A 72,089-nucleotide genomic window follows, 5' to 3' on the forward strand; every position below is an offset into this window, starting at 1 on the left:
ACCCCTATCTGGCTTGATTCTGGTTATGATTGATTGATTATTAATTAATTTTATGATGTGATTGATTCATGGTCGAAACCCCGTTTAACAACCTGGCTGATCCTGACGAGGATGTGCAGTTGGTCTCTGTGATAAAAGATCCCAATCTCAAATGGCAGGCTGAACAATCTGTGGATAGCCATATTTAAAAAAATGTGTGGCAGCCCAATACAGTATACCCCTTGTGCCCCTGGAGTGCCCCTGTGCCCCCATAGAAGTGTAATTGCAGCCGCCCCCAAAGAAGTGTAATTGCAGTCGCCCAAAAAGAAGTGTAATTGCAGCCGGCCGCAAAGAAGTGTAATTGCAGCCGCCCAAAAAGAAGTGTAATTGCAGCCGCCCAAAAAGAAGTGTAATTGCAGCCGCCCACAAAAAAGTTTAGCAGCCCAAAAAAAGAAGTGTAATTGAGCCTTCCTGCCCCAGCCCTGACTCCCCCAGGTCAGGGAGATCACATTCTCACCCATGAAGGTGCAGCAATCAAGTGGAATGCAAACAGTTGTATGCATTAAAAAGACAAGTCCCACATATGAATGACTCTCAGCAGTAGGAATAATGAATGGTGATGCAAGATGGAATTGTCCTTGGGCCCTCCCACCCACCCTTATGTTGCGAAAATAGGACATGCACACTTTAACAAACCAAACATTTCAGCGACAGGGCCTAAAAAACTGTGGCTGAAATGATTGGTTTGTTTGGGCCCCCACAAAAAATAAACCAATTCATAATATCTCCCTGTATAAACTGGCTCTACAGCAACAAGATGTCATAGTCACTCATCATCATCCTCCTCCTCCTCTGATTCCTCGCCCCCTTCAGTGTGTACTTCCTCATTCTCAGAGATTATCAATTCGTCCCCGCTGGACTCCACAATCACAGGTCCAGTTATAATCTCTGGAGGCAATTCCTGGTCTTCATTGAATAAGTGATAATTCATTTTTATAAACATCATTTTCTCAACATTTTTCGGGAGCAACCTCCTTCGCCGCTCACTGACCAGGTTCCCCGCTGCACTGAATACTCTTTCAGAGTACACACTGGAGGGGGGACAACTCAGGTAAAATAGAGCAAGTTTGTACAGGGGTTTCCAAACTGCCTTTTTTTCCTGCCAGTACAGGTAAGGACTGTCTGACATGTCTACTTGGATGCTGTCACCAAAGTAATCATCCACCATTTTTTCAATGTTGACAGCATCCAATGCACCAACAGTAGACATGTCAGCAATCGTTGGCAGGTCCTTGAGTCCGGACCAGATGTCCAAACTCCCTCCTGCCTGCCCTGCATCCCCGCCAGCGGGTTGTGTGGGAAATCGCAGCTGTTTCCTCACAGGCACAGGTGTGGGAGAAAATGAAGGAGGAGCTGGGGCCGTGTCACGGTCCCCTTCAGATGACAATCTCCTGACCAGCAGGTCTTTGCACCTTTGTAGACTTGTGTCTGCCGGAAACAGAGACACAACATACGCTTTAAACCGAGGATCGAGCACTGTGGCCAAAATGTATTCCTCTGACTTTAACAGACTGACCACCCTCGTATCCTGGCAAAGCGTATGGAGGGCTTCATCCACAATAGCGACATGCTTTGCAGAATCGCTCCGCTTTAGCTCCTCTTTCACTTTCTCCAGCTGCTTTTGTAACAGCCTGATCAGGGGAATCACCTGACTAATGCAGGCAGTGTCGGAACTGACTTCACGTGTGGCTACTTCAAACGGCTGGAGAACCTTGCACAACATGGAAATCAGCCTCCACTGCGCTTGAGTCAGGTGCAGCCCCGCTCCTCTGCCTATGTCATAGGTGGCTGTGTAGGCTTGAATGGCCTTTTGCTGCTCCTCCATTCTCTGCAGCATATAGAGGGTGGAGTTCCAGCGCGTCACCACCTCTTGTTTCAGCTGATGGCAGGGCAGGTTGCGGAGTTTTTGCTCCCGCTCCAGCCTTCGGCAGGCTGTGGCAGAATGCCGAAAGTGTCCGCAAATTTTGCGTGCCACCGCAAGCATCTCCTGCACACTCCTGTCATTTTTTATGAAATGCTGCACCACCAAATTTATTGTGTGGGCAAAACATGGCACGTGCTGGAAATTGCCCATGTTTAATGCCCACACAATGTTACTGCCGTTGTCCGACACCACAAATCCCCAGGAGAGTCTAAGGGGGGTAAGCCACAGGGAGATGATTTCCCTCAGTTTCTCTAAGAGGTTGTCGACGTTGTGCCTCTTCTTGAAACCGATGATACACAGCGTAGCCTGCCTAAGAAGGAGCTGGCATGCAGGAGATGCTGCTGCTGCTGCTGCTGCGGAAGGCGATGCATCTACCCAGTGGGCTGTCACAGTCATATAGTCCTTAGTTTGCCCTGATCCACATGTCTGTAGTTAAGTGTACAGTGGGTACAGCCGCATTTTTCAGGGCACTGAGGACACTTTTTCTGACCTCCCTGTACATCGCGGGTATCGCCTGCCTAGTGAAGTGGAATCTAGACGGGATTTGGTACCGGGGACACATTACCTGCATCAACCGTTTAAATCCCACTCCATTGATGGCGGACACCGGACGCACGTCTAACACCAACATAGCTGTCAAGGCCGCAGTTATCCGCTTTGCTGTCGTATTTCATCCTCATGGAAAATGACTGTTGGACGGTCAATTGCTTAGTGAAAGTCGTAGCGGTCTTACGACTTCCCCTCTGGGATGATAAATGACTTCCCCTCTGGGATGATGACTGACTTCCAGGAGCAGCAGCGGCAGTAGTAGTAGTAGTAGGCGTAGTGCTGCAGGATCCTCTGGAGGAATCTATGGAGTCATTCATGCAGGTGAGATGGACTGCAGGACTCCCCCCTATCCGGATCGAGGAGGAATTTGTCGAGGAGGGAGTTGGTGGTGTGCTTTTCAGGCATTTGGCTCCAAAAGGAGGACCAAGTGATTTAGGTGTCGCTGGACTGCTAGCCGCACTTTCTGGACTAAACACTGAACCATGACGCGTCTTTAGGTGACGTTGAAGGGAGGTTGTCCCTAGGTGGGCAAGATCCTTACCCCTGCTTATTGGAGTTTTACATAAGCTACAAATGGCAATACTTTTGTTGTCCGGATGCGGATAAAAAAAATTCCAGACCGCAGAGGTGGATTTATTGGTCCTTTGTCCAGGCATGACGATGGGCTTTTTCATCCCATGGACAACAACTTTTCCCCCCACAGGTGCCTCATTCCCCCCTGGTGCGTCATTTAAGCAAACCAAGTCTCCATCCTCCTCGACAACTTCCTCCTCAGTGCCAGCTACATCAATATCCTCCTCCTGGTGTACATCATCACCTTCACTAATAAAATCTGGAACTAGACTGTGGGTGATCCTTCCAGCATATGCAGAGGGCGTACTGCAAATGGTGGAAGGAGCCACCTCTTCACGTACAGTGATGGGAAGGTCCGGCATCACAACCACCGCCACCCTCGGACTCTCCGTGGGGATTTGGGATATGTCTTTAGAAGGATGAGTTTTTTTCCAGATTTATTTTCTGAATTTTTTTCTGTTTTTTTTTTCTGAAATTTTTTCAGACTTTTTTGAGTCGGTGTCAGCCTAACTCTCTTTGATTTCCTATTGGGCGGGGAGAGAGGAGGAGGAGGACTTTCCTCGTCATCTGAAGCTGCACCACTAGTCATGAAGTTAGGCCATGGCCTTAGCCGTTCCTTGCCACTCCGTGTCGTAAATGGCATATTGCCAAGTTTAAGTTTCTCTTCCAACGATTTACATTTCATATTTTTATTCCTTTTACGGAAGTTTGGTTTCAATTGTACATGCCCTCTGCTTTAACACTGGGCATCGGTCGTGGCAGACGACGTTGTTGGCATTTCATCGTCTATGTCATGACTAGTGGCAGCAGCTTCAGAACTATGAGGAAGTGCATCTTCATCTTTCCCTTGTTTGTTAACCTCCATATTTTGGATCTCCATTATTATTGTGGAGTTATGTCACAGAACAGCGCCACTGGAGTGCAATTATATATGTCAGTGAGTATGCACCAGCAGGCAGTTATACAGATACAGCAGTATTAGGCAGTGAGCCACACACCAGACAGGTACGGCAGTATTAGGCAGAGAGCCCCAGACCAGACAGGTAGATAATGATATACGGCAGTATTTAGTCAGTGAGCCCCAGACCAGAGGGTAGATACGGCAGTATTGCGCAGTGAGCCAGAGACCACACAGGTACGGCAGTATTAGGCAGAGAGCCCCAGACCAGACAGGTACGGCAGTATTAGGCAGTGAGCCCCAGACCACAAAGGTAGAGATATACGGCAGTATTTAATTATTTATTAGCCAGTGAGCCCCAGACCAGACGGTACATACGGCAGTATAGCCAGTGAGCCCCAGACCACAAAGGTAGAGATATACGGCACTATTTAATTATTTATTAGCCAGTGAGCCCCAGACCAGACGGTATATACGGCAGTATAGCCAGTGAGCCCCAGACCACAAAGGTAGAGATATACGGCAGTATTTAATTATTTATTAGCCAGTGAGCCCCAGACCAGACGGTACATACGGCAGTATAGCCAGTGAGTCCCAGACCACAAAGGTAGAGATATACAGCAGTATTTAATTATTTATTAGCCAGTGAGCCCCAGACCAGACGGTACATACGGCAGTATAGGCAGTGAGCCCCAGACCACAAAGGTAGAGATATACGGCAGTATTTAATTATTTATTAGGCAGGCAGTATTTAATTATTTATTAGCCAGTGAGCCCCAGACCAGACGGTACATATGGCAGTATAGCCAGTGAACCCCAGACCACAAAGGTAGAGATATACGGCAGTATTTAATTATTTATTAGCCAGTGAGCCCCAGACCAGACAGTACATACGGCATTATAGCCAGTGAGCCCCAGACCACAAAGGTAGAGATATATGACAGTATTTAATTATTTATTAGCCAGTGAGCCCCAGACCAGACGGTACATACGGCAGTATAGCCAGTGAGCCCCAGACCACAAAGGTAGAGATATACGGCAGTATTTAATTATTTATTAGCCAGTGAGCCCCAGACCAGACGGTACATATGGCAGTATAGCCAGTGAGCCCCAGACCACAAAGGTAGAGATATACGGCAGTATTTAATTATTTATTAGCCAGTGAGCCCCAGACCAGACGGTACATACGGCAGTATAGTCAGTGAGCCCCAGACCAGACGGTACATACGGCAGTATAGCCAGTGAGCCCCAGACCACAAAGGTAGAGATATACGGCAGTATTTAATTATTTATTAGGCAGGCAGTATTTAATTATTTATTAGCCAGTGAGCCCCAGACCAGACGGTACATACGGCAGTATAGCCAGTGAGCCCCAGACCACAAAGGTGGAGATATACGGCAGTATTTAATTATTTATTAGCCAGTGAGCCCCAGACCAGACGGTACATACGGCAGTATAGCCAGTGAGCCCCAGACCAGACGGTACATACGGCAGTATAGCCAGTGAGCCCCAGACCACAAAGGTAGAGATATACGGCAGTATTTAATTATTTATTAGGCAGGCAGTATTTAATTATTTATTAGCCAGTAAGCCCCAGACCAGACGGTACATACGGCAGTATAGCCAGTGAGCCCCAGACCACAAAGGTAGAGATATACGGCAGTATTTAATTATTTATTAGCCAGTGAGCCCCAGACCAGACGGTACATACGGCAGTATAGCCAGTGAGCCCCAGACCAGACGGTACATACGGCAGTATAGCCAGTGAGCCCCAGACCACAAAGGTAGAGATATACGGCAGTATTTAATTATTTATTAGGCAGGCAGTATTTAATTATTTATTAGCCAGTGAGCCCCAGACCAGACGGTACATACGGCAGTATAGCCAGTGAGCCCCAGACCACAAAGGTGGAGATATACGGCAGTATTTAATTATTTATTAGCCAGTGAGCCCCAGACCAGACGGTACATACGGCAGTATAGCCAGTGAGCCCCAGACCAGACGGTACATACGGCAGTATAGCCAGTGAGCCCCAGACCACAAAGGTAGAGATATACGGCAGTATTTAATTATTTATTAGGCAGGCAGTATTTAATTATTTATTAGCCAGTAAGCCCCAGACCAGACGGTACATATGGCAGTATAGCCAGTGAGCCCCAGACCACAAAGGTAGAGATATACGGCAGTATTTAATTATTTATTAGCCAGTGAGCCCCAGACCAGACGGTACATACGGCAGTATAGCCAGTGAGCCCCAGACCACAAAGGTAGAGATATACGGCAGTATTTAATTATTTATTAGGCAGGCAGTATTTAATTATTTATTAGCCAGTGAGCCCCAGACCAGACGGTACATATGGCAGTATAGCCAGTGAACCCCAGACCACAAAGGTAGAGATATATGGCAGTATTTAATTATTTATTAGCCAGTGAGCCCCAGACCAGACGGTACATACGGCAGTATAGCCAGTGAGCCCCAGACCAGACGGTACATACGGCAGTATAGCCAGTGAGCCCCAGACCACAAAGGTAGAGATATACGGCAGTATTTAATTATTTATTAGCCAGTGAGCCCCAGACCAGACGGTACATATGGCAGTATAGCCAGTGAGCCCCAGACCACAAAGGTAGAGATATACGGCAGTATTTAATTATTTATTAGGCAGGCAGTATTTAATTATTTATTAGCCAGTGAGCCCCAGACCAGACGGTACATACGGCAGTATAGCCAGTGAGCCCCAGACCACAAAGGTAGAGATATACGGCAGTATTTAATTATTTATTAGCCAGTGAGCCCCAGACCAGACGGTACATACGGCAGTATAGCCAGTGAGCCCCAGACCACAAAGGTAGAGATATACGGCAGTATTTAATTATTTATTAGGCAGGCAGTATTTAATTATTTATTAGCCAGTGAGCCCCAGACCACAGACCGCCATACTGGCAGATTCAGTGCAGGCAGCAGTGCAGCACCAGTGGACTATATATATTTATTTAATATAATTAATTGATTCATTTTTAATATATATAATAAATGGCACAGCACAGCACCAGAGGTATGCCCCAGCACAGAGGAGACAGTAGTACTACAGGCAGGTACACAGTTAGACTGTTCTCCTAAGCAGAGGAGAACATAGTACACAGCAGCACTGAGGGAGACAGCCCTAGCAAATAAAATAATTAATTACAGCCCAGCTCACCAGAAGTAGACCGCACAGAGGAGACAGTAGTACTACAAGTACACAGTTAGACTGTTGTCCTAAGCTGAGAACAGAGTACACAGCAGCACTGAGGGAATCAGCCCCAGCAAATAAAATAATCAATTACACGCAGCACAGCACACCAGAGGTAGACCGCACAGAGGAGACAGTAGTACTACAAGTACACAGTTAGACTACTACACAGCAGCACTGAGAGACAGCACCAGCGATTGCAAAAGCTCAAGGTCAAGCTCAAGTTTAAGCCCCAGCAGCAGCACCAACACACCCTCTCCCAACCCACTTCTTGACTGGAGTGAAGATGGCAGGCGCGGCAGCCGCTTATAAAGCCTCGCGAAATCCGACGCCGGGAGATGACGTTCTAATCACGCGGACGGACCGAGTCAGGCGGGAATCTCCGAGCGCTGCTCGGAATCGGGCTCGGAATGATGACGTCCGTGGGGGCTCGGATCTCTGAAATCCGAGCCCGCACATCTCTAATTTTATTATTGAGGAACATACCCCAATATCACATATCTGTCAGTGGCAATAGTATGTGACCCTTTGGCTCAGTATCTGGTATGACCCTTGTGAAACCTCTATATATATAAATGGTACAGTAAATGTTGTTTAGTCCTGAACATCAGCTGGCAGGAATTCTATAACATACCTCCAGACAGTAGTAGTGGGGGATAGTACTAGGCAAAACAAGGGCAGTCTAGGCAGGTTATCATGTGGGGTAGCTGGGCCAATCAGTACCAAAAGGGGAGGCAGCTTAAGCAGGGTATTTAGGGACCAGCTCTGGGGCAGGAACTTCCTCTTGGAATCCGGATCTGCACAGTGAAGCAGCACGCGAAGCTAAGTACCTTTTGTTGTTTGCTAGGCCTGTATCCTTCGCGCAGCTGCAACATGTCCGGCCGCCCCAAGAGATCTGCACCACCTCCACGGTGGTTGGCAGACGCCTCCCGCCCGCTGGTCACAGTGCCAGCGCGCGGTGGCGGGAGGGGAGGTAGCAGGACGGCCGTGACCGCGTCATCGCGGGTGCGCGCGCCATCTCCTGCATTGTCTGTAACAGGGGGACAGGGTTCCCCCACACCCAGAAGCGGCTCCCCTTCTCAGCAGGGCTCTGCTGTGCGCGGGGAGCATGTAGCTTCCTCCGCACACACAGTGCCCCCAGCATCGAGCAGCGCTGCTAGGGACAGCACTTTGGCGCCATCTGCTGGCGTACTCACGCCAGGGCAGGCTGGGGATGCTGTAAATGTCACCCTGCGCGCATCAGGCAGCGGGGTGAGTGCTAGTGGGGTTTCGCGCAGCGGGGGGGGATGGGGGGGTGCCCCCCAGAACCAGTACCCCGTTGGCACAGGGGCCAGGAAGCCCGGTGCAGGTCATAACAGGGGGCCCCACATGGAGCCCTCTGCAGGTGAACACAGGGGGTCAGCACGGCGCAGGTCATGGGGCCCTGGCTGCCCGGGCAAACATCATGGCCCAGGTAAGGGGGCCGCTCCTCCCCTTAGGCTGGGACGGTGGCCGTGGGGGCGCTTTCGTCGGCGGCCGGGTAGATGGCGGTGCCGCTCCCTTTCAGGATTGGCAGGCCCCGCAGCAGCAATGGCATCAGGGCCAGCAGCCCTTCCATACGACCCCTCAGGGTTTCGCCTTGGCACCGGCGGGGCAGGGGGGACCCCAGGGGTTTGGCCATGCCGGGTTCGGGGCGGGCCAGCAAGCCTATATGCACGCCCCCTTGCAGCAGCAGCAGCAGTGGGCGTTTCCCGCCCCAAATGCAGGGGGGTACCCGGGGTATCCCATGCCTAACCCACAGTATAGGCCCTGCGCGGGGAGCCAACCGGCCCCTTTTGCCTAACTTCCCCCAAACAGCTAGGCCTGCTGGGGGATTTCCAGGGGGGTATTTCGGGGGGGCATGGCAGGGTGCGGGTGCACCAAACCCCCAGGTCCCGGGTGGGCAACAGCAGTCGTTTTAAGGGGTGGCCTATGCACACCCCAGCATGTACACCCAGGCTCAACAGGTCAACCAGGTTTATGCGACGAGGAGCCCGGGGAGCGCTGGTACAACAGCAGGGGGATCGGGGAGGGTGACGGGTTCAGGATATGGTCCTAACGCTGCCCCTCTATCTCCCGAGGTATCCTCAGTCGGTGGTGCGAGTGTCGTGTTCGGAGGGTCGTCTCAAGAGGATGACACAGAGCGGTCCAGGAGGGCTCCTGAATCTCGGCCAGCAACACCAGTGGCGGCTCCAGCCCCAGCCAGGGGTCCGGCACCTGCTGCCACGCAGATCGAGACCCCGGCTTCTACGTCCAGGCCAGAAGCATCTACTTCCGCAAGGCCGGTGGCCACGCCGCGGGTAGACCCCGTGGTTCAAGGCGAGGCTTCAGGAGACGGTGAGCATGATGATACTTCTGAGTGTGCATCCTCCTCCTCACGCTCGTCGGCTAGCAGTGACGAGTCTGGGTCCCCCAACCGCCCGCGCAAGTTTGCAAAAATGGTTGCGCGCGGTAGCTAAGAAAGCGGGTGGCACTAAGCGGGCTAGGAAGGAGGCGGAGCAGGAAATAGTTCCCCCGGCAGGCGACATGGTCCATTGCACCATTACCGCCGTGTTTCGGGGCCTACGTAAGGGGGTAAAGGACAAAATCAAGAGGGGAAAGTTTGTCGACTTTTTCACGCTAACAGTCGACATGGAAAAAAGATTTTAAAGCAGCCAAGAAGGCGGTGAGCGGTAGTGAGGCGGCCTTCAAAGGTTTCCACAATTGGCTTAAAGGTTTCCTGATCTTCTCCTCATGTTACCTAAGCACACGGCCAGGTGAACACGTGAACGTCTTGCGCTACCTGTTTCATGGACTATAAGGGTCAGGCGTGGCGGAATTACGATGAGAAATTCCGCCTCGCCCATGCTGGGTCCAGGGTCATGCCCATGGGCTGTAAGCACGTGGAGATATGGCTCGAGGTCTTTGGGAAAGGGCAGCATAGCTCAGATAGCTCAGGCAGGAAGCCATTTCCAACGACGAAACCCGGTTCCAAAGCCGGCGGCAAAGGGAAGTGCTTTGCATTTAACGGGGGCAGATGTGACAGGGGCGCCAAGTGCCGCTTCCGTCATGAATGCAGTAACTGCGGGGGGGGGGGGCACCCTTCCAAATCTTGCAGGTCAGCAGGCAAGGGCGGTGACCAGGGGGGACGCCGGCACTGGCGGAAAGTAAGGCCCCGTCCCCAATTGTGGTAGAAGCCCTGGCCCGCAGGTTAATGGCAGATTAACAGGTTAACAGGGCAGACGCATGTTTTTTGTTAGATGGTTTTAGTTTCGGTTTCCCCCTCCCCATCCCCGACGGAGTCAGAGTTTCCTCCATTAGGAATCTCAAGTCCGCCAGGGATTTCCCCGATGTGGTCCGCCAGAAGGTTCAGGCTGAGGTGGCCCTGGGCAGGATGGCGGGCCCCTTCCAGGGGGACCCTCTACCGGACATGTGTTTTTCCCCCCTCGGGGTGGTCCCTAAGAAGACCCCGGGAAAATACAGGTTGATACAACACCTGTCACACCCCCATGGCGGGTCAATAAACGACGCCATCCCAGACGAGTTCTGTAGTGCGCAATACCAACTATTTGACGAGGTGCTGGACATAGTCCGGGGTTTTGGCCAGGGAGCCCTTATGGCCAAACTGGACATCGAGTCCGCGTTTAGGCTCCTCCCATTGCACCCCAGTTCCTTCAGGTTCATGGGTTTCAGGTTAGATGGGGGCTCTTACATTGACAAGTGCCTACCAATGGGCTGTTCTGTCTCCTGCTCCTACTTCGAGAAATTCAGTACGTTTCTGCACTGGTGCATCCAGAGCAGTACTGGATGTGCGGGCGTAGCCCATTACCTGGATGACTTTCTCTTTGTGGGACCAGGAGACGACGGCACATGTGCAAATATATTGTCCCGGGCGGTTTTCCCTGCTGGGGGAGTTGGGGGTCCCCATAGCCGCGGACAAGACGGAGGGCCCCACCGGGGTCCTATCTTACTTAGGTATAGAAATAGACTTGGCTGCGGGGTGCTGCCGCCTCCCCAAAGATAAGGTGACAAAGCTCCAGGGGTCAATTGCTGAGTGCTTGCAAAGGAAGAGGATACAGCTGAGACTATTGCAGTCCCTGCTAGGATCCTTTAATTTTGCCTGCCGCATAATTCCCATGGGTAGGGTCTTCTGCCGCAAGCTTGAGAGGGCCACGGCGGGGGTGCGGGACCCTCACCACACGGTTAGGCTGTCGCGGGAAATGCGGGACGACCTGAAAGTGTGGTCTACATTTCTGGGGCAATTCAATAGAGAGCTGATATGGCCCACAGAACCAGAATCCAGCAGAGAGCTACAGCTCTTCACAGACGCCGCGGGCTCCACGGGATTCGGGGCTTATTTCCAAGGGGAATGGTGCGTCTAGCGGTGGCCGCAGTCATGGATTGATCGGGGTTTCACGGTCAATCTTTTACTGTTAGAGCTTTTTCCCATTATAGTATTGGTACAGCTATGGGCCACACAATTGGCGGATAGGAACATAGTGTTCTGGTGCGACAACCTGGGGGGTGGTTCACGCCACTAACAATCAGAGGGCGTCTCTCCCGGAGGCACTTAGGCTACTGCGTTACCTCGTGCTCCATTGCCGTAGGAACAACATTCATAAGGGGCAGGTCAAAGTCGGCTATGGCGGCGGCTTTGGCAGGTATCGCTTTCCACACCCGTCTGAGAGGGGAGCGCGATCCCACAGGGTCATTTGTTTTGGCAAAAGCTTTAAGGGGCTGGGCAAAGCAACGGCCAGTGCCTCCTGACACTCGTCGGCCGAAAGATGAGCGCATGCTGGGGGAATGAGTGGCCTGTCTGGAAAAAGTGGCCAATAGCGCTTTCGACGAGGCTGCGCTGCTTAAGGTTGCTTTTTCATTTGCCTTCTTTGGGGCATTCAGGATTGGCGAATTAGTAGCTGCTGGTAAAACTGCCCAGTCGGGTCTGCGGTCTGGGGATGTGGTTCTCCATGAGGACCATGTTATGTGTAGGATTCAAAGGTCCAAAAACCGACCAGTTGGGGAGGGGCAGTTGGGCCACGCCGCGAGTCAGTGTGGACCAAGCCATTTGTCCCGTAGCATTGAGCAGGGACTATGTGTCCCGCAGTCCGGTTTCAGCCATGCAGTTTTTGGGTCACGCAGATGGCGTGCCCCTCACCCGGTGTCAGTTCGGGGCTGTATTCGGCGGTGCTTAACCGACTTAGGCCTGTGGGCGCAAGACTACGGGTCACACTCTTTTCGCATAGGGGCTGCAATGTGCGCAGCGGCGGCGGGGCTTCCACCTTTTGCCATACAGAGGGTCGGGAGGTGGAAGTCCTCGGCTTATAAAAAATATGTAAGATTAGATAAGTTAGATAAGGTAGATAAGTTGTAGTATGCACTTGTTGCGCCAGCCCAAAAACATAAGTTTACAATCGGTTCTGGAACGGCTAGCGTTCGGTAATCGACGGTGTGGAGTGAATTTTTTACTTTTTCCTTCGAGGTAGAACTAATTCAATTCGGCTGTCACCAAAAGTTCACCGGAGGTTTTTTAAGTTTTTCACCTCCACTTGGGCTGTATTTTGCATTCTGGTTGTGTTACAGTATAGTTTATATTGATGTTAACGTTAGGTTCTTCTTTTTCAGCCCTTTCCCTTTCCTCACCAACTCGGGGGATAGTTTGGTTCGTGGGTCACTCCTATAATTTTTGGGCGGCCAGGCATCCCATGGCCACCAAGGCTTCAGGCCTCCTACGAGCTGACTCAGTGCTGTGGTTTGGGGTTAGGGGACTCCAGTGGGGTGGGCTTTACAACCTCCTGGTCACAAAGGCCCGCAAATCAGGGCGCCCCGACACACTAATCATACACTTAGGGGGCAACAACCTGGTCAAGAATACGGGGCTCTCCCTCATTTGCAGCATAACTACAGACCTAGAGCGCATTGCGGCCCTTTGGCCAGGGTTGCTGATAGTGTGGTCTGACATTGGCCCCCGTTTTCATTGGCGGGGCTGCAGGAATGCAGTTGCTATGGATAGGGCAAGGCGAAAGGTTAACCATGCCGTTTCCCGTAGGGTACACGCCATGGGGGGTAGAGCTGTACGGCATCCCACGATAGTCAGGGAGTCGGCCCATCTGTTCAGGTCAGACGGGGTTCACCTGTCTGACGCGGGCATGGAGGTTTTCCTGGGGGACACCTTTTCTCGTCTAACTCAGCAATAGGGCAGGCATGTAGGTCTAGTTTGAGGGGTGGCGGGCCTGGTCCCGGGCGACCTTGTGTTATGTCTTTGGAACCTCGGCAGTGGCGAGAGGGCGCTCTCGACCAGCAGTCGGGTGAGGTGTCAGGTGGTCACCGTGCGGTATTACCCCCCCTTGCCAGGACGGTGGGCGAGTCCCGAATTGAGCGTGGACGGTGGGCACTTCCTGGAGGTGTCCGCGCCCTACCTTAGAGGGGGCGGGGAGCCGTCACGGTGCAGGCTGTACCTTACGTAAGGGGTGTGTTTGTTAGATTGGAGCGATGCAGTCGCTGCCATTGGCATACACCTCTGACTGGTGCTGGTCTCAAGTGCTTTCTTGGCCATCCCTTTGATAGACAAACAAGGGTCATACCACCTAAATAAATAACTTGACCATTTTTAACTTATGCCATGGTTGTCTGAGTCTTATTTTTAGATAAGGTGTCCGCGTGAATTATTTCTAGGTATTAAGGTAAGGGTAACAACACAAGGCAACCAACATAATCCCTTGGGCGCCTTAGGCAAAACGAGGGCAGTCTAGGCCAGAGTGCAGTTAAGAGCCCGGGGATTTGAGGGTTAACTTCAGAAGCAATGCAGCACAGAGCAGTGTGATGATTCATAGGCAGGTTATCATGTGGGGTAGCTGGGCCAATCAGTACCAAAAGGGGAGGCAGCTTAAGCAGGGTATTTAGGGACCAGCTCTGGGGCAGGAACTTCCTCTTGGAATCCGGATCCCCACCCTCCCTTCCCTTCTTTTTTCTTCTTCTCTGGTGCTCATTGCCTTCGGGCTGTCCAAACAATTGGCAAATTTAATTTCAGTTTAAAAAATCGGCGAGAAGGCGCTCTCGACCAGCAGTCGGGTGAGGTGTCAGGTGGTCACCGTGCGGTATTACCCCCCCTTGCCAGGACGGTGGGCGAGTCCCGAATTGAGCGGGGACGGTGGGCACTTCCTGGAGGTGTCCGCGCCCTACCTTAGAGGGGGCGGGAAACCGTCACGGTGCAGGCTGTACCTTACGTAAGGGGTGTGTTTGTTAGATTGGAGCGATGCAGTCGCTGCCATTGGCATACACCTCTGACTGGTGCTGGTCTCAAGTGCTTTCTTGGCCATCCCTTTGATAGACAAACAAGGGTCATACCACCTAAATAAATAACTTGACCATTTTTAACTTATGCCATGGTTGTCTGAGTCTTATTTTTAGATAAGGTGTCCGCGTGAATTATTTCTAGGTATTAAGGTAAAGGTAAATGCACAAGGCAACCAACATAATCCCTTGGGCGCCTTACACTCTGCCCCTACTGTCTTCTAACTAGATATTGTCTAATGTAGAAGATATAGAAACAGTCTACTATATTGCAGATTCCTGCGATCAGATATTTAATGCTGCCAGAGTGAGATCCCACCCTGTGTAAGCCTGCGAATGGCCTGTGACAAGAATAAGCAAGGGCTGCCTAAGCCAGAGCGTAGTTAAGAGGCTTACATTGTTGTGTTTGCAGGAAGTAGTTAATGCATGCTAGTTGTGTGAAGTTTGGTTGTAGTTTGTTGGTAGCCTATGGGAGACGAAAGGGGCGTGAGCTTGGGAGAGGGGTATATTGGCAGGTCCTTTCAGGAAGTAAAAGCAAAACTCAGCAAAGGAGCAATCAGGCGCAAAATCTATAACAAATATACTATATTTATGAACGCTCTCAATTTAGCATAATCGAAGATTAATTTATTAATTGATTATGCCAAATTAAACATTAATAAACTGATATGGGTTGTAAAAAACTATCAAAGACTGCTCCCAACAGCAATCTGGAAATTGCTGTATTGAAAGGACATAAGTACAATTATATACAATTGAAATGAATTACACTATCATAAAATGTATATGAAAGAGAGCGCCACACGATTGGATAATTAATCATGCATAATATTATATGCATTATTATATTCAATATAACATATGCATTATAGGCAAATAAATTGATAAATGATGCATTATTAATTATACCCACACTTATCTCCTCAGCTCTCCTAGGACCAGCTCCTCCTCCTCGGCTTCCCACTCTCCCGGCTGCCATTCTCACTAATAAAACTTCCCTCACCATGCTGCAGAGCACTAGTTACGCCACTGGGGGGTGACAGCAGAGGATGAGGCAGAATATCACTGTCAGCAGCGTCAGAGTTACCCTCTCACACAGTGATACAGAGCCGTACAATAACCTCCTTCCTCTTTCTGTAAGAGATGTGTCTCAGATATGGCGTACCCTCCAACTGTACCATTTTAGCCGGTACAGTAAAAAAAATTTATGGTCTGTACCGGCTAAAAGCAATGTACCTTTTTTTACTGATATTCATTAGGTTCCATCCAGCAGGCAGTCGGAGTCCCTGAAGCAGTGAATCTGTCTGAGTGATTAGCTGGTGCTGTGATGCTGCCTCTGATTGGACAGTCCCGGTGACAGCAGCACTGACTGCTGTATGATGGTTGGTCAGTGTCACTGCCCCCCCCCCCCCCCATCCCACCCTGGTAATAGGAGGACTCCAAGGCAATGGCTGTCCACATGCTGGCCAGGCTGTACACATGCACTGCGCGCCGCTGGATATGGAAGCACTGAGCCAGGATCTGGATGCTGCAGAGAGGGAGATAGGGGAGAGGAGTCCAGGGAGACCGAAGGAGGGGGAGTTGCGGGCTGTGGTGAGCCGGTGAGATCCTCAGAAATGCATAACTGGGAGAGGGTTCTCTGCACAGGGGGTTGTTATACCCATTCTGTAGCCCTCTATATACTATGATATTGGTCTATACATATATATATATATATAAGCATGGATGCTCACAGGGGAGCAATGGCCGGCACTCACGGAGTCTCTTCAATAAAAATAAATCAGCAACACTGCAGTGTTTCGGTCAACGTTTCTGAGGTTTTATTGAACCTCTTTCGTCAGGACAAAAGAGGTTCAATAAATCCTCAGAAACGTTGACAAAAACACTGCAGTGTTGCTGATTTATTTTTATTGAAGAGACTCCGTGAGTGCCGGCCATTGCTCCCCTGTGAGCATCCATGCTTGTATTACCCGAGGCAGGGTCACCTGGAGCACTTGCCATTTGTTTATACCGAGTGCCGGGTCATCTCCCTTCATATATATATATATATTATTTTTATTTTGTGTGTATGAGGTGCTCAGGATAGGAATGGGGGTGGCCACACCCCCTTTACCCATGGCCACGCCCCATTCCCCAATTTGTACCGATTCTTAGGTATGAGATGTTGGATGGTATGACATGGAGATACTGTATATCTGTCTCCTACTGACAATCTTATGTCACTAGATTCTGGGTGTTTGATATGAGACACTGAAGCATATTTCTTAAAATCATTTTGATTAAAAGCTTCCAGATGATTTCGGCAGTCATTATTGGGGGAACATATTGGAAGTGGTCAGTAGCAGATACAGGGTCAGAGAGTTCTATAGTGGATACAATATGGGCAAATGTACTTACTGTATTTATTTTATTTATTTATTTATTAACAGTTTCTTATATAGCGCAGCATATTCCGTTGCGCTTTACAATAGCAGACAGTGATACAACAAAACAGGGTATTTACAGACAGTCACAATGTAGGAGGGCCCTGCACGCAAGCTTACAATCTATAGGGAAATAGGCATTGATACAGAAGGATAGATACTGTATTCTCTATTGCATCTATTCCACCAGAATGCAAGGTTCTATGACTGGTTCTGGAATTTGATAAGCTTGCCTGAAGAGATGAGTTTTTAGGGAACGCTTATAGGTTTGGAGACTGGAGGAGAGTCTTTTTGTGCTTGGGAGGGCATTCCACAGAGTGGGTGCAGCCCGAAGAAAGTCCTGCAGTCGGGAATGGGAGCGAGTAATGAGTGTGGATGAGAGACGCAGATCTTGGGAGGAGCGTAGAGGTCGTGTTGGATGATATTTTGAGATAAGAGAAGATATGTATGTTGGTGTAGTTTGGTTTATGGCTTTGTGTGTAAGTAAAAGAATTTTGTATTGAATACGGTAGAATACAGGTAACCAATGAAGTGACTGACAGAGTAGCTTTGCAGACGATGAATGTCTGGCTAGGAAGATTAGCCTTGCAGCTCATTTTCTTGGGAATGGGATGGGTCCGATACCTGTCTCTGAAATGATCCAGTATCCGGAGAGGTTTCCACTCCAAACCCCACTTCATGCTGTGTGTCCTTGAAGTGGTTTGTTTCTTTATTCCCATTTTGTTTTATTTTGAAATTGTTTTTACGTTTGACTTACCTATTAATCATATATCTTGTAACTTATGTTTTCCGTAATATACTGTAAGCCTTGTAGTGTTTTCACTTAATTAAAAATCATAATTAGTTCTGGTATCTGCTGTTTTCCAGCCCAAGCCTCTGACGAATTAGCCAGAGCGCTACCGTGTAAATCATAATTTGGTGTGTCGGCAGAATCAAAGCTGTCGCTGACTAAGTCCAAAAGTTTACTTTGATTGGTGGCAAGCTGAATCGTGGTGAAATACGCACACGCTTGGGATACCCAGTGAAAGTGTCACGTGGCCGGGATACTCAGATTGTCGTATCTGGGGAATCGCCGACTAGGGTCGTGACATACTGTAGCTGTGAAGCTTTACAGATCTTGCCTCCTGATAACTAATGTAACTTCTTGATGCATAATTCATTGTATAGATTCTCCTACAGGCTACAATATCAAATTTGTTTCCAAAGAGGGATCTAAGGTAAGGCGCGGACACCTCAAGGAAGTGCCCACCGTCCCCGCTCAGTTCGGGACTCGCCCACCGTCCTGGCAAGGGGGGTAATACCGCACGGTGACCACCTGACACCTCACCCGACTGCTGGTCAAGAGCGCCTTCTCGCCGATTTTTAAACTAAAATTTAATTTACCGAATTGTTTGGACAGCCCGAAGGCAATGAGCACCAGAGAGAGGAAAGAAAAGAAGGGATGGGAGGGTGGGGATCCGGATTCCAAGAGGAAGTTCCTACCCCAGAGCTGGACCCTATATACCCCGCTTAAGCTACCTCCCCTCTTGGTGCTGATTGGCCCAGATGCACCACATGCTAACCTGCCTATGAATCATACACTGCTCTGTGCTGCATTGCAATCTGCGTTTAACCCCCAAATCCCCGGACTCTTAACTGCACTCCGGCCTATGCTGCCCTTGTTTTGCCTAAGGCGCCCAAGGGATTATGTTGGTTGCCTTGTGTTGTTACCCTTACATTACTTCCTAGAAATAATTCACGCGGACACCTTATCTAAAAATAAGACTCAGACAACCATGGCATAAGTTTAAAATGGTCAAGTTATTTATTTAGGTGGTATGACCCTTGTTAGTCTATCAAAGGGATGGCCAAGAAAGCACTTGAGACCAGCACCAGTCAGAGGTGTATGCCAATGGCAGCGACTGCATCGCTCCAATCTAACAAACACACCCCTTACGTAAGGTACAGCCTGCACCGTGACGGCTCCCCGCCCCCTCTAAGGTAGGGTGCGGACACCTCAAGGAAGTGCCCACCGTCCCCGCTCAGTTCGGGACTCGCCCACCGTCCTGGCAAGGGGGGGTAATACCGCACGGTGACCACCTGACACCTCACCCGACTGCTGGTCAAGAGCGCCTTCTCGCCACTGCCGAGGTTCCCAAGACATAACACAAGGTCGCCCGGGACCAGGCTCGCCACCCCTCAAACTAGACCTACATGCCTACCTATTGCTGAGTTATGCAAGAAAAGATGTCACCCAGGAAAACCTCCATGCCCGCGTCAGACAGGTGAACCCCGTCAGACCTGAACAGATGGGCCGACTCCCGGACTATAGTGGGGTGCCGTGAGCTTCGGAGAGGGGTATATTGGCAGGTCCTTTCAGGAAGTAAAAACAAAACTCAGCAAAGGAGCAATCAGGCGCAAAATCTATAACAAATATACTATATTTATGAATGCTCACAATTTAGCATAATCGAAGATTAATTCATTAATTGATTATGCCAAATTAAACATTAATAAACTGATATGGGTTGTAAAAAAAACTATCAAAGGCTGCTCCCAATAGCAATCTGGCAATTGCTGTATTGAAAGGACATAAGTCCAATTATATACAATTGAAATGAATTACACTATCATAAAATGTATATAAAAGAGAGCGCCACACGATTGGATAATTAAGAATGCATAATATTATATGCATTATTATATTCAATATAATATATGCATTATAGGCAAATAAATTGATAAATGATGCATTATTAATTATACCCACACTTCTCTCCTCAGCTCTCCTAGGACCAGCTCCTCCTCCTTATTTTCACACTCTCCCGGCTGCCATTCTCACTAATAAAACCTCCCTCACCATGCTGCAGAGCACTAGTTACGCCACTGGGGGTGACAGCAGAGGATGAGGCAGAATATCACTGTCAGCCGCGTCAGAGTTACCCTCTCACACAGTGATACAGAGCCGTACAATAACCTCCTTCCTCTTTCTGTAAGAGATGTGTCTCAGACATGGCGTACCCTCCAACTGTACCATTTTAGCCGGTACAGTAAAAAAAAATTATGGTCTGTACCGGCTAAAACCAATGTACCTTTTTTTACCGATATTCATTAGGTTCCATCCAGCAGGCAGTTGGAGTCCCTGAAGCAGTGAATCTGTCCGAGTGATTAGCCGGTGCTGTGATGCTGCCTCTGATTGGACAGTCCCGGTGACAGCAGCACTGACTGCTGTATGATGGTTGGTCAGTGTCACTGTCGTCCCCCCCCCCATCCCGCCCTGGTAATAGGAGGACTCCAAGGCAATGGCTGTCCACATGTTGGCCAGGCTGTACACATGCACTGCGTGCCGCTGGATATGGAAGCGCTGAGCCAGGATCTGGATGCTTCAGAGGGGAGAGGAGTCCAGGGAGACCGAAGGAGGGGGAGTTGCCGGCTGTGGTGAGCCCGTGAGATCCTCAGAAATGCATAACTGGGAGAGGGTTCTCTGCACAGGGGGTTGTTATACCAGGGTTGCCGACCCTCCCGGAATTCCCGGGAGTCTCCCGAAAATCGGGTCCTTCTCCCGGCCCCCCGGAAGGGTGGGCAATCCTCCCGGAATCTGGGGGACCCCCTGAGCCCCCCGAATCGCGGCATTTAAATGCCGCAATCCGCGGGTCTCAGAGGAGGGGGCGGGGCTAAAATGGCACAATTGCGTCATTTTAGCCCCGCCCCCTCCATAGAGATCAATCATTTTTCCTGTTTCCCGTAATGGGGGCGTGGCTTAATGACGTCACAGTCAAGCCCCGCCCCCCGATCGGGTAAGGAAAGTCTCCTCTCCGGGCTTCTCCCGGAGAGGAGCATTTATAAGTCGGCAACCCTGTGTTATACCCATTCTGTAGCCCACTATACACTATGATATTGGTCTATACATATATAGACCATATATAGTCATACATTGTACCCTTTTGTCTCTCTTGGATTTTGATGACTCTTCATTAAACTACTATTGACTACAAAATTTGATTTGTGACTGGAGAGTGCTCTCCTTTCTGCACCTTGCGTGCGGATACTTGGACTATTTTTGAATGCAAGCCTTTTGGCCTGCATTTCTGGTTGGGCACCCCACTGCTGTTCTTTTTGGGTGAGAGTGCGGTCATTTCTGTGTGTATATATATATATATATATATATATATATATATATTGCGGGGATGCGGCGGCACTCAGAGACGGTCACACAAGTTAGATAAGGTGAAAAAACTTTATCTACGTTTCGGGGTTCAAGACCCCTTCGTCAGGATATAAAACAGTGGAAAACACAACATCTATAAATACATTTACTTACCCGGGAAATCCTCAGCCCGTCTGTGTGCCTGGCTCGTCCTCCGGAGTACGCACTCCCCCACTTCCGGTATCCGCTGACGCGTCTGACGGACGTGACGGAGCCGGCCTCCGGCCGTTGCCATGACACTCTGACAAACTTTAGACGCACCCGGAATTGACTGTAAACAAATCACACGTGATACATTGTAAGTGTCAATAAACAGAGCATCGCTGCATGTACAAACAACAATAATAAAAAAGGTTTACAGCGTTAAACTAGGTGCTAAAAAGTGTGTATCGGAAGGCTGCATTATATAAACGCAGATAAGTGTATATCAGTGTACCATTTTAAAACTACATAAAGTGCTGAATACGTGGTCTATTTGATCACACTGTGGGGTCCCACCATATCACATGAACCATGTTCAATGATGTGTGTTCTTATGTGGCACCCAATTGCCCCTGGTGTAAACCAGCGTGTGTTTTGTCTGTGATATTTTTAAACAAATTGTGACCAAATAATTTACCAAGGAAAAAAGAATTAAAAAGCATGAAGGCTTGCTCCGTATCCCACTTGGAGACAGGGTGGAATCCCACTCCCTGTCCTCTCTATGGGTGTCAAGTGTCTGACAGCACAGATACAAAAATGCTATATCTATTTTTGATTCCCTTTGGGATATATTTGATATATATTAAGCATACAGCTCCTGATTTTTATGATTACAGGGAAAGATAGCTACGGTTTTAAAGTATTTGGTTTTTTAAGTTTATTTAAGGCCGTATTGCCAGAAGGGTTCCTGACTTGTTGCATTTTCTCAACACTACATAAGAATTACTACCAAATGAAGGGAATAATACTATAGCTGTGTTATGATGTTACAAAAAGTGCACCAAACCCAGTGAGTCGTTAAGACCTCTGGGACTGATGGTGTCCAGACGGTGAATCCACCTGGACTCTAGCTGAAGGAGTTTTTTGCCTCTATTGCCACCTCGAATCTTTTCAGGAACATGGTCTATGATTTTGTATTGTAGGGTAGCCATGCTGTGCTTGAAATTCATGAAGTGGCGGGCCACCGGTTGTTCGCTGCTTCCTGTAGTTAATGCAGCTCTTATGGCCATCCTGTGTTGCGCCATGCGGACTTTAAACTGACACTCAGTTTTCCCTACATAGTAAAGTCCGCATGGGCATATGATAACGTAGACCACGTACTTCGTGGAACATGTGAGGGGCCAGTTAATTTTGAGCCGTTTGCCCGTATGTGGGTGTAAGATTGTATCCCCTATTTTCAAATAGTTACAGGTGACGCAGCCCAAACATCTAAAGCAGCCGTTCTTGCGGCTGAGAAAGTGAGAAGGTTTAGCCTCCTTAAATGAGGAAACATCAGTCTTCACTATCAAATCTTTAAGGTTGGGACTGCGTCTGTAACTGGGCATTAGTCGGCTGTTCTTAAAGGGTAGATCTGTGTCGGTGGTCAAAATGGGCCACAGAGTTTTGGCTTTTTGTTTTGCCACTTGGCTGTGGGTGTTATACTCCTGTACCCAAGGAATGATGTTATTGTGGTCCGTTTTTTTAGAGGGGCACAATAATTCTTCTCTGGGTTTAGATCTGGCCTTGTTACGGGCTTTTATTAGATCTTGGTAATGGAATCCTCGTTCAAGAAATTTTTTGACCATGAGGTCAAGCTGTCTGTCACGTTCAAGGTTGTCGCTGGCGGCACGACACACCCTAATGAACTGCGAATATGGCAACCCCTGTGTAGTAGCACGAGGATGAAAGCTGTCATTACGCAACAACGTGTTGCGATCCGTGGGCTTGGAATAGATGGTAGTGCTAATTTGCCCGCTATTAGCTCTAATTTTGAGGTCTAAGTAGTTAATTTCCTCTCGGCTAATGGACATAGTTAGCTTAACCGGACTATCTGAGTCATTCTGCATTTGGATGAGACTGAGCAGGCTATCCTCTGTGCCTGTCCAAAATAGGATCAGGTCATCTATATATCGGAAATATAGGTTGGTATGAGGTATGGCAATAGCATTGGTCAAAAACAGGTTACTTTCTACTTCCCACATGTATGCGTTGGCGAACGACGGAGCTACCGCCGACCCCATTGCACACCCCGTGGTTTGCCTATAGAACCTGCCATCAAACAGAAAATAGTTATGCAGCATCGTGAATTCAAGGAGTCTAATAAAGAAATCTACATCAGGGCCCACATAGTGACTATTACCAGAAATGAGCCTTCTAACTGCTTGCAGACCCGCCTGATGTGGGATGCAAGTATAGAGGCTTGCCACATCTATGGTGGCCATGATAACAGTCTCGGGGAGAGCAGGTAAATTAGCCAACTTGTTAAGGAGCGCCCCTGAATCCCTAAGATACGTTGGTAAGTTCTGGATGCAGGGTTGGAGATAAGTGTCCAAATAGATTGCAAGGCCCTCACAAATGGAATCTCGGGCGGACACTATGGGCCTCCCCGGGGGGTTCTGGGCATCCTTGTGGATTTTGGGTATGCTATAAAAGATGGGGACCACAGGAAATTCATTTGACAATTTATTGGACACGTATGTCGAGATCAATTGCTGGTCCACAGCATCTTTTAAAATCTTCCCAAGTTCCGCCTGGTACTGTTTGGTAGGGTCAGCTGCAAGTAGCTCATAGGTGTCAATGTCTCCCAGCAGTCTCTGGCATTCCTTGATGTAGTCCTTTGTGTCCTGGAGGACAATGGCTCCTCCCTTGTCCGCTCCACGGATAATGACATCTTGTCGCTTGCCCAGAGATTGTAAAGCGAGCTGTTGTGTGCGTGTCAAGTTGTTATGGAACCTTCCAGTAGCACCTGTTCCTTCCTTTTCAAGCATGCGGTTGAAAGTTTTTATTGAAGGATTGTACGAGACTGGGTCGAACCTGGACCTTGGACCGAGTTTTTGGATGTTGGGGGGTAAATTTTCTTGGCTGGAGTGCGCCGGATTTTTCGCAAAGTGCTCCTTGATCTTGAGCGTGCGGTGAAATTTAAATGTATCAATCTTCCATTGGAATTCATCCCGTTTACAGGTGGGGACGAACGAGAGTCCTTTGTTAAGCACATCTAGTTCATCCTGGGACAGCGGAGTGGAAGAAAGATTAAACACCGCATTTGCAGCTACTTTGGCTGTCTTACTCCTCTCCTGCCGCCACGTCTGACCACCGCGTCTGGTGTAGCTTTTCCTCTGCCTCTCCCTCCTGGCACCCGGCCTACCCGGGTGTTTACCCCTAAAGGGTTACTCTCAGTTTGGCTAAGAGGTGTCGGCGTGGTGTCGTCTGTGTCGCTGGCGGAGGTGCTCGGGGGGTTCTTCTGAAACGGTTTGCGTCGCCTATATGGAGGAACTGCAGATTGTTTGTTGCCGCCTGGAATGGTGCCCAGCCATGCATACACCCTGTGCTGGGCATAGTCCTGCTGCACCTTGGTGAGCTTTTCTCTTTTATAACGTAAAAGCTCCACCCGGTATTGATCCAGTTGTTTTTGCAGTTTGGCTAAATGGTCCTCCGTTTTGTCATCTTTCAGTTGTGTAAGATGATCAGTTTCGAACTGACTAATCTTCTCCTTGGTGACATTATATTCTTTCGTGGCCTCTTCTATCACCAATAGTACCAAATCCATGGAACACTTGTTCAGTATTGAGATCCATCTTTTACAAAACTGAACACTGTATCTCCCGATCGTAGGCATGTTATGCACCCGGAAGCCTCGTGGGATCTGCTTCGCCCTGAAATAGTCTTTCCGATATATAGATGACCTGATCCTATTTTGGACAGGCACAGAGGATAGCCTGCTCAGTCTCATCCAAATGCAGAATGACTCAGATAGTCCGGTTAAGCTAACTATGTCCATTAGCCGAGAGGAAATTAACTACTTAGACCTCAAAATTAGAGCTAATAGCGGGCAAATTAGCACTACCATCTATTCCAAGCCCACGGATCGCAACACGTTGTTGCGTAATGACAGCTTTCATCCTCGTGCTACTACACAGGGGTTGCCATATTCGCAGTTCATTAGGGTGTGTCGTGCCGCCAGCGACAACCTTGAACGTGACAGACAGCTTGACCTCATGGTCAAAAAATTTCTTGAACGAGGATACCATTACCAAGATCTAATAAAAGCCCGTAACAAGGCCAGATCTAAACCCAGAGAAGAATTATTGTGCCCCTCTAAAAAAACGGACCACAATAACATCATTCCTTGGGTACAGGAGTATAACACCCACAGCCAAGTGGCAAAACAAAAAGCCAAAACTCTGTGGCCCATTTTGACCACCGACACAGATCTACCCTTTAAGAACAGCCGACTAATGCCCAGTTACAGACGCAGTCCCAACCTTAAAGATTTGATAGTGAAGACTGATGTTTCCTCATTTAAGGAGGCTAAACCTTCTCACTTTCTCAGCCGCAAGAACGGCTGCTTTAGATGTTTGGGCTGCGTCACCTGTAACTATTTGAAAATAGGGGATACAATCTTACACCCACATACGGGCAAACGGCTCAAAATTAACTGGCCCCTCACATGTTCCACGAAGTACGTGGTCTACGTTATCATATGCCCATGCGGACTTTACTATGTAGGGAAAACTGAGTGTCAGTTTAAAGTCCGCATGGCGCAACACAGGATGGCCATAAGAGCTGCATTAACTACAGGAAGCAGCGAACAACCGGTGGCCCGCCACTTCATGAATTTCAAGCACAGCATGGCTACCCTACAATACAAAATCATAGACCATGTTTCTGAAAAGATTCGAGGTGGCAATAGAGGCAAAAAACTCCTTCAGCTAGAGTCCAGGTGGATTCACCGTCTGGACACCATCAGTCCCAGAGGTCTTAACGACTCACTGGGTTTGGTGCACTTTTTGTAACATCATAACACAGCTATAGTATTATTCCCTTCATTTGGTAGTAATTCTTATGTAGTGTTGAGAAAATGCAACAAGTCAGGAACCCTTCTGGCAATACGGCCTTAAATAAACTTAAAAAACCAAATACTTTAAAACCGTAGCTATCTTTCCCTGTAATCATAAAAATCAGGAGCTGTATGCTTAATATATATCAAATATATCCCAAAGGGAATCAAAAATAGATATAGCATTTTTGTATCTGTGCTGTCAGACACTTGACACCCATAGAGAGGACAGGGAGTGGGATTCCACCCTGTCTCCAAGTGGGATACGGAGCAAGCCTTCATGCTTTTTAATTCTTTTTTCCTTGGTAAATTATTTGGTCACAATTTGTTTAAAAATATCACAGACAAAACACACGCTGGTTTACACCAGGGGCAATTGGGTGCCACATAAGAACACACATCATTGAACATGGTTCATGTGATATGGTGGGACCCCACAGTGTGATCAAATAGACCACGTATTCAGCACTTTATGTAGTTTTAAAATGGTACACTGATATACACTTATCTGCGTTTATATAATGCAGCCTTCCGATACACACTTTTTAGCACCTAGTTTAACGCTGTAAACCTTTTTTATTATTGTTGTTTGTACATGCAGCGATGCTCTGTTTATTGACACTTACAATGTATCACGTGTGATTTGTTTACAGTCAATTCCGGGTGCGTCTAAAGTTTGTCAGAGTGTCATGGCAACGGCCGGAGGCCGGCTCCGTCACGTCCGTCAGACGCGTCAGCGGATACCGGAAGTGGGGGAGTGCGTACTCCGGAGGACGAGCCAGGCACACAGACGGGCTGAGGATTTCCCGGGTAAGTAAATGTATTTATAGATGTTGTGTTTTCCACTGTTTTATATCCTGACGAAGGGGTCTTGAACCCCGAAACGTAGATAAAGTTTTTTCACCTTATCTAACTTGTGTGACCGTCTCTGAGTGCCGCCGCATCCCCGCAATATATCCCTGGTGGCTGGGCCACCATACGGAAGGCACCTGGGCAAAGACACCCCTCCATTGGGGCAACGGAGTGCCGGGGGTAATTGGACTATATATATATATATATATATATATATATATATATATACAGTATATATGTACATCCTGAGGAAAATCTTCTGATTGAAACGTTGATGGTATCAAGCTTTGCTTCCTGTCGTTTTTTCGAGTGACGAGTGCCGCAGGTCTACATGCATATATATATATATATATATATATATATATATAGAAAAAAGCAAAAAACAGAGTGCGCCCCTAATATAAATTCCACCACCAGAATAAAACCAATAATCAAATGATCAAATGGTAATAACAGCATAAAATCCACAATTTTTGATTTAGTACAGCATTTATTTAAAAACAAGTAGTTTTCATCTGTGCAGTATGATTCATACAGAAACAAGGAAACACCCAACGCGTTTCGTCGATACGACTTCCTCAGGGGTAAAACAATTTTCCGTATGTTGGTGGGTAGTGAGAATAATCACACCCGCAGTTGGTTCATTCTTATGCTGTGTTCCCTATCTAAGAGGAGTCCTCATCCTACGCTTCTTAGGACCCACATATGCTGTCAGACTGAGTTTTGATGCAGTCGTGATTTAAGTCTTAAGATCCTCTACGAGTTTTGACCGCTTAGAAGGATTACTACATTTTTTGATTTGTATCCAAACTAAAGTTGGAACGCGATGCAGCTGAGCACTATACATTAATGATCCACATAGGATCTGCTTTTTAGAAGGTTTACATACCGGGTGTGATTATTCTCACTACCCACCAACATACGGAAAATTGTTTTACCCCTGAGGAAGTCGTATCGACGAAACGCGTTGGGTGTTTCCTTGTTTCTGTATGAATCATACTGCACAGATGAAAACTACTTGTTTTTAAATAAATGCTGTACTAAATCAAAAATTGTGGATTTTATGCTGTTATTACCATTTGATCATTTGATTATTGGTTTTATTCTGGTGGTGGAATTTATATTAGGGGCGCACTCTGTTTTTTGCTTTTCTCTATTCCTTCCATTCCTCCACTAACAGGGGGGACAAATAGAGGTGCTGCCCTGACAGATATCGTCTAGCGCATTGAAAGGGTATTTCTTTTGTTATATATATATATATATATATATATATATAATTTTTATTTTGTGTGTATGAGGTGCTCAGGATAGCACCTCATGATAACTAATGTAACTTCTTGATGCATAATCCATTGTATAGATTCTCCTACAGGCTACAAAATCAAATTTGTTTCCAAAGAGGGATCATTAAAATCCCTCTCCTGATATAATCTAAATATCTATTTCTTCTTGCTGCAATATGTGATGATAATGAATTATATAAATGAGATAAATAATAGACATGGTCATTTTATTATTGAGGAAAATAACCCGATTGTCTAATGTAGAAGATAAAGTAACAGCAGTTTCCTGCGATCAGATATCTGATGCCCGCCAGAGTGAGTGGCCGCCCAGTGTAAGCCTGTGTATGGCCTAATACAATATCGCAACCCGGCGATTAGCCGCTAATCCATTCACAACTCACTCTGATTTCCCCAGTGTGCGCAGTCTGTGCGTAGCCTGGGACTTACTCAGTGCCTGCGATAGTAACAGACTGATCGGGGCGGTGCTGGCATCACAAAACCTCCCTGCAAACACCTGGGAACCTGACACTCCCAAAAAACAGACAGTTACCAGCCCCAAATGGTGGCTTCCTGTCACTCAATTTGAGAACAGCCAGTGATGGATTATATCACAGCTGTATGATCCATACACATGAGCAGTCACTCGCTAACCGATCGCCCTGAGATTTCGCAGTCTGAATAACCCCCACAGAGAACACACAATCAGGAGAAGTAAATATCCCTTTAGACAATCTAAGCTGGGATATAGTGGTCCAAACGGGATGTGGTCAATAGGTCGACAGTCAATAGGTCGACCACTAATGGCTGACATGCGAACGCTCGACACATGATAAAGGTTGACGTACAAAATGTCGACATGGACAAAAGTTGACATGAAAAAAGGTTGACCTGAGTTTTCATGATTATTTTTTTTAAACCGACTTCTTCATACATAACCATTGCAGTGGGCGCAGAGGGAGAATACAAAGCGCGCAGATCACATTGAGGCACAATACCCAAAGCATGGCATGCACAGCGTGCCACGGGAGGGGATGTGGTAAAGGACCTGTGTCAACATAGACATCCTAAAAAATTTAAAAACTCATGATGAGCTTTTGTCATGTTGACCTTTTGTCCATGTCAACCTTTTCCGTGTGTCAACCTTTTTGCCTGTCGACCATTTCTTGAAAGACCCTATGACCCTATGACCCATACCAGTCCACATTATTAATACAGTAGGTAGAACCCTCCTGGACACACAGTGACATAATACAGACTACTTATACTTTTAGACAAAATGCAGGGTAATTCCTGGGTAGTATGACTGCTGAGTCATTTTCCCGGTGCAGTCTGCGCCCTTTCACACTTACAGCAGCAAAATAACAGGTGAATAAGTTCTACATGGTAATTTGCTGAAAAAAAACAGGTTTTTCTTGAGTCTGAAAGGGTCAACCCGGGTCGTAAATCCCAGGTCCTCAACCCAGGTCAAAAGAAGGGTCGGAAACCCGGGTTTTAGCACCCGGGTAGACCCTTTTTCAGACATACCTAAAACCCGGGTTAATTTGAGTTCAAGTGAAAAAAAAATGGGATTTTGGAGTCTGAAAAGAGTATCTACTATATATTTGGCTACATCTGTCACTCAAAGTGGGTGTCTGTGTCTATAACGCTCTGTTCCTGGACTTTCCTCTTAATGTGTGATTGCCTTCATCTGTGCTGAACACCTTTCTGAGAAATTAACCTGTTTAAAACAGGTGATGGCAATCATACATTAAGGGGAAGTCTAGAAACAGAGCATTGTGTCCCTCCTGGAGAGGGTCATGTTGGGAGGTATGTGACAGAGAACCAGCCCAGTGAGCCCACAGACAGTGCCAGACACCCACTGCCTTCCCATGTTGCCCAGCACTGCTACTCCACAGCCACCAGGTGAGCGCCCCCCTCCCGCGATTTGCGGCAAAACCTCCCCCCCCCGCGCGCCCCCCCCTCCCGCGATTTGCGGCAAAAACACCCGCTCCCCCGCGACCCCCCCTACCGCGATTCGCAGCAAAAACACCCCCGCGACCCCCCCTCCCGCGATTCGCTGCAAAAAGAACCCCCCCACGACCCCTCCTGCAATTCGCGGCATAACCACCACCCCGCGACCCCCCCCTCCCGCGAATCGCTGTAAACCCTCCCCCCTGACCCCCCCCCCCGATTCGCGGAAAAAACACCCCCCCGCGACCTCCCTCCCGCGATTCGCGGCAAAAAGGACCCCCCCGCGACCCCCCCTTGCACGATTGGCGGCACCCCCCCTGCGACCCCCCTCCCGCGATTTGCGGCAACTCCCCCCTGCAATTCGCAGCAGCCCCAGGATTAAATGGCACATGCAAAACACTGACATGGCTATGGTCGACAATGAAAAAGGTTGACATGAGTTTTTGAAGATTTATTTTTAATTTTTTTTAATTTTTTTCATATTCATTGTCATGTGTCGACATGGACACCAATGAAGTGGCACACTTATGTCAACATTTACATGTGTTGACCTTTCTGTGATGATTTTTTCTTGTGGCGATTCGCGTCACACCCCCCGCAACCCCCCCTCCCGCGATTCGCGGCACCCCCCTTGACCCCCCACCTCCCGCAATTCGCGCCAACCCCCCACCGGAACGCCTGTGAACCCCGCCCTCCCGCGATTCGCGGCACCCACCCCCGCGACCCCCCCTCCCGCAATTCGCGGCACCCCCCCCCCCGTGATTCGCGGCAGCTCCAGAATTAAATTGCACATGGAAAACATTGACATGGCTATGGTCGACAATGAAAAAGGTTGACATGAGTTTTTGAAGTTTTTTTGTCATTTTTTGAATATTTTCATATTCATTCTCATGTGTCGACATGGACACCAATGAAGTGCCACACTTATGTCAACATTTACATGTGTTGACCTTTCTGTTTTGATTTTTTCTTGTGGCGATTCGCGTCACACCCCCCGCAACCCCCCCTCCGGCGATTCGCGACACCCCGGCACCCCCACGCGACCCCCCCCCCTCCCGCAATTCGCGGAAACCCCCCACCGGAACCCCCATGATCCCCGCTCTCCCGCGATTCACGGCACCCACCCCCCGCAACCCCCCCCTCCCGCAAATCGCGGCACCCCCAGGATTAAATGGCACATGCAAAACACTGGCACGGCTATGGTCGACAATGAAAAAGGTTGACATGAGTTTTTGAAGATTTATTTCATTTTTTGAATGTTTTCATATTCATTGTCATGTGTCAACATGGACACCAATGAAGTGGCACAGTTATGTCAACATTTACATGTGTTGACCTTTCTGTGTTGAGTTTTTCTTGTGGCGATTCGCGTCACACCCCCCCGCAAACCCCCCTCCCGCGATTCGCGGCACCCCCCGTGACCCCCCACCTCCCGCAATTCGCGGCAACCCCCCACCGGAACCCCTGTGAACCCCGCCCTCCCGCGATTCGCGGCACCCAACCCCGCGACCCCCTCCTCCCGCAATTCGCGGCACCCCCCGTGATTCGCGGCAGCTCCAGAATTAAATTGCACATGGAAAACACTGACATGGCTATGGTCGACAATGAAAAAGGTTGACATGAGTTTTTGAAGTTTTTTTTTTCATTTTTTGAATGTTTTCATATTCATTCTCATGTGTCGACATGGACACCAATGAAGTGCCACACTTATGTCAACATTTACATGTGTTGACCTTTCTGTGTTGATTTTTTCTTGTGGCGATTCGCGTCACACCCCCCCACCCCCCCGCAACCCCCACTCCCGCGATTCACGGCACACACACACCCCCCCGCGATTCTCGGCACCCCACCCCGTGACCCCCCTCCCGTGATTCACGGCACATCCCCCGCGACCCCCCCTACCATGATTCGCCGCAACCCCCGCCCCCGTAACCCCCCTCCCGCGATTTGCGGCAACCCACCCCGCGACCCCCCTCCCGCGATTCTCTGCAATCCCTCCCCTCCCGCGATTCGCAGCATCCACCCCCCCACAATCCCCCCCCTCCTGCAATTCGCGGCACCCCCCGCGACCCCCCCTCCTGCAATTCGCGGCACCCTCCGCGACCCCCCCTCCCGCGATTCGCGGACACCTAAGTTGCAATACAGGGCATCTTTCATACAATTCTAACCATATTTCTCATATACAAACGTTCACAAATTAAGGGGGCGCAGCCCCTTACGACGGTGTGAAGAGCGCCCGTAGGGCGCGATGAATCACCTAGTTATTAATAATTATGTAATAAACATTAAGAATATTAGTAAAATAAACAATAAATAACATAACTATTTCACTCTGTATTAATTTAGAAAACATAATTGAAGTTTAGTTTTATGTCATAGTAATGATGTGAAAACATTCTAATTCATGTGCGACCCAAACAAAGAGTCTTTTCTGTCCAATAAACACTGCACAGCGGTGGGAAATCGCTCAGCTACAGTTCATGACCATCAGCATTGTGTCCCCTCTGTATCAGGGCCCTGTACCCGGCTCTGCATCCTCCATCCCTGCCTCCATTGTCTCTACGTATAAGTCAATTTAGAAATAATGCATGCTGCCTAGTCTCACATGCATAGCCAAGGAGCACAGCTGTGCTCAGGAAGGAGATAACGAATGTAGATTTCCTCAATAGAAATATTTATTAAGATAAAACATATAAAACAATTATATATTAAATAAAATATCTCTCAAATTTCAAAGAAGTGCACTTCATATACAACACTCAACTGGAGAAGAGTGAAAGGAGGGCGGGATGAGGCTACATGTCAGGGGGGGCAGGATGAGGCTGACGTCACCAAGCCCCACCTCGTGACAATCAGCTGCAGCAATTTGCGGTTCCACAAATTGGGGCAGGTGCTAAAATTATGTGAAATGACATGATTTGCGTCATTTTTGCCCCTCCACCGCAGACCCACTGCAGGAAAATGAGGTGCGGGGGCTGCTGGGGCAATGTGGGAGATTTGTCCACCTTTCCGGTGGGTCGGGAGCGGGACCCAGTTGGCAGGAGCCTCCCAGCCATTCCGGAGGTGTAGGTAAGTATGCTATATGTGGTGACAGCTGACGTGTGCTTGAGTGGTTTATTTCCATCTTATTTCCATACACAGTCTCTGGGGGATTTCCTGTCACATCTCACCTGTCACTCTCTATATATATCTCATTGTACAGGAGACGTCTTATAGCTTCTGTCTGACAGCCCAGAAACAGCAAGATTGTGTCTCCCAGTTACCTGCTGGCTGTGATACTCATTTATATTCAGGGTGAGAGATTGGGGGCATTACATGGTGCTGTGTAGGGGAATCTATACATGTAACATAAGTAATCAGAGCAGGATGTATATGACTATATACAGACATGTATCAGTAATGACTGTGTCTCCTCTAATCCTCAGGGTCCTGTGGGGAGACTGTGATGACTCAGACCCCAGGTTATATCTCTGTGTCACCAGGAGGAATAGCCACCATCTCATGTACAGCCAGTGCTGGTATAAGCAGCAACTTACACTGGTACCAACAGAAACCAGGACAACCTCCAAAGCCTCTTATCTACAGAGCAAGCAACCGATATACAGGAGTCCCAGACAGGTTCAGTGGATCTGGGTCTGGTACTGCATTCACACTGACAATTAGTGCAGTGACAGCAGAGGATGAGGCAGTATATTACTGTCAGCAGGGTTATATCCCTCTCACACAGTGATACAGAGCCGTACAATAACCTCCTTCCTCTTTCTGCATATGAGATGGGTCTCAGACATGGAGATGAATCTGTCTCCTACTGACAATCCTATATCACTACATATCTGGGTGTTTGATATGAGACACTGGAGCATATTTATTAACATCATTTTAATTAAAATCTTCCAGATGATATCTGCAGTCATTATTGGGTGCAGGGCTTAAAGTGAACCCAGAGAGGTGGTGGAACTCCTTTCCCCTAACACCAAGACCCCCCCCCCACACACACACACACACTTACACACACCTTCCCTCATTAGGCAGAGCCTAGACCAATACCAGGACATTTGTGCCCTACCTCCCATAAAGAGACAATGGTCCCACAAGGAAGGGGTGTGGTCACACAAGGAAGAGGTGTGGTCGCACAATAGTAACTCCAATTAAAATTACAACACACAGTAGCACAGTCATATACACATTACAACGCATATAGTGCTCTTGATTAATACACGCTGATGGTCAGCGCGTCCAACGCTGATGGTCTGCGGACACGCTGACCATCAGCGTGTATTGACACACTGACAGTTTGATTCACAAATTAGTTATATTGAGGCGACAGCAAATGCTTGTCTATTTATATTATCACAGCAGCATTATATAAACCTTAAACCCTATATCACTAACGTATTTGCATTATAATCAACTACATGTATACCACCTCATGTCATGGGTATTATTGAGTCAGCTATTGTCTGAGTATACAACAGAAGCCAAGGCTTCACATCATATGCCCTTGCATAAACTATAAACAAATTAGGTGGATATACCACTCTAGTTCATATTTGTCTCGTGATCTCAAGTAACACTCATGCTGCTTTCAGACCGCAAAACTGGCTTTGACCCTGTATTTGGAAACGTTTCCAAAAACAGGCCTGCCAGGTAAAACCCCTTTCGCACCGCATCTCTTAAACGGTATATTACCGTTTAAGTGCGTTAAGTGCGGAAACTTTCCAAAAACAGGGTCAAAGCCAGTCTTCAGCGCGCGCTGCCCCCCCTCCCCCGGGGGTTAACACCTCCAAATCCCCCCCACCCCATGGCTAACACCCCCCCCCCCCTGTGCAGCCGGTACCTCCGTTGCGTGATCCGGTGCTGCAGTTGGTCGGGGAAGCACTTATGAAAAAAAGCGTCTTTCAGAAAATGGCTGCCCCATAGGAAAATCAGTTTTAAAAAACTGTCTTTCGTATGGGGGCAGCCATTTTCCGAAAGTCACTTTTCTTATAAGAAAAGTGACTTTCGGAAAATGGCTGCCCCCATACGAAAGACAGTTTTTTAAAACAGGTTTTCCTATGGGGCACCCATTTTCTGAAAGACGCTTTTTTTTCATAAGTGCTTCCCCGACCATACTTCACTGCCGGGATCCACAACGAAGGTACCGGCTGCACGGCGGGTGTCGACACATGCGCGCGCGGGGGGGGGGGGGGGGGGCGACACGCGCGGCGGGGGCCGGCTCCAGTGCTGCGAATATTTAATGAGTGCTCATTAAATATTCGCTGCTCTGAATTTAGGAACCAGCTCATTGGCTGGGTCCTAAATACCGTTTCAGACCCGATTTTGATTCCAAAATACTGGGCCCGAAACGGGTAGGATCCTGCATTTTAACCAGTTTGAAAAAACTGTATTTTCAAACCGGTTAATTGGATCTGCACCTTTCAGACCGCACAGATTACCGTTTTAAAACGGTAAAAAACGGCAATATACCGTTTACAAAGTGCGGTCTGAAAGGGGCATTACTGGCAGCCTGTATACCAACTGTTACAATCTCAAAACAGCAAGCATTATCGAAACAAAAGTGTCGACACATTGAGATTATCAAGCCATATGGCAACAGATATGAAGAGTCTGTAAAAACAATCATCTAAAGTGCTAGCAGCTTATCCACACAGCTTAGACAGCAGTAACAAATGTAACAGGAGGAATTGTCCTACATTTGCAATGGATACTGTTCATTAAAGACGCAACACAATACAAATGTATCATTAAAGAGACTCACTAAAATCACACAGTAGTGCCCCTTATACACATAATGTCCACAGTTGGGCTGCTTGTGCACATCTGTATCTGTCACTCCAGCAGCTCACTGTCCATGCACCTCCTCAGCTCCATGCCCTGTGTCCCTCCAGCAGCTTCCCCACCTCTGAGTCGCTCCAGCCCCCTCTCACCCTGTCTTCAGCAAGTACAGAGCCTGCTCCTCTTAGTGGCTCTTCTTCACTTCAGTGGTGGTGATGGCATAACATACGCCGTGCCACAAGAAGAAGCCGCTGAGACAGGATTTTCTGGTGGAATTAATGTTCAGGGCTGTGCTAGAGGTGGAACTCAGTTCCCCCTACCATTATAGGTGGTGGAACTCCATTTCACCCTGTCCCCTCTCACTTTAACCCCTGATTTGCTGTATGCATTGAAAGTGGTCTGTATCAGATATCAGAGGGTTCTATAGCAGATACAATATTGGCAAATGTATCAAGCTGTGAAGCTTTACAGCTCTTGCTCCCTTATCTCCTATATATTTGGCTACATCTGTCACTCAAAGTGGGTGTCTGTGTCTATAACGCTCTGTTCCTGGACTTTTCTCTTAATGTGTGATTGCCTTCATCTGTGCTGAACACCTTTCTGAGAAATTAACCTGTTTAAAAAAGGTGATGGCAATCATACATTAAGGGGAAGTCTAGAAACAGAGCATTGTGTCCCTCCTGGAGAGGGTCATGTTGGGAGGTATGTGACAGAGAACCAGCCCAGTGAGCCCACAGACAGTGCCAGACACCCTCTGCCTTCCCGTGTTGCCCAGCACTGCTACTCCACAGCCACCAGGTGAGCGCCCCCCTCCCGCGATTTGCGGCAAAACCTCCCCGCCCCCCCCTCCCGCGATTCGCGGCAAAAACACCCGCTCCCCCGCGACCCCCCTACCGCGATTCGCAGCAAAAACACCCCCGCGACCCCCCCTCCCGCGATTCGCTGCAAAAAGAACCCCCCCACGACCCCTCCCGCAATTCGCGGCATAACCACCACCCGCGACCCCCCCCTCCCGCGAATCGCGGCAAACCCTCCCCCGTGACCCCCCCCCCCCCCGATTCGCGGAAAAAACACCCCCCCCCGCGACCTCCCTCCCGCGATTCGCGGCAAAAAGAACCCCCCCGCGACCCCCCCTTGCACGATTGGCGGCACCCCCCCTGCGACCCCCCCCCCCCCGCAATTCGCAGCAGCCCCAGGATTAAATGGCACATGCAAAACACTGACATGGCTATGGTCGACAATGAAAAAGGTTGACATGAGTTTTTGAAGATTTATTTTTAATTTTTTTAATTTTTTCATATTCATTGTCATGTGTCGACATGGACACCAATGAAGTGGCACACTTATGTCAACATTTACATGTGTTGACCTTTCTGTGTTGATTTTTTTCTTGTGGCGATTCGCGTCACACCCCCCGCAACCCCCCCTCCTGCGATTCGCGGCACCCCGGCACCCCCCCGCGACCCCCCCCCCTCCCGCAATTCGCGGCAACCCCCCACCGGAACCCCCATGAACCCCGCTCTCCCGCGATTTGCGGCACCCACCCCCCACAACCCCCCCCCGCAAATCGCGGCACCCCCCGCAATTCGCGGCAGCCCCAGGATTAAATGGCACATGCAAAACACTGGCACGGCTATGGTCGACAATGAAAAAGGTTGACATGACTTTTTGAAGATTTATTTCATTTTTTGAATGTTTTCATATTCATTGTCATGTGTCAACATGGACACCAATGAAGTGGCACACTTATGTCAACATTTACATGTGTTGACCTTTCTGTGTTGTTTTTTTCTTGTGGCGATTTGCGTCACCCCCCCCCACCCCTTCCCCCCCCACAACCCCCACTCCCGCGATTCACGGCACACACACACACACCTCCCCCGCGATTCTCGGCACCTCACCCCGTGACCCCCCCTCCCGTGATTCATGGCACACCCCCGCGACCCCCCCTCCCATGATTCGCCGCAACCCCCGCCCCGTAACCCCCCCTCCCGCGATTCGCGGCACCCACCCCCGCGACACCCCCTCCCGCAATTCGCGGCACCCCCCCCACGATTCGCGGCAGCTCCAGAATTAAATTGCACATGGAAAACACTGACATGGCTATGGTCGACAATGAAAAAGGTTGACATGAGTTTTTGAAGTTTTTTTTTTCATTTTTTGAATGTTTTCATATTCATTCTCATGTGTCGACATGGACACCAATGAAGTGCCACACTTATGTCAACATTTACATGTGTTGACCTTTCTGTGTTGATTTTTTCTTGTGGCGATTCGCGTCACACCCCCCCACCCCCCCGCAACCCCCACTCCCGCGATTCATGGCACACACACACCCCCCCGCGATTCTCGGCACCCCACCCCGTGACCCCCCCTCCCGTGATTCACGGCACACCCCCCGCGACCCCCCCTACCATGATTCGCCGCAACCCCCGCCCCCGTAACCCCCCTCCCGCGATTTGCGGCAACCCACCCCGCGACCCCCCTCCCGCGATTCGCGGACACCTAAGTTGCAATACAGGGCATCTTTCATACAATTCTAACCATATTTCTCATATACAAACGTTCACAAATTAAGGGGGCGCAGCCCCTTACGACGGTGTGAAGAGCGCCCGTAGGGCGCGATGAATCACCTAGTAACTAGTATAATTATTGATGCATAATCCATGGTATAGATTCTCCTACAGGCCACAATATCACATTTGTATTCAAAGAGGGATTTTTAAGATCCCTCTCCTGTAATAATCTAGATATATATATATATATATATATATATATATATATATATATATATATTTCCTTTTGCTGCAATATGTGATGATAACAAATCATACAAATAAAACAAATAATATACTTGGCAATTTTATTATTGAGGAAAATAACCCAATATCAGGGGCGAAATGTAATAGGGTGTGATTTTTAGACATGTGCGATTTTTGGTCAAAAACGGCCGAAATCGCACATTTTCCGAAAATGGCCCGTACCTGGATGGCCGATAAGGCGCCGGCAGGGAAGGACTGGATCCGCCTTGTTAATGAGCTATTTAAAAACGAACAAGAGATCTACCTAGTAAGAAATAGTATGGAGAAGTTCTATAAAATATGGGGATGTTGGTATAGATCTGTCTATTATGGAAATTAGATATGGTATAAGATATGGTAAATATAGTATAAAATTATGTAATAATAGAAGTGTGATGGAAAAAAGTAAAAAGAATATGCACAATATATCACAAATTTTTGGATACATAAAGTGGTAGTGGTAAAAGAATTGAATTGATAACGGATTTTAGAGGATAATATGCACAGAGTATCACTTTAAAAAACATAAAAGACATATAGATATTTACAATATACCACAAAGTTTGGATACATAGGGTGGTAGAGAAAAAAGAATTGAATTTATAATGTATTTTGGTGGAGAAAAACAATATGCACTGATACCACTTAAAAAAAAAAAAAAAAAAAAAACCACATAAGACATATAGATATTTAAGTAATGAAGAAGAAAAGTTAAAAGGGTTAAAAATTCACATGTGTAATAGACATAATGATGGTTTATAGGTGAATGGGGGAAAAGTGTGAGAATTGTTCGGTTTCCATGATGGACAGTGATATGCCATGAAAGTAGAATCTCCTCGGATATGGAGCTATAAGGCTGGAAGGTGGGGATGGGCATTTGGACACATTGTAACAAGATGTAGAGTGCAATATGGAGTCAGACCATGAATGTTTAGTGTTGTTTGTATAATGTATGTTATTTTTTATCTATGTGTATTTTTGTATTGAGATATTGAAAACCAAATAAAAAACTATAAAAAAAATAAAAAAAAACGGCCGAAATCGCACATTTTCCGAAAATTGCACATTTAATAGGTTAAAAATCGCGGTAAAAATCGCACTTTTTTACCGCAAAATCACACATTTTAAAGATGCGATTTTCAGTCACACTTAAAATCGCATCCAGATGTTTTCCTATTGTAAACTATAGAACTCGCATATGTAATAGGATGCGAGTTCTAAAGTCGCATATGGGACCTTACCAAAAAACGCAAAAAAAATAGACCAGCTTCTTGCTGGCGATTTTTACAGAACCATGCACAAATCTTTGTGATCTGTGCATGGTTCTGTCCAAAAAAAGGCTAAAAGTTAAAGTAAAAAAAACTGCGTGGGGTCCCCCCTCCTGAGCATAACCAGCCCCGGGCACAAAGAGCCGGTCCTGGTTTCATAAAATCAAAGGAACAATCAACTTGGGGTTCCCTGGATTTTATTAAACCAGCACCAGGCTCAAGGGCCGGTCCTGGTTCCCAAAATACGGGGGACAAAATGACTGGGGGTCCCCCGTATTTCAAGAACCAGCACCGGGCCCAACCAGCCAGCAGGGTAATGCCACAGCCGGGGGGAGACTTTTTATACAAGTCCCCCCGGCCAAAGCATTCAGCCCTCTGACCGGTCAGCATGGGCAGGGGTCCTGGGGGAGTGGGGACCCCCCCAAAGAAGGGGTCCCCCCCCTCCAGAACTTACCAGCCCATGCTGAAGCCCGGGGCTGTCCTCGATGCCCCTGGGCTGTGGGCATCGAGCTGATTAATGGTGTAAAAAAATAGATAAAATCCTATTGTGTATTGCTGTATTGCTGTGGAACTATGAGTCCCAGCAAGCCTGCACCACATGCAGGGACTTGGAGAACCACAAGTCCCAGTATGTGGGGCAATAAAGGGCCCGCTGGGACTAGTAGTCCCACAGTACTACAAAGAGTTAAAAAAAGTACACAAACACACTGACAGTACAACTTTAATACACACCAAGCCCATTCATCCATACTCACCTATGTTGACACGAAGCTTCGGTCCCCTTGTCCAGTAGAATCCAGAGGGGAGGCTGTGGAGAGAAATCATACTCACCACAGACGTCTTCAGCGCTTCTCCGGGTGCCCAGCAGCATTCTTCCCACGGTCCGGTGTTCTGTTGACATCTGGGGCTCCGCCCCCCGACCGGGACTTAGGCCCGCCCATCAGCCAATCGTGGTCCTTGAAAACCGGCATGCTGTGGCATTACCCTGCTGGCTGGTTGGGCCCGGTGCTGGTTCTTGAAATACGGGGGACTCCTAGTCATTTTGTCCCCTGTATTTTGGGAACCAGGACCGGCCCTTGAGCCTGGTGCTGGTTTTATAAAATGCACGGAACCCCGACTTGTTTGTTCCTGTGATTTTATGAAACCAGGACCGGCTCTTTCAGCCCGGGGCTGGTTATGCTCTGGAGGGGGGACCCCACGCCGTTTTTTTTTTTTATTAATTTTTTGGTACTTATGTAGTATCTGGGCTGCCGATTTCTAAATCGGGTCGGATCGGGAGATCGCATCGCATCGCATGCGACCATGCGATTCGATGCGATGCGATGCGATGTGATGACCCGATTTTTCCATAGGAATCAATGTTAAAATGGACTGAGTCCATTTTAACATGGAATTCAATGGGAAAAATGGGTCCTTTTCATACCCCTACTATCCAAGTGGGCATGGAGTTGGATATAAACCTGTGGCGAGCGTAGCGAGCCACCGAGCCCGAAGCGTGGCGAGCGAAGCGAGCCCCGCGAGGGGACGAATACCGTCCCCTCGCGGGGCTCGCTTCGCTCGCCACGCTTCGGGCTCGGTGGCTCGCTACGCTCGCCACAGGTTTATATCCAACTCCATGCCCACTTGGATAGTAGGGATATGAAAAGGACCCATTTTTCCATAGGAATCATTTTAACATTGATTCCTATGGAAAAATCGGGTCATCGCATCCGATATCGGATGCGATGCGATGCGATGCGATGCGATATCGCATCGCATCGCATCTGATTGTATGCCTTAACTTAAGGCATACAATCAAAAAATCGGCAGCCCAGATACTACATAAGTACCAATTTTTTTTACCCAAAATCGCATATATGAAAATGCGCACATTTTCATGACTGAAAATCGCCTGAAATCGCAGCAAATCGCATTTTTTGCCGCTAATTCGCATCTCATTACATATGTGAATTCGCTGCAAAAAACGCGATTTTTAAAGGTGCGATTTCTGGCGAGTTTGGAACTCGTCCAAAAATCGCAACCTATTACATTTCGCCCCACATATCTATGATTGGCAATAGTATGTTACCCTTTGGCATAGTATCTGGTATGACCCTTGTGAAGCATCTAAATATTTCTGGTAATTGTTGATTGGTCCTGAGCATCAGCTGGGAGGAATTTAATAACATACCTCCATACAGTAGAAGTGGGGGATTGTGCTGCTCTGCCCCCTAGTGTCTAGTAACGATATATTGTCTAATGTAGAAGATATAGGGCCACATTTATCAAGCAATATTCGCGGCTAAATCCCTGAAAACACCAGTTATCGCAAATATTATGTATCCCCCGAATGTACCAAAGGGGGACCGCAGCAGGAATCTCTGATCCCTGCTGTGATCCCCCCTGCATTGCCATCAGCCGCCTCCCCCATACATTTGGCAGTTAGGCTTTGCATCCCTGGGCTATAGCCATTCTGAGATGGCGATAGCCCATTGTAGCCAATGGGCTACGTGATCGCACTGCTGCCGACGCAGCGGGGTCAGCGGGGGAGTCAGCGCTAACTGCGCATAAACAGACACCAAGACTTCCGGCTCCTTCCTGACCCTGTCCCTGTGCTTGTGGGATGACACATCCCAGCGCTAATTTTGCATTTTACAATGCGATCCTGGGTGGTAGCATTCCGTCCAGATCGCATTGTAAATGCGATAATTGATAAATGGGCCCCGTAGTAACAGTCTGGGTTGTGTCACAATGTTAAGTCGGGATCCGGTCACTAGGTCTACAGTAACTAGGCCAACAAGCATTAGGTCGACACCACTAGGACAACATGCAGCAAGGTCAACATGACTGAAGGTCAACATGGGGTTAGGTCGACAGGGTCATTAGGTCGACAGTCAAAAGGTCGACATGGGGTTTTTCAAGGATTTTTTTTTTAGCCGACATGTGCCGACAGGCGGTATTTCATGCCCTACCACCTACTAGGGCATGGTGGGAGAATAAATAGTGTGCCCAAAGCATGGCGAGTGGACGCAGTGCAGTTTATTAGTGTCCATGTCGAAATTCGGGACAAAAAAACCCAGTGAAAACCCCCATGTCGACCTTTTGGCTGTCGACCTTTCCCATGTTGAAATAATGTCTGTGTAAAACTAATGACCCTGTCGACCTAACCCCATGTCAACCTTCAGTCATGTCGACCTTCATGCATGTTGACCCAGTGGTGTCGACCTAGTTGCTGTCTATTCAATGATCCATACCCATTAAGTCTTCTATCTGTAACAAACATGAAGCTATGGAAATGTTGTAGGATAGTAATATTTTTCTTACTACTATAAATGCGTAAACAAGGTAAGAAAATACAGTAAAAACACTGTAAATAGCAATAAATGTCAAACCAACCGGATCTAAATACTCTTGGATCCTTGAAGGAATTAACGCACTCATAACTGGATCCAAGTCTAAAGGCCCCCATCCACTAGGGTGAGTTGCTGGGCAGCAGAATCACATATTATACATTGTACACTATGTGTTCCTATTGCGCCTCGCATCGCAATCGCAGGAAAATAAAATGCAATGTGTCACTTTTCATGCGATCCGTCGCAGCAATGCATCGGAAATGCATTAAAAGTGGCCATATTATGCTAGTGGTTTGCAGCAGGGGCGTAGCGAGGGCAGAGCCAGCGGAGCAAGAGCTCCAGGCGCCGAAGGATCACAGGGAGCTGGAGCCATGCACCGCCAGCTCGCCCGCTCCCCCCACAATTTTCTAGCGTTTCCGCTAGCTCTATTCTGCCCCTTTTAATATCAATAAAATGCGCCCTTGTGCCGCCTGCTCCCACTTGTCGCTGATAGGCTAACAGCCGCGCTCATCAAGAGGTCGGGACTGAGCTGCCTGTCAGCGCGGCAGGGGGCTGGATGTTGCTGGAAGAGCTGACATGCTGCTAAACTCAGAGCAGCGTGTAAGGTCTTCCTGCTACACCCCGCCCACCTGACTCACCTCCTCTGATGAGAGGGAGCGGCTGACAGCTGTACACTGCCCCCCCCCCCCCCCCATCGCCACACTGACACGCCTGGTCTGGCTTCCGCCCTCACTCACCCCACCTGCTGGCCGGTCACCCTGCATGGCAGAGGTCAGAGGCCATGCAGAGTTGCAGACGGAGTGTTTTTTACGAAGGAGCTTGTGGTGCTGCTGCCGCTGCAGGAAGCTCAGGGGTCTCAGGCCATGGCTGGTGAGTGATGCTGCTGTACATAATGGGGGAAGCAGGGGTTTTCCCCTCATTCTGGCGGGGGTCTCCCCCTCAACTTAACATTCCCTCTGACCACCTTCACCCTATGAAACCTCCTCATCCTACCCTGTGTGCCCACATCACTAATCTTGGTGGCCCCCTAAGCCCCCCCCCCCACCCATGCCCAGCTCACCCCTTCCTGTGACCACCTTCACCCTATGAAACCTCCTCATCCTACCCTGTGTGCCCACATTACTCCCCTTTGTGGCCCCCTAAGCCCCCCCCCCACGCCCAGATCACCCCTCCCTGTGACCACCTTTACCCTATGAAACCTCCTCATCCATCCAACCCTGTACCCACCTCAATACTCTTTGTGCCCCCTCACCCTACCCTGTGCCCATCTCACTCCTCTTTGTGCCCTCCTCACCCTACCCTGATCTTAAAAATACTTAATAATTTACTACAAAATTCATATCAATATTCAATTATTAAAATGCTCTAAACCAAATGTTTTATGGGAGGCAAGATGCTAAAAGGGAGTGGATTTGCTAACAAAGAATATAAGGTATTAAAAGCATTATTCTTATAAGAACCATTTCAGTTCAAAATCTACAATTTTTTTAGTCTAAAAATCCACTTCATCTCTGCTTCGGCAAGCATACGCTCTTCATCTCTGCTTCGGCAAGCATACGCTCTTCATCTCTGCTTCGGCAAGCATACGCTCTTCATCTCTGCTTCGGCAAGCATACGCTCTTCATCTCTGCTTCGGCAAGCATACGCTCTTCATCTCTGCTTCAGCAAGCATACGCTCTTCATCTCTGCTTCGGCAAGCATACGCTCTTCATCTCTGCTTCGGCAAGCATACGCTCTTCATCTCTGCTTCGGCAAGCATACTCTCTTCATCTCTGCTTCGGCAAGCATACTCTCTTCATCTCTGCTTCGGCAAGCATACTCTCTTCATCTCTGCTTCGGCAAGCATACGCTCTTCATCTCTGCTTCGGCAAGCATACGCTCTTCATCTCTGCTTCGGCAAGCATACTCTCTTCATCTCTGCTTCGGCAAGCATACTCTCTTCATCTCTGCTTCGGCAAGCATACTCTCTTCATCTCTGCTTCGGCAAGCATACGCTCTTCATCTCTGCTTCGGCAAGCATACGCTCTTCATCTCTGCTTCGGCAAGCATACTCTCTTCATCTCTGCTTCGGCAAGCATACTCTCTTCATCTCTGCTTCGGCAAGCATACTCTCTTCATCTCTGCTTCGGCAAGCATACGCTCTTCATCTCTGCTTCGGCAAGCATACGCTCTTCATCTCTGCTTCGGCAAGCATACGCTCTTCATCTCTGCTTCGGCAAGCATACTCTCTTCATCTCTGCTTCGGCAAGCATACTCTCTTCATCTCTGCTTCGGCAAGCATACTCTCTTCATCTCTGCTTCGGCAAGCATACGCTCTTCATCTCTGCTTCGGCAAGCATACGCTCTTCATCTCTGCTTCGGCAAGCATACGCTCTTCATCTCTGCTTCGGCAAGCATACTCTCTTCATCTCTGCTTCGGCAAGCATACTCTCTTCATCTCTGCTTCGGCAAGCATACGCTCTTCATCTCTGCTTCGGCAAGCATACGCTCTTCATCTCTGCTTCGGCACTTAATCTGGCACTGAATTTAGAGACAGGTGGGATCTTACCTTTTAAAATGGGGCCATGTAAAAAAAGAAGATGCCAGTGTAATTTAACACTGGCTTCAATTTTGTATATTGAACTGAAAACTGTGTCATAAAATTCTGATGAAATGGTTTGGCTGGAATCTATATAGAGAACGTATGGGACACTCGACTATATACAATTCTCCTACCTGCTTATCTGTATTACATTACCCTCACTAACTGTTACACACCGCCATCCGGGATCTGCTGCACCCGGACGGACGGCAGCGACGGCACGGAGGCTGGAGGCAGGGGGCGTTGCTAGGCAGCGTCCCAAGCCTCGCTCTAAGGACGGGCGTCGGGGCGTTGCCTAGCAACGTCCCCGAACTTCCGCCCAGCTGTAGGGGATACACGCGCGTGCGCCGGAGTGAGGTCAGGCGGCGCGATCTTTGAATATATAGCCGGCGTCTGCTGGGCACAGACGCCGGTTATACAGATTGCTTTCACTGCAAACGTTACCCGGTCCCTGGAGCTGCTGTTCCAGCCTGATCCTTCTTGTCCGCTCTGCTCTCCTGGTTTCCTGCTGCCCAGCCAGCTCTGGAGGATTTCCTGGCCTGGGCTAGTGCCTACGTCTGATCCACACTTCCCATCTTCTTGTGGGTCACGTAAGTGCTCCGTAGGAGCCCGGTGTCTTCTACCTCTTTGTTATTCTGTGGCCCTCCGTGGCCGTCCCCCGCCGTGGGGCCCGTCTTTATTCCTTTGGTATTGTTTTCTCTATTGTTCGTTCTATTCAGTTATTGTCTGTCGCCCTAGCTCCCGTCAGGTAGGGGTGTACCCCTCTTTGTCTGCACCCGGCTTTGGGGAATCACTTCTCTAGGTGTGCCCCTAGTCTGAGATTCCCCTTGGTATCTCTTGTGTCTGCGCCTGGGTCGCGATTCCCGTCCTTGACCAGGTGTCGGTGAGTAAGGGGTCCCTTCCAGCTAGGCCCTTTAGCCAGTGATCCTTTTGAGATACTCCCTGGCGATCGCTCACCCCTTGTCTTTACGTAACACCTGGCTGCATCGGGGTCAGAGCCGGCTTAACTGGCTCTGTCGAACGCGGCGGCTACAGGCGAAGCCTAGCACTTGCAGGGGTATTCCATCTGCCCGGGGGACTCAACAGAGTCAGTGAAGGGTTTGCTGTGGCCGTCCTAAACAGCGGTCCCAGCTGCGGGCTCACGCCTGACCTATTGTCTCTTGCCAGCTGTCATACTCCCCATTGCCCTGCCGAGTCCCGTAACATTATAACCGGCCATAACAGACAGTCTGGTAGGGTCATCTTTGTGTATTACCATCCCTCCTGTTGTTCTTGTTGTGGATATGAATCCCTCAGCACAAACTTTTGCTGATCAGGTCCAGGGGTTAACCCAGATGGTGCGAGAGCTCTCGTTGAAGGTGGCTTCTCAAGAGCAAAGGTCACGTCCTCCGGAGCCAGGGGTTTCCGAACCTAAAGTGAACTTGCCGGATCGGTTTTTAGGAGACCGCAAGACCTTCTATAACTTTCGTGAAAGTTGTAAGTTATATTTCCGGCTTCGCCCACGGTCGTCCGGGTCTGAGTCACAGCGGGTAGGCCTGGTCATCTCGCTACTCCAGGGGGACCCTCAAACTTGGGCCTTTGGGTTACCCACGGATAGTCCGGCGTTGTCCTCAGTGGACAATTTTTTCAGTTCCCTGGGTCTGTTATATGATGACCCTGATAGGGAGGCTTCCGCAGAGACTCATCTCTGGGCCCTTAAACAAGGGAAGGACCCGGCAGAGGTCTACTGCACAGAATTCCGTCGCTGGTCCAATGACTGCGGATGGAACGATCCTGCGTTACGCAGTCAATTCCGCTGCGGGTTGGCTGATGAGATTAAAGACTGCCTAATTCAATACCCCGCTCCTACCTCCCTCGATAAGTTAATGGAGTTATCCATCCGGATTGACCGCCGTCTCCGTGAACGGAGGTCGGAGCGGAGTTCTATAACGCGGGTGGTTCCCTATGTCCCACCTGTTCCCGAGGAATGCGAGGAACCGATGCAACTTGGAGCAGCCCGCATTTCTCCAGAGGAAAGAGCCCAGCGACTTGGCTCTGGCTTATGTCTGTACTGTGGCAACAAGGGGCACATTCTCTGTAACTGTCCCAACAGACCAGTAAAAGCCCGGGCCAAGTGAACGAGGAGAGGGTTCACTTAGGCCTCCAGCTTTTTTCCTCTCTTAATTCGTTACTAGTGTTGGGGTGTATTTCTTTTCGGGGCGACAACTTTTGTGGGTCCATATTCATTGATAGTGGCGCGGCCGGGAATTTTTTAGATTTTACGATAGCCCAGACTTTGGGCATTCCCCATATCAAGCTTCCTGTACCGGTTACTTTGCGTGGTTTGGACGGTAACGTCCTCTCCAACGGGGCTGTCTCGTTTCAAACTCCTCCCCTGCAGCTGTCTATCGGTCTATTTCATCAAGAGGAGATCTCCTTTCTGTTAACATCTTGTCCTGCAGTTCCCATTGTGCTTGGGTTCCCATGGCTAAAAAAACACAACCCCATCATTGATTGGAATCAAGGGGAGATTGCTCGGTGGAGTTCCACCTGTACTGAGCATTGTTTCAACACCTCACTCCCGCTTGCTTCTGTCTCCCTTTCCAAGATTCCGTATCCCTATCAGGACTTTTCAGATGTTTTTTCTAAGGGGAAAGTGGACGCATTACCACCTCACCGTCCGTACGACTGTGCCATTCAATTGCTCCCTAATGCCCCCTTGCCCAAGGGGAGACTGTATGCCTTGTCCGTTCCGGAAACCAAAGCCATGGATGACTATATCCAAGAGAGTCTTTCTAAGGGGTTCATCAGGCCGTCCAAATCTCCTCTCAGTGCCGGATTCTTTTTCGTGGCCAAGAAGGACGGTTCATTGAGACCCTGTATCGATTTCCGGGCTCTCAACAAGATCACGGTAAAGAACACCTATCCTCTCCCCCTGATTGCGGTACTGTTTGACCAACTACGGTCCGCAACTGTCTTTTCCAAGATTGACCTTCGGGGTGCATACAACCTCATAAGAATAAAAGAAGGGGATGAGTGGAAGACGGCTTTCAGTACACAGACAGGGCACTATGAGTACCTGGTAATGCCTTTTGGCCTCTCTAACGCCCCAGCCGTCTTTCAGGATTTGATAAACGATGTCCTCCGTGATTTCCTCGGCAAATTTGTGGTTGTCTATTTAGACGATATTTTAATTTTTCCTCAAGACTTAGACTCACATAGAACTCAGGTTCGTCAAGTTCTGCAGAAGTTGCGAGAAAATCAGTTATTCGCTAAACTGGAGAAATGTGAGTTTGAAGTAACCCAGGTATCCTTTTTAGGGTACATTATTTCCTCCCAAGGATTCCAAATGGATCCTAAGAAACTGCAAGCCGTGGTGGATTGGGTTCGTCCCACTAATTTGAAAGCGGTCCAACGGTTTCTTGGTTTCGCCAACTATTATAGGCGGTTTATTCACTCATTTTCTTCCATTGTGGCGCCTTTGGTGGCCCTGACCAAAAAGGGTGCTGACCCCTCAGTATGAACACCTCCGGTGGAACAAGCTTTCAAAACACTCAAGCAAGCCTTTATCTCGGCCCCGGTTCTCAGGCATCCTAATCCTGATCTGCCTTTCATTGTTGAGGTAGACGCCTCCGAAGTTGGAGCCGGGGCCGTCCTGTCTCAAACGGATCCTGAGTCATTAGAGTTACACCCATGTGCCTATATGTCCAGGAAGTTTTCCCAGGCTGAGTCCAACTATGATGTTGGCAATAGAGAATTACTCGCAGTCAAGTGGGCGTTTGACGAATGGCGACATTGGTAGGAGGGAGCCACACACCAGATTCTTGTCCTAACTGATCATAAGAATCTTCAGTATATTGAATCGGCCAAGAGGTTGAATACCCGACAAGCTCGGTGGGCCCTCTTTTTCACGCGCTTCAATTTCATCATTTCTTATAGACCAGGTTCGAAGAACATTAGAGCAGATGCTCTTTCTAGATGTTTCCTTCCTCAACATACCAATAGGTTCAGTAAAGGATCCATTGTCCCGGCATCGTGTATTCATGCGGGAGTAAGTCTGACTCTGGAAGGCCTCCTTTGCCAGGCTCAGGGTCAAGCTCCGGTCCAGACTCCGGAGAACAGGTTATTTGTGCCCCCGTCTCTTAGACGCAGAGTCCTTGCGGAGTCTCATGACTCCAAGATTGCTGGTCATCCTGGAGTTGGTAAAACCCTGGCACTTCTCACCCGTGTTGTCTGGTGGCCGGGAATGTCTCGTGACACCAAGGATTTTGTCTTGTCCTGTCCGGACTGTGCCAGGCATAAAGTTCCGCGGACACGACCGGTAGGGGAATTGATGCCCTTATCTATTCCTGGTAGGCCCTGGTCTCACTTGGCCATGGACTTCATCGTTGGACTACCTGTCTCGTCCCATTGTCAGGTCATCTGGGTGGTCATCGATAGGTTTTCTAAGATGGCGCACTTTGTGGCCCTTAGACAATTACCTTCAGCCAGAGAGTTGGTTACCTTGTTTATGCAGCATATTTTTAGACTGCATGGTTTACCCAGCGATATTGTTTCAGATCGTGGTCCACAATTTGTGGCACAATTTTGGAGATTGTTTTGTTCTGCGCTGAAAGTTAAGACCAGTCTCACGTCTGCGTTTCATCCGCAGGCCAATGGGCAAACGGAACGGTTGAACCAGTCTCTCAAGCAATATCTTAGGTGTTTTGTGTCCAAATTACAGGATGACTGGGTGAACCTTTTGCCGCTCGCCGAATTTGCGTATAACAATGCATGTCATTCGGCTTCCAAGACCTCTCCCTTTTTTGCGGTCTATGGATTTCATCCGCGGGCCAACTCTTTGGGACCGGAAGCCCCCAGGTCTTCGTCTTCCGCTGCCTCCCGACTCAGGGTGATTTGGCGGAGCATCCACACGGCTCTCAAGGAAGCTTCTTTTAGAGAAAAGGTATTTTCAGACAAATTCAGACGTCCTTGCCGTTTTAAAGTGGGTGACTGGGTGTGGCTTTCTGCCCGGAATATCAAGCTTCACCAACCCTCGGCAAGGTTAGGACCTCGGTTCATCGGTCCGTTTCAAGTTGTCAAGAGGGTTAATCCGGTAGCCTTTCGTGTCTCTCTACCTAAGTCCCTCAAGATTAATAATACCTTCCACGCTTCGCTTCTTAAGCCTGTGGTTTTCTCACGGAAATTTCCGCGTAAGGTTAGAAGTGGCTCCGCTCCAGTGATGGTGCAGGGTCAACAGGAATTCCGTGTGGAGAAGATTCTTGACTCCAAATTCGTGGGAAGGTCTCTGCAGTTCCTTGTGCATTGGAGGGGGTTCGGTCCCGAGGAGAGGTCTTGGGTTCCTGATCGGGACTTGCATTCACCTAACCTTAAGAGGTTGTTTTTCCGACGGTTCCCTGATAAACCCGGGGGTAAAGGGTTGTTAACCCTTCCTCAAGGGGGGGGTACTGTTACACACCGCCGTCCGGGATCTGCTGCACCCGGACGGACGGCAGCGACGGCACGGAGGCTGGAGGCAGGGGGCGTTGCTAGGCAGCGTCCCAAGCCTCGCTCTAAGGACGGGCGTTGGGGCGTTGCCTAGCAACGTCCCCGAACTTCCGCCCAGCTGTAGGGGATACACGCGCGCGCGCCTGAGTGACGTCAGGCGGCGCGATCTTTGAATAAATAGCTGGCGTCTGCTGGGCACAGACGCCGGTTATACAGATTGCTTTCACTGCAAACGTTACCCGGTCCCTGGAGCTGCTGTTCCAGCCTGATCCTTCTTGTCCGCTCTGCTCTCCTGCTCTCCTGGTTTCCTGCTGCCCAGCCAGCTCTGGAGGATTTCCTGGCCTGGGCTAGTGCCTACGTCTGATCCACACTTCCCATCTTCTTGTGGGTCACGTAAGTGCTCCGTAGGAGCCCGGTGTCTTCTACCTCTTTGTTATTCTGTGGCCCTCCGTGGCCGTCCCCCGCCCTGGGGCCCGTCTTTATTCCTTTGGTATTGTTTTCTCTATTGTTCGTTCTATTCAGTTATTGTCTGTCGCCCTAGCTCCCGTCAGGTAGGGGTGTACCCCTCTTTGTCTGCACCGGGCTTTGGGGAATCACTTCTCTAGGTGTGCCCCTAGTCTGAGATTCCCCTTGGTATCTCTTGTGTCTGCGCCTGGGTCGCGATTCCCGTCCTTGACCAGGTGTCGGTGAGTCAGGGGTCCCTTCCAGCTAGGCCCTTTAGCCAGTGATCCTTTTGAGATACTCCCTGGCGATCGCTCACCCCTTGTCTTTATGTAACACCTGGCTGCATCGGGGTCAGAGCCGGCTTAACTGGCTCTGTCGAACGCGGCGGCTACAGGCGAAGCCTAGCACTTGCAGGGGTATTCCATCTGCCCGGGGGACTCAACAGAGTCAGTGTAGGGTTTGCTGTGGCCGTCCTAAACAGCGGTCCCAGCAGGGGGCTCACGCCTGACCTATTGTCTCTTGCCAGCTGTCATACTCCCCATTGCCCTGCCGAGTCCCGTAACACTAACAATGGTGATGATCAGTGTTCTATTTAACTCTTTTGTTATTTTGGTTGATTTAGGAAAGGGCTGACTGGGCCTTAATTGTGTAATATTATTTATACCTGGCTCCCCTATTGTTTTCCCCCTTTTCTTCTTTCTGTACCACATATATTTGTAAAAAAAAATTCAATAAAAAGTCATGTTTAAAAACAAAAAAAATACAGTATATTGAACTCTATTCTCCATTACTTCATCCCAGTCTTTGCTTTTTCCTTGAAGGAGTCAATCTCTAGATGTTTGTATAGTCCTTTTTGAGCTTCAGTGTTGGTATCATAACCTTTTCTGTTTGAGTCCTGATTCCATTTCTTTGGCTTGTTCTTCAAAAACTTACCTTTTACTGCAGTTGTTTCTCAATTGTAAGAACTGATTCATTGGGACATTCCTCAGACAGTTTTTAAGATGTTTACTTTTCGTAGAAATGTTTCCATGGAAAACCAATGGTGCAGTTAAGACATGTTTCACTCTAGCAAAGGAGCTTTTTTAAAGAGTCTTTGAACAGCTCCCATGCTGGAGCGATGCATGTCAGAGGCTTAACTGAGGACACCCCGTGCTGCACTGACACCCCTGGAATACAATACTGTATATCACAGAGCCAAGGACCTGCTTTTTGGCAGTTTTCCATTTGAGCAGTCAGATACTCACCAGAAGGATATGCCGTTTGCCGAGGGCTGTTGGCAGTAAGGAGCTGAGGACTCTCTCATTGCTGTCATCATCAGCATCCGCTTGGAATTCATCACTTACCAGCTGTGCATGCCACTTGCCAAAGGTCACTGGACAGCAGCGGCACACGCCATCCTCCGGCTATAGGAGAGGTAATTATCTGCAGCTTTCTGCTCCGAGTGTGAAGCCCGGAACTCCCTATATAGTCACAGTGGACATACTACCACATATTCCAGCTCCTGTGGCTTCTATGGGGACAATGTGCATGTTATCAATTATTCATATTGACATGGAAGCTTCCTTTATTATAGGACAGGCCAGATTTTTCACAATTATTTTCCCATGTTGGGATATATTCATATTTTTTAATTTTTATTGCTTTTTTATATTTTTTGATCCACCCCCATGTTCAAAAATATAATTATATATCTATATATGTTTATGTATCGATGCATTAAAGATATATGTGATCTTTTATTATTGATTCTATTTGAAGAAATGGAAACTTTATCAAAATGATTATATATAAATGTATTTGTTGTTGTATCAATCTTGTCTTATTGTTATAGCGCAGATAAATCAAATAGTATTATAAAAATAAAGCAGCCAGTATTTACTCTGCACAGAAACAAAATAACTCACCCAAGTCTTAGTCTGCACATGTTACTTCTGCCCCCCTGCAGTGCAGCACGGTTTTGCACATTTTGTCCGGTTTGAATTAGACTCATGGAGACAGATTCAGGATCGCACTTTGCTATCCAAATACGGCCCCAGTCCCGATGCACATGTGCAAACCCTGGCAGTGAATGGCTCTGGTGAGTTACACACTCGCCAGACCTTGTGCTGCGTTGGTGGGCTGGGGTCATGCAGGAGGCTGTAGCAGGGCAATGACCAGCATTTTATGGGTGTCGCCATATAAATGCTGGGTGTTCTCCTTGGAATGCAGGCAGGTCGATGCCTGCTAGGGGTGGGTGGATAACATCACATGACATCACACCCGCCCCCTCTTAGGCGGACACTTGCTTTCACTATGAGCCCTCTATTGCAATAAAAGGGAGCGCTGCTGTTCATAGATAAACACAATTGTTTTTATTAATATTACACCATCAAGTAAAAGAGGGGGCTAAAATTGAGCCAATAAAAAACATAAGTATTCACACACACTCAAGCACCTTGATCCAATCAATAAATTGGGCAGATTTCTAGTAACATGTCCGTGATACTTGGGTACCCAATATAGGTCTCCTTTTAAAGGTTCCGTTTAGATTTATATAGTTAAGGATAGCTCAGAGCTCGGGGACACCACTTGTGATATTTTCCAGATATCCGGATCAATATGCAAATTTGCAATTGCTTATCCCCAATATATTAGACTCCTTGTAATCCGCACATTTATTTATGTCACCACAGTTAATGTTTATTTGATATCTCACCCTTCTCCTGGATTTGGAATCTTTAGTTGCAAGGACAGACTGGCCGCGCTGGTATGCGTGAAGTAATCACCGCTGCACTTGGTGGGATGTTTGTAGTCCCGACTGGAGTATATGTTATTGCCGCACTTGTGGCGTGCGGACACTCCGTCTGTGTCTCTGCAGCTGTTAGTCTGGATAGACTTAATTCAGCCGGATTCCGACTCCTTGCAGCACCAAGATACGCTGTCCGCCTACCGGGTGCCTGTGTGTCTAGGCTGTGGAAGCCGGGCGGCACATCGGCAACAATCGTCAGGCAGCCGCGTCCTTTAGGACTTGTGGTTACAGGTGATCCGGTGTGTGGAGCCAATATGGGGCACTCTGCTCTGGTGGATCAAGTGTGACCTTTCATCCCAGCAAGTTTTGTATAAGAAAAATGGCCAAGAGTCATACATATTAATTGGTCTGAATATATAGTCTTAATTGACTCATGACCTTTTTTCTAAATAACTGCTAGGTCTTGCGCCCAATATTAATTTTAGTATTGCACTATGAGCACTGCCTGCCTGCACCCCATCCACCGGATCTACAGCATGAAATGGTTCTAACCATAGGGATGGACTTTCATATGGAATATAAAACACATTAGATCCGACATTTGCAAGATCTGACCCCAGGAATATGAAATGTTGCTTTATTTTGGGGTCTTTGTCAGGCAGGAAGACCCAAGCCAGGACTCAGAATATATATATATATATATATATATATATATATTTATTTATCAATTGCCCTAGACCATGCACTCTCTAATGGTTATATCACACACCTAAACATGTGCCCCATACCATGGCATTCACCTGTTGGGTCCATAGGTAAAAACAAGGGGGGTTTCTGTTTGCCCAGAAACCCCCCTTCTCTTAGCAAGTGGCTCAAATTATGACAACAATAGCAATGCTAGAACAATGGCAATGATAACTAGAGATGCTGCCACATCCTGCACTTTAAGTAAAATGTCAGACTTGTGGCACATGCCCAGTGGTAGCAGCTTCTTCTATCAGGTTTGCTGCGTTTGTGGTTCTGACTTCTCAATCAGTACACAGAACCAAAGAGCAGCTGCCAGGAAGAAGAGAGCGGAGCCTTACCATGAGGAGGGAGGATGTCTGCTTAGTGCAGTATTTGTTCTATTATGTTTTTGTACAGTATTTATTATAGTATGTGTAACCTTTTCATGACTACTTATGTATGTTAAATATGTCTGATACAACCATGGACCATCTATAGTTTTAAATATTGATACTGCATTGACTACAGTATCCAGTGTATAAAAATACCAATGTGTACATTAATGGCAAGTGTCATTACTATGTTCTTCTGCAGCTGCCCCAGACTCTTGCTCCAATGTTCTGCAGAGTGGCAGACTGTGGACTGCATGTGGAAACCCACCTCTAGAAATCCTGCATTTGCCACTGCTGCCCATCATGTCCCAGTCCAACACTGCCTGCTTCTCTCCTCTAGGAAGAAAATTACCTTTAAATTATACCCGTTAACAAGTATAATAAGACTTGAGAATCAGCACAGACCAAATGTTAGCGATGGGGAAATGTGCTGTTTGCCTTGGTTTGGAATCCACCTCATGTCAATTACCCCTCAAATGATGGAGGATAAATAAATGTAATCCCAATAAAAGAGAGGTCTCACAGAAGTGTCTTCCATCACTAACAACTGGTCTGCACTGATAAGTGTCCACTGTGGTGATTGTAACGTGTTATTATCCTTGCTGGTTGGGATAAGTTAAAGGTAATTTTTCTCCTCCTCTCCTAGAGGAGAGAACCAGTTATGATGGTAGAAATATATGTGGTGACAGCTGATGTGTGCAGGTTTATTTCCATCTTATTTCCATACACAGTCTCTGGGGGATTTCCTGTCACATCTCACCTGTCACTCACTATATATATCTCATTGTACAGGAGACGTCTTATCGCTTCTGTCTGACAGCCCAGATACAGCAAGATGGTGTCTCCCAGTTACCTGCTGGCTGTGATACTCATTTATATTCAGGGTGAGAGATTGGGGACATTACATGGTGCTGTGTAGGGGAATCTATACATGTAACATAAGTAATCAGAGCAGGATGTATATGACTATATACAGACATGTATCAGTAATGACTGTGTCTCCTCTAATCCTCAGGGTCCTGTGGGCAGATTGTGGTGACTCAGACCCCAGGTTATATCTCTGTGTCACCAGGAGGAGCAGCCACCATCTCATGTACAGCCAGTGCTGGTATTAAGGCGCCTATTGAATTATGTTGTTGTTAACTCTTACCATTACTTAACTCTTATGCCTAGAAATAAATGACACAAACACCTTATCTAAAAATAACGACACTGACACCAACTGCGTAAGGTTAAAAAGGTCATAGTTGTTTATTTAAGTGGTATGACCCCTATTTGTATAAGGGATGGCAAAGAAAGCGCTTGAGACCAGCACTATAAACGCGGGTGTTGCCATGGTAGCGACCTCAGCGCCCGCCAATGGCCACACCCCTTCTTGTGGGTACAGCCTGCGCTGTGACGGACATACCGCCCCCTTCTATTGCATGACGTGGACCTTCCATGAAGGCCAACGCCCCCAGCCGGAACTGGGGACTCGCCCGCCTTCTTGGCAAAGGGGGGGGCAATACCGCACAGAGACCACCTGACACCCCACCTGCTTGCTGGTCGAGAGCGCCTTCTCGCCACAGCCTGTGTTACAAAGCCCCCGCAGGGTCACCACGCGTAACCAGGCCCCGCCATACCAAACAAATAACAACCTACGCTAAACTAACCTAAACTAGAGAAAATATCCTCCAAAAACCTGCCATGCCTGAGTCAGGAAGATGTACGCCATCTGGCCTGTACAAACCCACAGAGTCCTTAACAATAGTAGGATGTCTAACCGCCTTGCCGCCCCGAGCCACAACATGCCTAGACACCGCATGGTTCAACTTCCTCATGGCCCTCTCGATTGCTGACACATTCCGGCAACCCCGCCAGTTAATGCGGGGAATTATGTCGGACCACACAATCCTCACACCGGGCCAGAGGTCCACCAGACGCACAAAGTCTGTCTTAATCTTAATGGTGAGCTCAATGCCCGTCCTCTTGACCAGGTCATTGCCACCTAAATGAATCACCAGAACATCGGGGCGGCCCCACTTACGGGCTTTGGCAGATACCAGCTCCTATAGACTATCCCAAAGGAGACCCATGACTCCAAACCAGCTAACAGCGAGTGCCTTCTCCAGAACAGGAGCACTGGAGGCTAGTGGGTGCCTAGCAGCCCAAAAATTAAAAGAGTGCCCTACGAACCAGACCCTACCCAGAGCCATATCGGAAGGGGGAGGGGCTGCAAAAGAGAAAACCTAGTGGTTAACATCATGATATACTTTAACACAACAAAATGCATACTACGGCCCAAGTGAAGGTGAAAAACTTAAAAAACCTTCTGTGAACTTTAGGGGACAGCCAATTGAATTAGTCCACAATGAAGGAAAAAGTAAAAAATTCCCTTCACACCGTCGATTCCGGAACGCTAGTCATTCCAGAACCGATTGTAAACAATCGTTTTTGAGCCGGCGCAACAGGCGCTTGAACTACAACTTATCTAACTTATTTATTCTTACATAACTCTTATGGCAGGATTTCCACCTGCCAACTGCCTGAATGGCAGAAGGTGATACTCCTGCCACTGCTGCGCAAGTAGCAGCCCCAATTCGAAACGAATGCGTTCCGAAATCCTGCTCCCGCAGACCCAATTCTACCAAGCATTGCCGAAACACAGCCGCAAACTGGAATCGGGTCAGCGGTAGCCCATCAACGTGCGCCAAAAACTGCAAGGCGGCCTCTGGTCTGCGGGAGCTATATTCCTTAGCTAAGGAAACCGGACACACGGCCGCTTCAGCCTGTGCATTAAGGGTAACCCAGTGGCCCCTGCCCATCTGATCCGTTTTGGACCGCTTAATCTCGCATAACACTTGTCCTTCACGGACTACTACATCCTCCCCTAGGATGCCAGTGCGGGAGAGTTTGCTGGCTGCCACCAGCTCGCTGATGCGAAAAGCGCCATGAAACGCAAATGTAAATGCAACTTTAAACAGTGCAACTCCGTATTCGCTCTCAGCAACCTTAGTCAAACAACCCCCCAGGTCCCCCAGCATACTCATGTCTATGGGTTTGCGTGAATCCGGGGGAACTGGATGCACCCGTGTCCAACCCTTCATGGCTTTGGACAATACAAAAGACCTCGTGGGGTCGGGATCGCCGCGTAAGCGCGAATAGAAAGCGATGCCTGCCAAACGCCGCCGCCATAGCCGACTTTGACCTGCCCCGCCTATGGTGACCGCAAACAAAAGCGAGTACCCGGTCCTCGACCGACTCACCGCTAGCCTCGGGGGAGCCCTGAAACTCCACCCAGTCCTGCCATGCGGCCCCATAAGTTCTACGAGTGGAAGGGGCCAAGGACAGAAGAGCCAGGTCTGTCATGCCGGCTCTATGACCTGCCACACAAAAGGGGGGACAATTAAGCCCAAGTGGCGATGCCTCGGGGGCCAACTCGCGAAACCTCGCAAACTTAAACCCCGAAAGGGCATCCGCTATGTTGTTATCCACCCCCGGGACATGCCTGGCCCTGAACTGTATGTTATGCCGTAAGCAGAGCAGAACTAAGTGCCGTAGCAGACGTAAAGCCTTGGGGAAGCCGCCCTCTGATTATTAATGGCATGCACCACCCCAAGGTTATCACACCAGAACACTATGTTCTGGTTAGCTAGCAGGGAGCACCTTTTTCAGCTCTGCAGAAACTATAAATCGGAAAAAGCTCAAGAAGCAGCAGGTTGACCGTGAAACCACGATCAACCCACGACTGAGGCCACTTCGAGGCGCACCACTCCCCATGGAAGTACGCCCCGAAACCCGTGGATCCCGCCGCGTCAGTGAACAGCTGCAGTTCAACGTTGGAGGCGGGGTCAGAAGGCCAGATGAGCTCCCTATTGACTGCTCGCGAAAAACTGACCAAACTAAAAGGTCGTCCCGCATCTCCCCACATAGTCTGACGGTGTGATGAGGGTGCCTAACACCCGCTGTGGACCTTTCTAGCTTATGGCAAAACACCCTACCCATCGGGATAATGCGACATGCATTAATTAAATTGAAAGAGCCCAGTAAAGATTGTATAAGCTGCAACCTGACTCTCTTCTTTTCCCTGCATTCAGTAATGAGAGCCTGCAGCTTGCAAACCTTGTCCTCAGGGAGCCGGCAGCAACCTGCTGCAGTGTCTATCTCAATGCCCAGATAAGACAGAACCGTGGCAGGGCCCTCCGTCTTATCTGCGGCAATGGGGACCCCTAAAGACGCCGGGACATTGATGGCGGATGCCAGGATGTTTGCACACGTGCCCTGCCCGCCTGGCCCCACAAAGAGAAAATCATCCAAATAATGCGCCATGCCACACAGCCTGTGACGTCATGAATGTACCAGTGCAGAAAGGAACTGAATTTCTCAAAGTAGGAGCAGGATACCGCGCATCCCATGGGCAAACACTTGTCAATAAATATACCCCCGTCTCAATGGAAACCCATGAACCTGAAGGACTCTGGGTGTAGGGGGAGGAGCCTGAAAGCCGACTCTATGTCCGATATAGCCACTAGGGCCCCACTGCCAAAGCCCCGGACCATACCTAGAACCTCATCGAACAAATTGGTAGTGGACGCTACAATGTTGCTCGGGGATGGCATCATTGATGGATGCCCCATGGCGTTAAGAAAGGTGCTGAATCAGTCTATATTTGCCCGGGGTTTTCTTAGGGACCACCCCCAGAGGGGAGAAACAAATCCCAATCAGCGGGTCAGACTGGGAAAGGCCCCGCCAGTCTCGTCACCTCGGGCTGCCAGTGCTGACCCCACCCTGATCTGCATTGCTTGCGGCAGGTCTATAAAAAATTTTTGGGGTGACCTGCCCCACATAAACTACATTTTGCCCCTTGGTCACAATTGCCGTCATGAAAGGCAAAGCGCTTCTCTTTGCTGCCGGATCTCACCCCGTGTTTCCCCCTTGTAAAGGGCTTCTTGCCTAGAGACTACACCGAAGGCAGGCCCCTACCTATGATCTCAGCTGAATGCCAACGTGTTTGCACCCTTTAAGATGGGTTTGGACCCCTCGTGAGTATGACAACACTTTACATAGTCATCACGCCATGCGCTGTCCTTGTCATTATGAACGTGACGTTAACCGGGAACAAGTAACATAGTATGTTCACGACTTCATCGGGCCTGGTGCTGAGGTAACACGAGGCTAGTAACAGGCAACCCCCTTTAAGCCAATTGCTAAAACCCTGGCAAGCGAACTCACCCTTGGCTGAGGACCGTCTGGCCTTGCAAAGTCTTTTCCCGCATGTGTGGTTAGTGTGAAAAGGTCTACCAAAAATTGTCCCCTTCTAATTATGTATTTTGACCTCCCTTAACGTGATGGGGCCTTCCCACTCTGGGTGCACTTGGACCCCCAACCTGCTTAGCTACAGCGCGCGCCACCAACCTCGCAAATTCGTGCGGGCGCTAGGGGGACCCAAATTCCCCGCTGCTAGCGGAAGAGTGTAAAGGGGATGCTGCACACACAGAAAATTCCGTGTTCTCACCATCGATGGAGGAGCCTCCGTGCTCGTCAGCAGACGTAGCCGGGATTTCTGATTCGGCTGAAGGTAAAGGAGCCGGCATGCCGGATCCACGATCTGCGAGGCCGGTACCCTCAGCCGCCGGGGATATCCCCCTGCTTGACATGGCCGCTTTGGGGAGTGCTCGCAGCTGCCGTGGTGTGGACTCTGTGGAGCATCTGCGGACTCCGCCCCTTGTTCGACTGCTGACATCACCCGGGTAACTGCAGCCTCCGACACGGCAGGCACCGAAGTCCAGTGGTGATGGATTAGCCGCAGAGGAAATACGATCTGCACCAACTGTGACCTCGAAAGAAAAACACAGGCATGAGACATCACAGCGCTAAAGACCCTGGGAAAGAACATGGTGGGATGTCACCTCGACTGACCCACGGCCCTCAGGGCGGGGTGGCACATTGGGAAACTAGGGGAATGTGTAGAGACCCTAGCTGAAGGGAAACTGGCCCAGAAAAGCTTGAGAATGCGCCAGACTACCCAACGAGGGACTGCAGCTGGGATGTGCCAGCCCACACAGGTACGTACAGGGGCGTATTTCTGATATGCAGCCTGCTGCAATGGAAAAGCCCGGAAACCAAACTACTGTAAGCCAGTATAAAACAACTAGGTGCCCAGCGGTCAGAGGTGAGGTAAACCACCATGTATTCTGCAAACTGGTGACCCACCAGCAACAAAAACATTACTGGTAAACTCGTGGTAAAATTAAGAGGCCTAAGGCCCTGTAGGCAAGGCTGCTCAGACTGGGACCCGGCTATGCCAGTAGGCAGGGAGGCCACATGGAGTGAGCCCTGGAGGGCATGCTGGCTCCTGTAGTGCCACAAGGAGGATTTAGGGGTAACTCCTGATAGGCTGGCTCTCAAATCAGATATATAAGTGCTGTTATCATGTAGCCTTACAGTAAGACAATTATATCCGGTGTAGGACTTCCGGCATCAGAGAAGCCGTGACGAGGCCTGGAAGCTTATCATATCTTCTGCAAAATATATGTAACTAAGATCTCTGAATCCCTCCGTTATGTTGGTTTTTCATATCTTATTACTAATGCCCTTTGGTGTGCTGGGGTTAAATCCCCCTCCCTTGCAGCACCTGGGGGGCATTACTAGTTTCATTAAGCAGCTCTCACCACTGTTTTAGCTAACAGGGAGGGCAGAAATGGTGGGCCAGCTGTAACAGGCATGGCTGCACCCTCCCAAGTGAGGCAGGGAGCCCACAGACAGAAGGCCTTGTGCCTCAAAGACCCCCCCATATTAAATGCCACAAGTGAAATAAAACCTAGTAACCAGGGCACCAGCAAGTGGTGCTGTAGTATCACCACTGCCAGCATGGAAATCCCCAGCCCTGACACTGTCTACATGTGGCTGTGATACAGGACAGTGTATTCTGTGCAAGCAGGAGCAGCTAAGGTACACATACAGAAAAAGCAAGCTGTACAGGGAGGAATGAGGAGCAATGAGAGAGAATTTGAGCAATTCAGAAGTTACTTATCTGCTTCAAGATTTAGCTGTTGTGCTTCCAGCCTGATCCAGAATCAAAGAGGCTCACTTTAGAGATGTGTCGTTCGCGAACGATCCGGTTCTTTTGAACGGATCCATCAAAAGAACGAGTGAGCCGCCGATCCCAAAATGGTGATCCGGATCGGTTTCGCTTAGCATTACATACAATACAATGCACATTGCATTGCTTGAGCTCAGCACTGCCCCCTTTGGCAGCTGAGATATTTTCTTCTAATTGGCGGCTTGTGCTGCTGCTGCTGTTGCTGTGTCACGTGCAGATCTAGATTCTTCTGAATCTGGAAGCCCTGAGGGAGGTCTGGTGACTACACATCAACAGCAGACAGAGCAGAGGCATTGGCACTGGCAGGCATTTCAAGATTGCTTCACCTGAGTTCACCAGTAGTATCACAGAAAGGTGTGCAGTGTAGTAGAAGTATGAACACACAGACACACAGACATAAATTAGGCAGTGCACATGTGTTTTTTTTTTTTTTACTAGATCTGTGTTTGCTGGGCTGTGTAGTACATTTAACTTTAATTTGGAGGGGGAGGGGGCCTTCTTTTAACTTTCATTTGGGGGGGGGGGAGGGGGGGCTCGGCAATGAGCAAATTTAGTCTGCCTTGGCAACGAGCAAATTAATACCCCTTTTACACCGCTGCAAAACCCCGGGTCTTCAGCGGGTCAGACCCCTGTCAGCGGCAGTGTAAATGGGACACGCCGTGTCCCTTTATACGGGACTTCTACCCAGGTCCTGGGAACTGGATTGTTCGTCAGACAAGCGTTGGTCAGACAGTCACTAGGTCGACATGCAGAAAGGTCGACATGGGAAAAGGTTGACATGGGAAAAGGTAGACATGGACGTTAGGATGACATGAGGAAGGTCATAAGGTCGACATGGGGTTTTCGCTGTTTTTTGACCCGAATGTCAACACAGTTGACATGGACACAGTTGGAAGTGAGAATCGGACCCTCGCATCGCTTGCAATGCTTTGGGCACAGTGTCTCACTTCGCTTGCCACACTATTATAATCTCACTCCATGCCCTAGTGGAAGGTAGGGCATGAAATACCGCCTGTCGGCACATGTCGGCTCAAAAAACAGTGAAAATCCCCATGTCGACCTTATGACCTGTCGACCTTCCTCATGTTGACCTATAACCATGTCGATCTTGTTCCACGTCGACCTTTCAGCATGTCGATCTAGTGTTGTTGACCTAATGTCGACCTAGATCAGTCGACCAAACGACCGTTTCCCCAGGTCCTGACCTGGGTAGAACATGACTATGACCTGGGTAGAGGGCAGTGTAAATGGGTACACTGGGTCATCCCTCTTAACGAATGATTGCTATTACCTGTTCTAAACAGGTAAATGGGCAAGAAAGGTGTTTCCACACAGGTAATAACAATCAAACATTAAGAGGGAAGTCCAGAAACAGAGCATTGTGTCCCTCCTGGAAAGGGTCATGTTGGGAGGTATGGTACACTAACTCAAACCATAAATAACTGTCTTTTTTACACAAATTGATCCGCAGAGCCGCTCAAAGGATCTAGATCTTTTCAGTGACCGACCCGGGTCGAGTCGGGTCGGCGAAAAGATCCGTTTTGCCCATCTCTAGCTCACTTCCTGTCCCTGATCACTGATATAACCCTCTCTGGCTGCCGCCCCCCTGCTACCTGATTGGCAGAACTAACTGCCACTCCACTACTATTTCCATAGGGCTTCACACAGATGCTTCTGCTGTACATTGCTTGTGGACAACAAATTCACAGGCTCTTAATCTCCCTCCAGCCTATGCGGCCCTCGCTCTGTCATATGGCAGGTTAGCCTGGTACCAACAGAAACCAGGACAACCTCCAAAGCTTCTTATCTCTGATGCCAGCAGCCGATATACAGGAGTCCCAGACAGGTTCAGTGGATCTGGATCTGGTACTGCAAACAGGGATTACACACTGACAATTAGTGCAGTGACAGCAGAGGATGAGGCAGTATATTACTGTCAGCAGTACCGTTATATCCCTCGCACACAGTGATACAGAGCCGTACAATAACCTCCTTCCTCTTTCTGTAAGAGATGTGTCTCAGACATAGCGATGATCCTGTCTCCTAAAGTTGTTAAGGTGACTCTGCCAGATGGCTGTGCCAATGTAACTTACTGATGGAATCATTACTTTATGTACATTGTGCTACAGCACCAGCTGGGCAGCCTAAAGCCAAAGTCTCCTTCACATGCCACAAGCATTAGATCCTACATGCCAGCTGTATAACCTTCATCACATGCACATGGGCAGTATGACTGGCGAGTTTAAAAGCATTACAAGAGGAGATACAAGTGTTTTAGGCATTTAGCCTATGGCACCTGGAACCTTTAATCAGGCCCTGTATTTGGAGGTTTGATATTAGACACTCATACCTCTCAACTTGTGAGTCCTGTAAGTAGGGACCAGAATGTTGGGAGAATGGACTATTGTACATTCTGGAAAGGAGGCATGGACTCTGATGGGATGGGTGTGGCCTCCCATCTAGGGGGGGTGGCTTTGTGGGGTGGGCCACACCCTGTTTACATCACTATGAGGGTATGCCCAACGCACTGTAAGCTGCTAGCATGCCCTTAGTCCTTATCTCCTGTAAATAGGGAACATATATGGTGTAATGGTTAGCATTACTGCTTAACAGCACTGAGGTCATGGCTTTGATTCCCACCCCTAACTGTGTGGAGTTTGTATATTCTTCTCAGTACTGGCGTGGGTTTCCTCCGGGTACTCTGGTCTCCTCCCACAATCCAAAAATATGCTGATAGGTTAATTAGCTCCCAATAAAATTAACCCAAGAGTGAATGTGTGTGCGTGTACATGTGGTAGGGAATATAGATTGTAAGCTCCACTGGGGCAGGGACTGATGTGAATGTTCAAATATTCTCTATAAAGCGCTGCGGAATATGTATGCGCTATATAAGAAACTGATAATAAATAACTGTGAGCATGTGCACATTGGAGGTTATCTCCCACAGCTTCCTGCAGGGTAGACAAAATAGCAACATCTTCTGTTATACTGTGACCCCAGCCTACACCACGTAATGTGCCAGTGTACGGACCTGCAGTCACAGAGACTAATGATGTCATCACCCTGTGGTTATTACCGGGGGCGGATCCAAGAGAAAATGACAGGTGTGGGGGGGGGGGGGGGTACCATGCTAGGAGAGGGTTTGGGAGGGGGAGGGTGTTAGTGGTGCCAGTGTACATGCTAAGGGAGCAGCGAGAGAGAGGAGAGCAGAGAGAGGGCCGGAATGGGATTAAAAATAGGCCCTGGCGTTTAAAGTACGCAGGCCCACCTTGGCGACAAAAGTGAAGGCTGTAGTTGTGCGTTCTCCAGAAAAGGGGGTGTGGCCACTCGAAAGGGGGCATGTCCCTGAGTGTAGTGTACAACACCATATACAACTTCTACACATTATGCAACAAAATACTAGACCCCATTATACTTGCCCCTTACACATGATGCCAAATGGAATGAGCCAAAATTCACATAATGCCACATGGATTGTGCCAACATTCACATAATGCCACAGAGATTAAATCAAAATTCACAATATGCTTCATAAACAGGGACTTTTGCGCGCATTTAAAATTTACACCATAATGCTTATTACATGTTAAACCACACAGCATAATGTCCATTATGTATTATGCCAAACACCACAATGCCTATTAAAAATGATGCTACATAAGTGCTGCTTACCTACATACTCATTGCCAATGGTTCCATGCTCATTGCCAGGGGTTCCATGCTCATTGCCAGGGGTTCCATGCTCGTTACCATGTAGGATTACATGCTCATTGCCAAGGGGGAATACATGCTTGCAGTAACTGGGGGACAGCCACCGCCAGGCAGAAGTGACAGACAGGCAGAGAGCGGTGGGCTGCCCGGCTGTATTCAGAGCACTGCAGGTCCCGGCTATTTGAAATAATACCCCTTTCACACCAGAAATTGCAAGGATTTACCAGGGATATTGTCCCAGGATCATGCAGGGACATTTCCGGGTTGGCCCCTTTTATACAGCCTAGTCCCTGCATTTTCTGGTGTGAGGGGGAGAGAAAACCACCCCCTCCCCTCCCTTTAACTGGCTATCTCGTTTAGCCGACTATATGTTTGGAATCAACTGATCCATTTACATGAGAGTATCGTATTAAAGAACTTTTAAGTGGGCTTCAAATGATTTTGGTTCCAGAGTAATCTGCCCTCAAAGAACATGATCACAGTAACACGTGACGAAACGCGTTGAGGTTGGGCTGTCTCCTTACAACTTGTGTTGTTCCTGGTCCGAGCAAGTGAAGCACCAACGGCGGGGAACTACGTCCTGGCTTCCCCCGACTGAAGGCTGCATCCAAGGACTCTAATTACCGGGCAAGCTGATTGCTGCTAACTTATATGTATGTGAGCTTTTATTTTATGAGTAAATTACTTTTTACCCTTATCTGACTCGCTTGCGCCATTTTCTCTTACTTCTACATGCACTACTTGGACGACATTTGAGCCTTGGTCAGGCTCTATGAGAGAAAAGGCTGCAGACATACCTACAGGAAAAAGCACTTTTTATTCGTAAAGTGGCTGTGCGCGGTTGGACTCCCAAACTTGCTATATATATATATATATATATATATATATATATATATATATATATATATATATATATATATATATATATATATATATATATATATATATATATATATATATATATATAGGTACACCCGGCACTCCTTGCTTCCTGGGGTTAAGTGCCCGGGTGCCTCCTCCTCAAGGAACAAGTACTTGATGCATACAGTCAAATAAGAAAAATGATTGTCACTCCGGGACTCCCATAATAAAGTAAAGTGCTGTGCTTTAATCAACAGCATTTCAGGTGGGTGCCCGTCTTCAGGATACACAAGTGGCAAACAGTGGGATGCAACCTCATATAAATACTAAAAAACATACTTACAGAACCAGGGGGTCCCGCCTGCTGCTCTGTCCTCCGTCCGGTGCCGTCTGTGTCAACTTCTGGTCCCTGGACGGAAGTGACATACCGCAACTCTGGATGAGGCTGTAGTACAAGCTGGGAGTTACAAAAATATAGTACACTGCAAAATATTAAATGTGAAATATAAATGTGACATACCATCAAAGATAATCTTTACAGATTAATACTAATCTCATTAAAAAACACATACAAATTTTCAAATCTACAGTGCATATATTGTTTGTGCCACAAGATGGCACTGTTGTCTTGTGGACCAATATATATTGGTCACAAATCGCCCGTCTCTATTTTTTTAATTTGTCGGATGAATTTATAATAAACACAATATCAATGTAACAATTCTAGGTGACGAAAGTGAATTACTTGATACTATTGAACTATTCTACTCAAAAAAATATGACTTAACTAAAAACTTAAGAATACACATAATTAAAACATACCAGCTGATTCAAGTGTAATGAAAAATCGGTACTTGTGTATTTTGGCGGCGCCCATCACATTGCATACCATAAGGCATGCGATGGTATGCGATGCGATGCGATATCACGCGATATTGTACAATGTCATACAATGTTAAAATTACCATACAATGCGATGCGATTAAACATTGTATAAGCACCCTAATGGGTGCTTATACAATGTTAAATGCACCCCCACGCCAACCCCCCCCCCCCCCACTATAAACGTGAACCAGAAGCGTGGCGAGGGGAGGCGGATACCTCTGAAGCCCGCGAAGGGATTCGGATACCTCTGAAGGTATCCGCGTCTGCTCGCCACGCTTCGGGCTCGGTGGCTCGCTGCGCTCGCCACACTTTCTATTCTCAACTCCACGCCAACGTGGATAGTGGGGGTATGAAAAGGTCGGAGGACGCGTACCGCCACCCCTCGCGGGCTTTCTGCGCTCGCCACGCTTCGGGTTCACGTTTATTGTGGGGGAGGGGTGGCGTGGGGGTGCATTTCACATTGTAAGCACCCATTTAGGTGCCTAAAAGCACCCTTTAGGGTGCTTATCCAATGTTTCATCGCATAGGGGGCAAAAATCACGTCGCCTCGTATGCCATCGGGTGCATGGCATGCGATGCGATAAAAACATTGCACGATGCACCTCGGGGGCGCTGCCAAAATACACAAGTACCGAAAAATCTAAAGTGTCTACATTGTGTGTGTTCTTTTTGATCTTTAATTATCACGTGAAAATAATTAAGTGAAATTTTTGCCGTTAATAAAATATTGTGTTGAGGAGATAGAGACATACGCCTGCGATTTACCAATAACAATACTCCAATGCATCTTCTGTTATCTGTCATCGCTTATCTGGATCTCTGTATGCTCTCAAACTACAGTATCTGCGCGTCTTCAAAATAAATATTAATATATCGTTTAATATTCCTTTTGAAGACATGCAGATAGTTTGAGAGCATACAGAGATCCAGATAAGCGAGTGACACGGCTAAGAAGGGGTAGCAGCAGCTCTGAATAACCTCCCTGTTGGTAGAGGATAGGGGGATGAAAATGTATAGAAGATACAGTGCGCTCTGAGTATACCTCCACCACACAAGAAAGTATAATTTCTTAGTAGAGCTATATTACACAGTTTATATCATATGATATTTTTATTAAAACAGAATATGACTCATAAAACAATACGAAATTAAGAGCAATCCATTATGCCATCAGTTGTCGGAGGATGCAAACTGTAAACCCGACGCGTTTCGCCATAATGACTTCATCAGGGGTGTGGATTCCAAGACCCAAACAGAGGTTTTTGGAGTTGATAGCAGTGAAATGAGTCCTTATGGTTGGACACTTTTAACTAGACAATCCAAAACAACGTATTTGACAACATATGGAGCTGAAGGCTGTTTTAAGCTTGAAGCAATATAAGAGCCCTGACTTAGGGTCAGCAAAAGTTCAGGCAGTGGAAAAAACTCTGCTAGGTTTTTCTGCCTAGTGATAAAGTGGGCAGAGGTAGGTAGCCTATCAGGAGTTAAGGGGGAGGGTACATTTCAGCACTACATAAGCTCTAGGGACCATGTGACCTCCACCTTCTTACCTTTGGAAGTGCTGGTTCCTGTGGGTCCTGCGCAGATCTGGTGAGTGCTAAAATTCTTCTTTACCTCTCTTTATTTGATTATGTCTAGGCCACGTCGCTCTGCTCCCCCTCCCCGCCGGCTGGTGGATGCTGCCAGGCCCCTTGCGGGGTACCGGCGGCCCAGGGTGAGAGTAGTGGCCGTGGAGGACATGGGGGAGGCTTTGCCTGCCCTCTCAGGGAATGCAGGGGGTGACGCGGTGGTTATAGTAGCCCCCCCGCCGACCTCTCCTTCCCCGGCGCCGTCCGCGGTGTTGGGGCAGGGCAGCGAGCGGGCAGGGAGTGGAGAGAGCTTGGGGCTTCAGTCGGCGGCACCAGAGGTGCTAGCGGAGGGGACGGTCCCAGCGGGGAGCGTAGCGGCGGGCGGGGTACAGGCCGCAGCGCTGGTTAGTGCGCGGCCTGGTTGCGAGGTGAGTGACGCGCCGGATGACGCGGCAGCGCTCACAGCTCGCGGGGATGTGCGGGAAGTGCAGGCCTCGGCTCTGGTGAGCGCGAGGCCTGAAACGGCGTCACAGGCGGCGGGGAACTCCTCAGAGCCTGCCGAGGCTGGGGGGTCCCCCGCTCTGCAAGGGGGCATGCAAGCGCCGGGTGTGGGGGCTGGAAGTGAAGCGTTGACTTCCCTTGCGGGGAGCAACGCTAACGGGCAGGGAATTATAATGGCTGTGGGGAGTGAGGCTGTTGGGGGGGGCAGTAATGGTGAAGGTGGTGGGGGGGTTGGGAGCGTTCAGGCAGCTCCTGCGGTGACAGGAGCAGGAGGATTCCCTATGGGAGATTATGTGCCTGCAGGTAACATGAATGTGGGTCCTGTGATAGGGGGGCTGAGTAGCCTCAGACCCCAATACAGAGTGGGGATGGGGACAAGTGTTTTGGGTCTCCCCAATGCTGGGGTTAGCCAGGGGAATTTTGGTGAGCCAGGGTTGAGGTTTGGTGGCTACAATGCCATGGTGGGGCAGAGGGGTGGTGCAACAGCGCCACCTGCAGGGGTAGGGATGGGAGGAAATGTTTTTTATCCCAGTAGTTCTGTGGTCACATCAGGGCAGATGCAGGGACCTGCAGTAAGTGTTTACCCGGGATTTTCTTCAGGGGGTGGTATTATGTCAGCAGCAACTTGGCAGGGGCCTCATTCCCTCCCGATGCCTCAGGTTTCCCCCATGTTGGGTTGGCAGGGACAGTGGGCCCCGCATAGCTCCCCATATTGGCAGTCCCACATGGGGGGTAGTGGTCAAGGGGGGTTGCCCCAGGGGGGCCCCTTTAGGCCTGTTTTTCCCGCGGGTTATGGCTTTCAGCAGAGAGCGGGGTATCATTCGGGGTCTATGGCCCAGCCTATGTGGGGATCTATGGTTTCGCAGGGGTATAGCTCACCCAGTTCAGCGGGCAGTGTTTGGGAACAAGGGTCAAGTTATGCAGGTTTTTGGCAGCCGCAGATGGGGCAGGGTTACGGGTTTCCCCCGGGAGCGGGGGGGGTTGGGGGGTTTCCCCAAGCATCAGGGGGATATGGTAACCAGATCAGGCCTGCGCATCAGCAGCGGATCCCGCTTTCAAGTGCTTTTGAGGTTGTCCCTCCGGCCATGGCGGAGGCTTCGGCTTCCGTTGTGGCCGAAGGGGGCAGTGTTGTTTCTTCCTTCCCCCCCCCGTCTCTTGTTGTGTCTTCACAGGCGAGTGTGGGTGCAGGGACGGCAATGGCAGCCAGGAGGAGAAGTCGAGAAGTCCGAACAGAGCCAAGGACAGCCCCTGAAACGTCTGCAGCAGTTTCCGGGTTGGCCGTTGCGGCTGACGAAGCTCCGGGGACATCAGGCACGGGTGAGTGTGCGGTTCATACATCTTGTGATTCTACAGATAGTGACACCAGTAGTGTGGGGTCGGATTCCCCTCGGCGCCCGCGTAAGTTAGCCAGGATGATTGCACGCCAGGTTGCTAAGGTTACCACAAAGGACAAGCCTTTGGGTACAAGCGCTGCTCCTCCTCCTGCGGAGCCACCCCTGTTCACCGAGATGGTTCACTGTGCGAACACAGCGGTCACCAGGGGCATCCGTAAGAGGATGAAGGAAAAGATTAGAAAGGGGAAATACGTGGATATTTTTACTCTGACGGATGACATGAAGCAGGCCTTTGAGAAGGCAAAAAAGGCAGACAGAATAGGAGAAAATGCCTTTAGAAATTTTCACCAGTGGCTCAAGGGGTTTTTAGTTTTTGCAGCCTGTTATGCCGAGACCAGGGTTGGGGAATACCCCAATCT

Source organism: Crinia signifera, chromosome 1, assembly GCF_055691185.1.
Source record: "Crinia signifera chromosome 1, ASM5569118v1, whole genome shotgun sequence".
Lineage (NCBI taxonomy): Eukaryota > Metazoa > Chordata > Amphibia > Anura > Myobatrachidae > Crinia > Crinia signifera.